Raw genomic sequence first — 55,203 nt, 5'->3', positions numbered from 1 at the left:
CAGAAGAGGGTACCAGATCTCATTACAGATGGTTGTGAGCCACCATGTGGTTGCTGGGAATCGAACTCAGGACCTTTGGAAGAGCAGGCAATGCTCTTAACCACTGAGCCATCTCTCCAGCCCTTTTTTTGGTTTTTTCGAGACAGGGTTTCTCTATGGCTTTGGAGCCTGTCCTAGAACTAGCTCTGTAGACCAGGCTGGTCTCGAACTCACTGAGATCCGCCTGCCTCTGCCTCCCGAGTGCTGGGATTAAAGACGTGCACCACCACTGCCCGACTGAGAAGAAATCTTTATATATATATATATATATATATATATATATATATATATATATATATATATATATTTGTTTGCTTGTTTGAGACAGGGTCTCATTTAGCCCTAATTAGCCGGGAACTTGCTATGTAGAGCAGGTTAGCCTCAAATTCAGATGTCTACCTGCCTCTGCCTCCCAAGTGGTGAAATTAAAGTGTGTGCCTCTACACCCAGCGCTGGTTGGTTGATGTATTTTATTTTGGCTACTTTCTTTCATGTATATGGCTGTATTGCCTGCAAGTATGTTTGTGTACCATGTGTGTATTGGATCCTCTGGAACTGGAGTTACAGTTGACAGCCCCCATGTGAATATTAGAAACAGAACCCTGGCCCTCAGGAAAACCAAGCAGTGTTCTTAACTGATGAGCCCCTCTCCAACTTTCTGATTTTTTTTTTGAGATAGGGTCTCACTCTGTAGCCCAGGCTAGCCTCTAACTCACTGCAATTCTCCTACCTCAGCCTCCCAAGTGTTGGGATTACAGACCCATGCCACCCTGCCACATTCAACCCTGGTTGAACTGTACCTGACTTCTGTGTGCCTTTCTTAGCCCCTTGGATCTCAGCTTCAGAATGAAAGGCTAAACGGAAATTTTCAGACTATGAAATGAGATTGTTTTTGTAAAACAAAGGGTTACAGTACATGCCTTTAATCCCAGCAGTCAGGAGACAGAGGCAGGCAGATCTCTGTGAATTCAAAGCCAACCGAAGCTACACAGAGAAACCCTGTCTCAAAAAAACAATTTAAAAAATTAAAAACAAAACAAAACAAAGGGCTAAAGTCCATGACAGGACATCCCAAATGCCAGGCTCTAATGCAGAGAGCAAACCTTTTCCTCCCTCATCCTCACTGTATATTGCTTGATAAACAGGAATTTACTAATTTTCTTTCTTCACATAGGATTCATGCAGCCCATGCTGAGCATCCAAGTTCACTACGTAGCCCAGGATGGCCTTGAACTCCTGATCTTTTCGCCTACCCTCAGCACTAGAGGTTGTGGAATGCGGAATGCACCAGCACACCCAGGTCGTGCAGTCCTGGAACAGAACCCAAAGGATTCCTGCATGCTGAGCCAGCACTCCGTCGGCTGCACTACATCTGAAGCCCCATAATTCATCCAATTTTAATTACTCCCAAGATAAGCTCAAAGTGTATAGAATATGTTACATATTTGGACCGTGTGTCTATCATTATGTAATTAATATTCTGGGATGTGAGGCTGTTTCATCAAGGAAGACCCACCAGTATAAGGGGATAACAGGACAGTTGTGTGCACGTCTTTAATCCCAGCTCTCAGGAGGCAGAGGTATCTCTGTGAGTTCAACACCAGCCTGATCTACAGAACAAGTTCCAGTATAGCCAGGGCTACACTGAGAAACCCTCTCTCAAGAAAACCAAATAAATAAATAAATAAAATAAGAGGAAGAAAGATAAGGGGATAAACTGGGGACAGGCAAGATGGCTTAGGGGATAAAGGTGCTTGCCACCAAGCCCAAACCACAGGATCCACATGGCAGAGGGAGAGAACTGACTCCTGCGAGTTGTCCTCTGGCCTCCAAACCGGCTCCGAACCGTGGACATGTCCCCAAACATTTACACAACATCAATATAAAGTAAATAAAAAGGTGGGGTAGCCAGGAAAGAGCTCGACACAGCTCTGCACTGCACTGGGATATAAAGTACCTAGAAGGTCAGTACTTAGCTGGGTCTGCTTTTTATGAACATGCTGCCTATGCAATGCAAGGAGAAGCCATCTGCTGCTTAGAAAACAGGTAAAGTCTGTCCCCAAAGTGGATGCTTCACAACAGACACGGCCACAAGATTCGGCAGCCTCCGTTCATAGCCTCTAGGTCAAACTTCCGGTCAGGTCTCAGTAGAGCAGAGCCTGGCAGAGAAAGACACTCAATACTCATAAGGTGGGGCCTCACTCCCTGGTATAAGCTGAAAGCAAGGCTAATCCAATCCTGCAGGAGCCAAGCAAAATGGGAGGATACATATACCCCTTAAAATGTGGACCATGGCCGGGCGGTGGTGGTGCACACCTTTAATTCCAGCACTCGGGAGGCAGAGGCAGGTGGATCTCTGGGAGTTCGAGGCCAGCCTGGTCTACAAGAGCTAGTTCCGGGACGGGCACCAAAGCTACAGAGAAACCCTGTCTCAGAAAAAAAAAAAGATGTGGACCATGAGCTGGGCGGTAGTGGCACATGCCTTTCATCCCAGCACTCAGGAAGCAGAGGGAGGTGGGTCTCTGTGAGTTCGAGGCTAGCCTGGACTACAAAGTTCCAGGACAGCTAAAGAAATACAGAGAAACCTTGTCTGGAAAAAACAACAACAAAATCTAATTGAGCTCGGGGCTCTCCGGATATTCCAATACGTTGGATTTGTGGAGAGATCGAGTTTGCAAACTTGATTAAAATAAAGGCTCTTTGCTTTTACATATGGGGGGGGGAACCACCAACAACAATGATAAAAGATACGGCTTATGGAGGACAGAGTAAAGGGGGTGAAGACAGTTCACAGATGCCAAGGTGTCTTTCCTGACTAGATAGCCTGTCAAGGTGCTCATTCATGTGTGATTAGGAAGATGTCATGAGGCGATGATGTAAAAATCGGGACCAGAGAATGAGTGGAGCGTCGATGTGATGGCACACCCCTGTCATGCCAGCATTGTGGATGCTGGGACTGGAGAACCAAGGGTCCCAGGCCAGCCTGAGCAACAGCATGGAACAGTATCAAAGCAATGATTCAAACTCACTTAGAGATGACTGAGTGGTTGAGCCCTTGCTTAGAATCCCCCAGTGAAGAACTGGGCATGGCTGAGCTGTAGAGCATTCTGCCCACTATCCGTAAGCCTGAGCACTGCAGAGAAAACTTAAAAATCAACAGCTCGGGACTGGAGAGAGGGCTCAGAGGTTAAGAGAACTGGCTGCTCTTCCAGAGCACCTGAATTCAATTCCCGACACCCACATGGTGGCTCACAACCATCTATAATGAGATCTGGTGCCCTCTTCAGGCCTGCAGGGACACATGCAGGCAGAACATGGTATACATAATAAATAAATCTAAAAGTAAATAATTAAATAAATAGCTCTTAGCCATGTATGGTGGTGCACACCTGCCATGACTCTAGGGAGGATCAGGATTTATTTTTTTTAAGATTTATTATTTATTTATTAAGGATACTGTGGTCTGCCTGCATATGTCCCTGCAGGCCAGAAGAGGGGAAGAGGGCACCATATTTCATTATAGATGGTTGTGAGCCACCATGTGGTTGCTGGGAATTGAACTCAGAACCTCTGGAAGAAGCAGTCAATGCTCTTAACCTCTGAGCCATCTCTCCAGCCTGAGGATCAGGATTTCAAAGACTATCTGACAAAAGGAAAACTCAACCCCGCAGTGGTGGTGCACACTTTTAATCCCAGCACTCAGGAGGCAAAGGCAGGCAGATCTATGAGCTTGAGGCTAGCCTGGTCTATATAGCAAGTTCCAGGCCAGTCAAATTGGCGTAGTGAGACCCTAATCTCAGCCCTCAGGAGGCAGAGGCAAGCGGATCTCTGTGAGTTCAAGGCCAACCTAATCTACAAGAGCTAGTTCCAGTGAAAGACCTCCGGATCAGGGAGACTCTCACTCAAGTCTCGGGATAACAAGACACCCCAGGAACTCACGAAAGACTGTCCTTGCTGCAATCACACAAGGTTTATTGACAGGACAGGATCCAGTGCACTGGGGCCGAAACTCTAAGCAGGGGTACAGAGTTCGACCCTGAGTAGTTGGAGAAGGGGTATTTAAGGGAAGAAACCATCCAAAGGGGGTAGGGAGGGCGTCACTGGAAAATTCCGAAAATACCAGTGATAATCACAAGCGGGTAACTCCCTGTTTCTCAAGATTATAATCTAATTTATCTTCAGTTAGTTCCTGAAACAGAGTCACTGAACCAGTTAATCTAGATTTTTGATTCTTCTCTCCCTGCTTAGATTTTTGGCTCTATTTTTTCTGCTAGAGGGGTCTGGAGTTATCCAGGTCTTTCACCGGGACAGGATCCAAAGCTACAGAGAATACAGAGAAACACTGTCTCGAAAAAAAAAGAAAGAAAAAGAATAAAAGAAAGGAAAATCAGGAAAAAAGAGGCCAAAGGAAAGAAGTCTTTGGTGTAAAATGTAAAATTAGGAACAAGGAGCTAAACACCTTTGATCCCAGCATTCAGGAGGCACATATAGATTTGCCTAGTCTACACAGTGGGTTCCAGACTTGCCAAGGCTACCTGGTGAGACTTTATTTCAACTGGGGGGCGCGGGGGGGGGGGGGGGAGGTGGGCTAGAGAGATGTCTCGGCTGTTAAGAATGCTTGCTGCTCTTACAGAGGACCCAAGTTTGGTTCCCAGGATTCACATCAGGAGGCTCACAACCACCAGTAACTCTGGCTCCAGGGGATCTGACACCCTCTTCTGATCTCCATGGAACCTTGAACACACGTGCCACTCACTCATAAAAATAATTCTTTAAAAATTAGCCAAGTGATGGTGGCACATGCCTTTGATCCTAGCACTCAGGAGGCAGAGGCAGGTGGATCTCTGTGAGTTAGAGACCAGCCTGGTCTACAGAGTGAGTTCTAGGACAGCCAGGGCTGCACAGAGAAACCCTGTCTTGAAAAAACAAAACAAAAAAATTGAAAACAAGAGGACGGGTACATTGTGAATTGTGGCCACTAGGTGGCAGTGCTTGCCCATCGATTTTGTTCCCGTTCGCCAGACAGATCACAACAGGCAGGTTCAGAGTGAGATCTATAATTACAGAAGTATAGTTCAGTGGTAGAGTGCTTGCCTAGCCAGTGCAAGGCCTGGAGTTCTTTTCATAGCCTCACAAAAGTAAACATTTGTGTTATTTTTTGAAACAGGGTCTCAGCCGGGTGGTGGCGGCGCACACCTTTAATCCCAGCACTCGGGAGGCAGAGGCAGGCGGATCTCTGTGAGTTCTAGGCCAGCCTGGTCTACAAGAGCTAGTGCCAGGATAGGCTCCAAAGCTACAGAGAAACCCTGTCTTGAAAAACTAAAAAAAAAAATGAAAAACTAAAAAAAAAAAAATGAAAGAAAGAAAGAGGGTCTCATGTCTCACGTAGCCCAGGCTGGCCTTGAATTTGCTATGTTGATGGAGGTGGGTCTTGTATCTTATCTGTTGCTTTCATTGGTTAACTAACAAAGAAAACTGCTTGGCCTGATAGGACAGAAAATTAGGTAGGCAGAGTAAACAGAACAGAATGCTGGGAGAAAGAAGCCAAGTCAGGCAGTCGCCATGATTCTCCCACTCCAGACAGATGCAGGTTAAGATCTTTCCTGGTAAGCCAGCTCGTGGGCTACAGCAGATTATTAAAAATGGGTTAGATCAATATGTAAGAGCTAGCCAATAAGAGGCTAGAACTAATGGGCCAAGCAGTGTTTAAAAGAATACAGTTTCCGTGTAATTATTTCGGGGCATAAGCTAGCTGTGCGGAGCTGAGCGGGAACGCAGCCCGCCGCTCCAGGAGTCCTCCCAGGTGGTAGGACACATCCCACCGCCCTCCTCTCAACACTATGTTGCTTGAATTCCTGATCCTACTGCCTCTACCTCCTGGGAGCCAGGAGTACAAGCAAGGACTTCCAAGCCCAGTCTCAATTTAAAAATAATGAAATACATTTCATTTATGCACTTGTATATGGGGGGTGCATGCACTCCGCAGCACAGGTGTGGAAGTCATTGATCATCTTTTGAGAGTGATTCTCTCCCTCCACCGCGTAGTTTCCAAGGATGAACTCAAGGATTTCATACTCAAAAGACAAGCACCTTTACCCTCCGAGCCATCTCACCGTCCTGCAACTAACAACTGTTGATACACTTCCCTTTCTTTCTGGAACAAGACCTGACTGTATAGCCCTGACTTGCCTGAAACTCACAGCGATTGTGTCTCTGCCTCCAGGGTACTGGGATTAAAGGTGTGTGCCACTGCATGAGGCCAAATGAATACTTCATCACCCCAAAATAATCTATTATCTACCACAAACATAACCTCAGTGTTTGAAATGCCACAACGAAGCTGAGCATGGGAATGCAAGGCTGAAATCCAAGCACTTGGGAGGTAGAGGCAGGATGATCAGGACTTCCTGGTCATCCTTGGCTACAGAATGAATGTGAGGCCAGCCTGAGCTACATCAGTCCTGCTCTCAAAAAACAGAGGTGGAGGGGAAAGCTCAGCAATTCTTCGACAAGGTTTCCGCTGCTGTGTCGTGTGTTCTGGTTGTCATTCAGCTCCCCCTGCTTTGATCTGTTCTGTTCCCACAGACTTGACTTTGCTATTCATAACATTTACTTCCATATAAGCTAAGAAGTCACCTTGTCAAGCAGCATTTTTAAAAAGTCCCACTGGGTTTTCTCACTGGGGTTCCATTAAATCGATGAGCTGAGAGACATTATAAATGGCATTGACAACCTTGAGTCCTGCTCACTAGTGCAGCGTTCACCAGTGTGTCACGGAGGGTGTCGGCCTGAGCGGGCCCCGCACTCTGTTGTTGCTAAACATTATTTGTTTTTCTTATTTGTCCTTTCTTGTTGATACTGATCTTTTATGATTGCAATGTGTAGCTTATTACTGTTGAGGCAGGATCTCCATATGTAGCTCTGGCTGACCTGGAACTGGCTGTGTACACCAGAATGGCTCTGAACTCAGATACTGGCCTGCCTCTGCCTCCTGAGATTTAGGGGGGTGTGTGCAGCGCATGCGTGTGCACATAGGTTCCAGACAGAGCCGGTTACTTGTGCGTCCGTTTCCTTGCTTTGGTTTTTTGGTATGTTTTTGTAAATTAGGATATATTTACCCAGGTGTAGTAGCCTAAACCTTTAATCCCAACACTCAGGAGGCAGAGACAGATAGATATCTGTGAGTTCAAGGCCAGCCTGCTCTACAGAGTTAAGAGCAGCCAGAGCTAAGTAGAGACCTTGTCTCAAAAACAGGAAAAAAAAAAAAGGGAGGGGGGCTGGAGAGATGGCTCAGTGGTTAAGAGCACTGGCTGCTCTTCCAAAGATCCTGGAATTCCCAGCAACCACGTGGTGGCTCACAACCATCTATAATGAGATCTGGCGCCCTCTTCAGGCCTGCAGGCATTCGTGCAAGCAGAATACTATATACATCGTAGATAAATAAATCTTTAAAAAAAAAAAACAGGAAAAAATTAAGCAGCTATTGTGGTCTGGGGTAAAGTATCCTCCCCGAAAGTTCATGTACTGAAAACCTGATCCCCAGCTGATGACTATTTTTATTTTTATCTTATGAACATTAGTGTTTTGCCTACATGTATGCCTGTGAGGGTGTCAGGTCCCTGGAACTGGAGCTACAGACAGTTGTGAGCTGCCATGTGAGCGCTGGGAATTGAACCCGGATCCCTCGGAAGACCAGTTGGTACTTTTAACCTTGGAGCCATCTCTCCAGCCCCAAAGTCAGCCTGTATTTTCTGTCTCCTCCTCCCTCTTTCCCCTCTGTTCTCTTCTCTCCTTTCTCATTTCCTCTCTCTCTACTTCCTCCTTCTCTCCCTCCCTCCCTTTCCTTTCTCTCATTCCCTTCTTCTGCTTCCTGACTATCAGGAAATGAAACAGGTCCCCCGGCACTTGCTCCTACGCCCAGAAAGCCAATGGGGTCAAGCACCATGGGTTGAAACCCGTGACAGAAATAGGGAGGACTGCTGGAGATGGGGAGAGGGTGGGCCATGTCATCCCACAGGCTGATCATCTTCCAAGCAGAGATTTCAAAACAGACAGTTGTTTACATAGATCTCCAGTTCAGAGGTATGGTCTAGACTGGGCGGTGGTGGCACAGGTCTTTAATCCCAGCACTTAAGGGCAGAGGCAGGCAGATCTCTTTGAGTTCCAGGCCGGCCTGCTCTACAGAGCAAGTTCTAGGACAGCCAAGGCTACACAGAGAAACCGTGCCTTGAAAAGCAACAACAAATCAACACAAACTATGTAACCGGTGTTTAGCAATCCTTAAACTAGGTAAGATGAGTCAGGGACTGGGGGTAAACCGCAGACTCGAGACAGAAAGTAGGAATGTTGAAGTACCGAGAGAGGGGGGAAAGAGGGCTGTGGGAGCAAAAACCACCACTGATCGCTGTCCTGGAAGGCCACATATTGCAAGGGTGAGTGACTTGATTTTGACAAGTCCGGAGAGCAAGGGATTTGCAGCCAAAGCGATGACCACAGGATCTAGCGACAGGAGACCCACACATCAACATATTCCAGGCACTAGCCACAAATTTTTAAAGGCAGCTTCTGGCCGCCACAAGCACGCGAGAGCACTCAAAGCCAAATTTAAAGATATACGTGGATCAAGGAAGGCCATGCACATTAGGAGGCGGCGCGGGGACACATCCGCGCCACGCACTCCAGCTGGTGGCCTCGCGGAAGCCGCGCCGCAGCGCACCGGAAGTGGCCGTCCCCCCTGGGGGTGCTTCGGACACTCGCGGAAAGCCGACCTTCTGGAAAGCAAACATAAGGGTAAAAAAAGAAAGGAAAAAAGGACAAAAAAAAACCTAATAAAAAAGGAAAAAAGAAGAGTAAAGAGGCCGCTGGGGAGAAGGCACCGCCGGCTCAACCTCCCTCTCCGTGCGCGCTCCCGCCGCCTGACCGGGGCCGCTGCGCACGCGCAGCCCAGGCTTCAGAGCCCCGGCGCGGCCCGCACGGCAGGGCCCTCAGGTGCGTATTCCGCTGCCGCTTCCCTCACGACTTCCGCTTCTGGAAGTTCCCCCGGGGAAGAGACGTGTCTCGGGGCGCGTGGCGGAACACTCAGGGGCCCAGAGGCCAGCTCCGAACCCCGTTTACCTAACCGCGAGCAGGCCCTGCGGAGTGGGGGTGGGGCGGGGGAGATGCGCCGCTGGGCGATCGGGCCGGCGCACGCCAGGCGCACACCAGAATCTCTGTTTTGATTGGCTGCGACGGGAGCGTGGAGGCGGGAAAGGAGGTCACGTGGTACCCGACGTGCCTGCGCTGGCTGTGGAAGCACTTGATTGGTTAAAAGGAGAGGCGGGGCCATCGCGGTTGCCTAGTAACGGTGCTCTGGCTCCGCCCTTGATGTCGCGCCTTTCCAGTTGGCCCCAGGATTTGGGGGGCGGGTCTGGGCTCTTAGCAGCCAGGGACGTCTGTGCTCCAGAAAAGCAGAGGAAAGGACACAGGCTCCAGAATGTGGCTTGTGTCCGATCTGGTTGAGAGTACAAGGTGGCCTATGACGATAACACTTAGTACAACAACCAAAAAAATTTTTAAGTGAAATTTACATTCAGAAATGTATTTAAACTATTGTTTCCAAAACATTATTCTAGCGTGTACTCAGCCTAAAGAACCAGAACTGAACTAGCAGTGTGGTACCTGTCTTCAGGTGGTCTGAGTTCAAGGACAGCCTGGTCTATATAGCAAGTTCCAAGCCTGCTGAGGTTACACAGTGAGACCTTGTCTCTAAATAAATTATAACAGCTTTATTGAGATACGGGAAAATTCACCCCTTAAAATATTAATAACGCAAGTCAGAAAAAGAACTCCCGCCCAAAGTAAAATAAAAACATAGAATAAAATGAAAAACATAACTTAAGGCTAATAGGGTAACTGATACGTGTCAGTCAGCCCAGCACTGGAGATGCTGAGGCAGGAGGATTTCAGAGAGTTACAGGATAAAAGTACATAACCAGGTACTCCTTTAAAAGTAAATAAATAGGGTGCTGGACAGATGGCTCGGCAGCTAAGAGCACTGCCTGCTCTTCCAAAGGTCCTGAGTTCAATCAATTCCCAGCAACCACATGGTGGCTCACAACCATCTGTAATGGGGTCTGGTAATGAGGTCTTCTGGCCTGCAGGCATACAGACAGACTATTGTATACATAATAAATAAATAAATGGAAGAGAGGAGGCTGAAGAGATGGCTCAGGAGTTAAGAGCTTGTACTGCTATTGCAAAAGACTAGGGTTCAGGCCAGGTGGTGGTGGTACACGCCTTTAATCCCAGCACTCGGGAGGCAGAGGCAGGCGGATCTCTAGGAGTTCGAGGCCAGCCTGGTCAACAAGAGCTAGTTCCGGGACAGGCACCAAAGCTACAGAGAAACCCTGTCTCAAAAAACAAAACAAAACAAAGACTAGGGTTCAATTCCCAGCCCCCATCTGGCAACTCAAAACCGCCACTACCTGTAACTCCAGTTCCAGGGCATCCAATATCCTCTCTGACCTCCTCCATCACCAGGCATGCACATGGTATACATAAATGTGGGGAAAACACTTTTACACACACACTTTTAATGAAAGAGCTCTTCCAAGCATGCCCCTCCACAGATGTCCCGGCTCCTCTGGGCAGTTGGGCTCTTCAGCAGGTGCTGCCAGTAAGGGCCATTTGTTCTGAAATTATCATAAGGCGAGAAATTTTGAAAGACGGTTTTCTGAGAGATGTTTTACTACAAGTGAAATTTGGAGAAAGTGTTGAGGACTCATAGACCTTGCTGGCTCTTTATTAAATAGTACAGCCCAAAAGAACATCTTTTGTTTTGTTTTGTTTTGTTGAGAAAGGGTTTCTCTGTGTAGCTTTGGAGCCTGACCTGGAACTCACTCTGTAGACCAGGCTGGCCTCAAACTCACAGAGATTCACTTGCCTCTGCCTCTTGAGGATCCTTTGGAGTTGGCTTCATTTTGAGAGAAAAGCATAAGAGAGGCAGTGTTGCTGTCTGAATGTTTTAGGAAAGATGCCCATGACTATCTGTCCCAAGACTCTGAAGTCCTCAGTTATGTCCCCAAGATGCACAGTGTGCATTGGTTGCCAGCCTTTTGTCCGTGCACTATCAATATCACCTGCCATGTAGGTAAGACAGAGACTCCCTGGTTGTAGTCAACAATCCAGATGTGCTGTGATCAAGACTTCTAATTTAGGGGGCTGGAGAAGTAGCTCAGAGGTTAAGAGCATTGCCTGCTCTTCCAAAGGTCCTGAGTTCAATTCCCAGCAACCTCATGGTGGCTCACAACCATCTGTAATGGGGTCTGGTGCCCTCTTCTGGCCTGCAGGCATATAGACAGAATATACATAATAAATAAATAAATAAATATTTTTTTAAAAAAGACTTTTAATTTAGAAATGTTGGTCTCAGTCCAGAATAGCAGCTCATTGTCCTTTGAAGAGTGAGGATATCTGCCAGTGGGCAACATGGAGCATAAATCAGTAATTAAGAATTTGACCCCACAAGTTCCAGGCTCTGACTCTGCAGCCCTCTTTATGTTCTAGGACTCTGCTTCTTACAGTCCTGTCTTCTCCTTTGATCCATGGAGCTGTTTTTCAAATATAGTCATTTCTCGCTGTAAGTTTTATACAGTTAACATTTTCTGAGAACCTAGTAAATAAGACCTATTTGTTTATAACAATAAGTGGAGGTGCTGGAGAGATGGCTCAGCAGTTAGGAGTGCTTGCTGTCTTTGCAGAGGACCAAAGTAGAATTCTGAGAACCCATAGCAGGGAGTTCACAACCCTCTGTAACTCAGATCCAAGGGATTTAAAGTTCTTTTCTGGCCTCCACAGGCACCTCAGTGCATGCACGTGAGTGTGCACACACACACATATGCACATATAACTAAATTATCTTTTAAAGGTAGGAGAATAAATAAGCACGTTTTGTCTGTGGTGGATGACACCACTGTGTTTATTTTTGTGTGCTGGGTATGGGTATTTATTTTTGGATTCTTGTGGGAGTTTACTAAAGAATAGAATTGCTGGATCAAACTTTGTGGTGATATCTTGTTTGTACAAATAAAGCTTGCTTGAAGATCAGAGGGCAGAGCTAACCACTAGCTAATCATAGAGGTCTGTACAGACAGACAGGAAGTGATATGGCTGGGCAGAGAGAGGAGGTGATGAGGCCAGAGGAAACAGGAACTCAGTCTCTTTTTGGCTGGGAAGTTGAGTAGGTAAGGTGACTATGGTTTTGCCTCTTCATCTCTCCGATCTCTCAGCATTTCTCCCTATATCTGACTCTGAGCTTTTACTATTAAGACCTATTAGAGATTATATTCTTTGGGGCTTGTTGATGGCTTGAAGTGTTTAGTTCCACTGCGTTTGGTGGTCCATGTCTGCAACCCTCAGCCTCAGCAAGCTGAAGCAGGAGGATCATGAGTTTGGGTTAGCTTGGGCTCCTGCATAATGTACCCTTTTCTCAGAAGGGCTAATAATGGTGGTTATGGGGCCAGGGAGGTGCTCAGTGATTACAGCACTTGCTGCTCTTGCAGGGGATCTGAGTTTGTTCCCAGCACCCATGTCTGGTGGCTCACAGCCACCTCTAATGCCAGCTCCGGGGATCTGAGACCTCTTCTGGCCCCTGGAGGCACCCCATGCTCACATTTGCCTATGTATAAGCAGAAACATTTTTTAAAGAAAACTGGGAGCCCAATGTGGTGACAACTGCCTGTCATCTGAACACTTGGGAGGTGGAGACAGAAGGCTCAGGAATTCAAGGCCAATTCAGCCAAGTGGTAGTAAGTTCAAGGCCAGTCTGAGCTGTGTGAAACCTTGTCTGGAGGGAGAGAGAGAAATAAAACCAAAACCTCAGAAAAAGTTGTCCACTGACTTCCATGTGTGTGCTTTGGTGTACATGCCTACACACACAATAAGTAAAGATAATAAAAGCAGTTTTAAGAAAGATTCCCTGCCTCTTGTGTTGTTTATACAGGATACAAATAAAGCATAATTAGTAGGACACTGTTGATTGTTCATCACTGTTAGTGCAGAATTGGTGACAGCTGCTAATCCCTTAGGATCAGCCCCCACCTCTCTTCCTGTCATTTCCTTCTTTGTTATAGGCCAGTGTTTTAAGCCAAGCATAATGGGATGTGTCTGTATTCTTAGCACTTGGAAAATAGAGGCCGGAGGGTCAGTCAGGAAGTCATCGTAGGCCACATAGTTCAGTGTCAGCAGGGTGGCCTGCATAAGACCCTTCTTCAAAATAAAATAAATAGAAACAGGCGTGGTGGCACATTCCTTTAATCCCAACACTAAAGGCAGCAACAGGAAGATCTTTATGACTTTGAGGCCTGCTTCCGTGGTCTATAGATGAGTTCCAAGCCAGCTAGGGGATATTTTATGAGACCCTTTAAAAAAATAACTGGAGCACTCTTCTCTCAAGAACTTCCTCGTAGGGGCTGGAGAGATGGCTTAGTGGTTAAGAGCAATGCCTGCTCTTCCAAAGGTCCTGAGTTCAATTCCCAGCAACTACATGGTGGCTCACAACCATCTGTAATGAGGTATGGTGCCCTCTTCTGGCCTGCAGACATATACACAGACAGAATATTGTATACAAAATAAATAAATATTTAAAAAAAAAAGAACTTCCTCGTAGGTCATGATGGGACCCATCTCAACCACACATTCCTCCATGCTGTGGGAGCTTCAGGTTAGGTAGAGTCTGGGTGTCCTACAAGGGTACCCTCATGTCCTCAGGATGCCTCACCTCCCAGAGTTACTGGCATCTCCATCCTGCACCAGCTTGGGGATCAAAACTTTAAGCCATAATGGCCCTTCAATTCATGAACTCACAGAGCTGTAGTCATGTGATCACAAGGACACTGACACCACTTGCATCCTTGTTTCTCTTTTGCAGGAGCAATGGCCCAGGTGGCAGTGCCCACCGTGCCCACTGGAGATGAGTCTTCAGACAGCAGGATGGTGGTGACATTTCTCATGTCTGCTCTGGAGTCCATGGTGAGATGCTCTGGTTCTGCCAATTTCTCAGACCATTGCTGAAGGCTGGTGACACACTTTGGGGTCACTCCTTATGTACCCTGTCTTGTCTGTATGAGGGTATCCTTCATTCCAGGAGTGGCGGTACACATCCGTAAATCCTAGCACTTTGGGAGGTAGAGAAAGAAGGGTCAGGAGTTCAAGGGCAGCAAGGGCATGGGTCAGGGTTGTTTTGATCTTTTTACTAGTGTATGTGATTTGTGTGCGCATGTTCAGGCCATAGAATGCACCCCAAGGATGGCTTTTGGGAAGCTGGTACTCTCCTTCCATCTTGTGGGCCCTGGGGATCGAACCCAGGTTGTAAAGCTATCCACCGGGCCATCTTGCTAGCCTAACAGTGAGTTCAAGGCCAGTCTGGGACACATGAGACCATCCTCTTTACCCCCTAAGAAAAGAAAACTGGAAATATCTGCCCCAGCCGGGCGATGGTGGCGCACGCCTTTAATCCCAGCACTCGGGAGGCAGAGGTAGGCGGATCTCTGTGAGTTTGAGACCAGCCTGGTCTACAAGAGCTAGTTCCAGGACAGGCTCCAAAGCCACAGAGAAACCCTGTCTCGAAAAAGAAAAAAGAAAAAAAAAAGAAATATCTGCCCCAAAAATAATGGAATGGAAACGGATCCATTCCTGCATTTGAAAAACAAGCACTCATGATGGGCCCTCACAATCCAGGCTTCTTCTAGACACGGGGTGCAAGGCATGAGGGCAGAGCAGGCCCCCTCACAGGTCTTCCATCCTGTGTGTATGTGTTTCTGTAGGTAAATATAATAACCGTAAAGTAGGGCCAGTGGGATAGCTCAACAGGCAAAGGAGCCCGACACAACGCTGACTGTCTGAACTCAGTTCTCAGGACCCGCAGAGCAGAAGGAGAGAACTGACCCGAGCAGGCTGTTCTCTGACCTTCACACGAGTACTGTGATGTGGGCACGCTGATGCACGCACACACACACACACACACACACACACACACACAAACTACTACCACTACTCATAATAAAGTGAAAAGTAGAATATGGAAAGAGAAAGAGTGAGCAGTTTGGGCGTCTGGGAGAAAGTCTCTTCATACTTGCCCCTTCTTTGCTTTGTTTTTTGAGACAGATTCTCATCCAGCCCAGGCTGACCTTGAACTTGCTATGCCAGGGAGACTTTGATCTTTCTGTCTCCTCTGTGCTGGGATCATGGGTGTGTGCCATCTCTCTTGTACTTGATTTTTCCTTCTTCCCTTTAGTAGCCCACCTAACCAACTCCAGTCCTGCATTTGTAGAAGCCACCATTGTTCTGCGTTTCTGTTGCAGTGTAAAGAGCTGGCCAAGTCCAAGGCTGAGGTGGCCTGCATCGCCGTGTATGAGGCAGAGGTGTACGTGGTGGGGACAGATCGAGGCTGTGCCTTTGTCAACGCCAGACAGGATTTCCAGAAAGACTTCGCACAGCATTGTAGGTGGCCAGCACCGTATCATGTCTCCCCTGGTGCTGTTTGTTCGTTTGTTTGCTTGGTTTTTACCTTGGAGACTGAATTTAGGTCTTCACACATGCTAGGCAAATACTTCACCATTGAACTGTATACTGTAGCCTCATATTTCATTTTTGTTTTTTTTGGATTCTCAAAATTTTATGACATGAAACTATACTGCTTTTATTGTTAGACAAACAATAAAAACAAAGAAAAAGCAATAGATTAAAAAAAGAAGTATAACTTTGATACAGTTTTTGATTAGGCGAATCAAGTATCACATACTCATATTTCATTTTATTAAAAAAAAGTTGAGGCAGGGTCTCATTATGTAGCCCTAGCTGACTTAAGACTTGCCATCTAGACCAGGCTGGTCTTGAACTCACAGAGATCCTCCTGCCTCTGCCTCCCAAGATTAAAACATATACCACACTGATGATAGCATTTTTGCTCAGCATTCTGTTAACATGATGTATTGCATTTATTGGGTTTTTTGTTTCTTTGTTTGGTGTTGTAGAATATAAGTTAAAGATGTGCATTCATTTCTGCTGTGGAACATTTGTTTAATGATGCAAAGGTGTGTTGCATTCTTTTATGATGTATTTGTTTAAGTCTGTGAGCTGTGTTACTTTCCTGCCTAAAACACCTGATTGGTCTAATAACGAGCTGAATAGCCAATAGCCAGGCAGGAGAAAGGATGGGTGGTGCTGGAAGGCAGAGAGAATAAATGGAAGAAATCTGGGATGAAGAGATCAAGGAACGAGAAAAGGAGAAAGGACTTCAGGGGCCAGCTACACAGCCAGCCATGGAATAAAAAGTAAAGAAAGGCTAAAAAAAAAAAATTACTCTATTTGAACTGGAGACATGGCTCAGCAGTTAAGAGCACTGGCTGCTTTTCCAGAGGTCCTGAGTTCAACTCCCAGGACCCATATGGTGGGTCACAGCCATCAATAATGATATCTGGTACCCTCTTCTGGCCTGCAGACATATATGTAGACAGAAAACTGTATACATAATAAATAAATAAATAAATAAATCTTTTTGGAAAAATTGCTCTAGGGACTAGGAGAAAGAGCTCAGTGAGTAGAGTGGTTGTCTAGAATGTGTGAAGCTCTGGCTTCGATCCTTTGAAAAACAAAAACCAAAACCAACAAAAAAAAGATCCCTCTTTATTTCTTTACGTAAGAGGGTCATTTTATGATTTTTTTTCCTCTTTTCCCTCCTTTTCCCTCAGTACCAAAAATACAGATAAAAGAGCCAGACAGCCGGGCAGTGGTGGCGCACGCCTTTAATCCCAGCACTCGGGAGGCAGAGACAGGTGGATCTCTGTGAGTTCGAGGCCAGCCTGGTCTACAAGAGCTAGTTCCAGGACAGGAACCAAAAAGCTACGGAGAAACCCTGTCTCGAAAAATCAAAAAAAAAAAAAAAGGGCCAGACAGAGTGCTTACTCTGACCTGTGCTCATCCTGTGTTTGCAGGCCAAGGGGAAGGGCTGACTGAAGAGAAACCACTGTGTCCCGAAAATGGAGAAGCCCAGCTGCTCCGGAAAGCAGTGGAGGACCATTTCAGCCTTTGTTACCGTAAGTCCTGATGGAGCATGGGAACCGCCTCCGTACATCCCCAGCACACACTTGTGTGTGTGAGAGAGAGAGTGAGTGAAATGCACATGTGCCATACAGTACCCCTGGAGGCCATAGAGCAACTTGCAGGAAGCTGGTATTCATCTATTGTGGGTTCAGGAGATTGATTGAACTCAGGTCACCATGTTTGCACAGGAAGCTCTTTTACCCCTGAACCCTCTCTCGGTCTCATGAGTGCTCTAAATAGTCATGGAGGAGTTGTGTAATTGAATCGACTTGATGACTAAGGAGTCTATGAACTCATTTACTCATTAATTTATATATTTACTTTGCAATGTTGTGGGGGAAATCTAGAGTCGCATGCCTGCCAGGCAGGTGCTGTACCACTGAGCCACACCTCCAGCCCCTCACTGGGGCTCTAGTCCGTCATCAGCATCACAAAGAATAAAAACAGAACATACCTGTAAATCACCCAGTGTGCGGCAGAAAGGGCAGGGTAATGTACAGATGTGGAGAAAGTAAATGATGGACATTCAAATAGGAAACGTCACAGGAGAGCTAGATGTGATTCCAGCACTCAGGACCTCGAGGCAGGAGGATCACTGCAAGGTGAATATCAACCTGGGTTCAGGCTACCATGGGCTACCTTTCTCAAAAACTCAAGTAAAAGAACTAACCAGGAGCATGTCTTTAATCCCAGCACACTCAGGAGGCAGAGGCAGGAGGATTTCTGAGTTCAAGGCCAGCCTGGTCCATAGAGTGAGTTGAGGACAGCCAAGGCTGTGACACAGAGAAACCCTGTCTCAAAAAACTAAGGGGGGAACAAAAAGCAAGTTGGAGAGGAAACAGTCTATTTGACATACATTTGCATGTATGTGTGTGTGTGCTGGATATGTACGTATAGATCTCTATGTGTGTGGTTATATATATAATGTATGTGTGTATATATATATAATGAATGGATATATAACACATCTATGTGGATATGTGTGTATATATTTATACATATATATGTACATATATATGTGTGTGTGTGTGTATATATATATATATATATATACGAATTATTCACATGACTTACAGGCTGTGGTCCAGTTAATCCAACAATGACTGTCTCCTGACAGAAAGATCAAGAACCTGGCAGTTGTCCAGTCCACAGGGCTGGATGTCTTAGCTAGTCTTCAGGCTGTGTTGGAATCCCGAAGGATCAGGTTCTAATATCAGCAAAGGAGTGCCACAGCAGAAGGATAGATTACTTTGCCAGCGAGACTGAGGGCAAGCAGGCAAAATGCAAAAGCTCCCTCCTTCCATGTCCTTTTAATGCAGACTGCCACCTGAAGGTGTGGCTCAGTTTTAGGGTAAGTCACCTCGCCTCAAATGATCCAATCAAGAAAATCCTTCATGGCTGTGCCCAGCTTCTTGGGTTTTAGTTGATTCCTAATGCATTCAAGTCGACAAGCAAGTCAGCCATCACAAGAGGGGTAGAAGCCGGGCACGCCTTTAATCCCAGCACTCGGGAGGCAGAGGCAGGCGGATCTCTGTGAGTTCGAGACCAGCCTGGTCTACAAGAGCTAGTTCCAGGACAGGAACCAAAAAACTACAGAGAAACCCTGTCTCAAAAACAAAACAAAACAAAAAACAAAAAAAAAAAACCAAGAGGGGTAGAGTCCATCATGGCAGGGAAGCCATGGCAACAGCCAGGGAAGGGACAACAGAAGCAGGGAGCTTACTGATCACACTGCAGCCACACTCAGGAAGTGGAAGGAGAGCACACTTTGTGCTTTTAATGCATGTTCAAGCTACGTATTCCAGCGTCTAATTGCCTGGGTGAACGTCTGCAGCTATCATCCGCCATCTCTCGCTCCTGCTCTAGGTAAAGCTCTGGGGACGACAGCTACCGTCCCTGTTCCCTATGAGCAGATGCTTCAGGACAAGACAGCTGTGCTGGTGCAGGGCCTTCCGGAAGGCCTGGCCTTTCAGCACCCCGACAGTTACAGTCCTGAAACCCTGAGGTGGATTCTGGAGAACAAAGCAGGGATTTCATTCGTCATAAACAGGTAATCTGCTCCATGTCCTCTAACGGTTTGCTCAAAGGCAAGCTGGCTCGAATCAAGTATGGAGGCACAGGCCTGCAATTGCAGTACCGGAAGACTGAGGCAGGAGAGTCACTGAGGCAAGCCTGGGTTACAGTGAGTTCAAGGACAGCCTGGGATGTATACTGAAACCCGTCTCAAAAATCAATAAATAAACAAGATTATCGTGGTCTGAAGCCATAGCTGAGTCCTAGAGTTCTCATCTGGCATGTACCAGGTCCTGGTTTCTAGGCCCAGAATTGCCACAAAGTGGGTTGTTCACTGTGTGTGACTGGTCTGCTTGTGTTCATGTTGGGTAATGGTGTTGGTTTTCTTGCAGACCTTTCCGAGGTGCAGGGAGCCAGCTGGGTGAGTAGCGGGTTCTGATCCTCGGTGACTGCCCAGAACCACTGAACCCATCCGCTACTATGATGAGGATAATGCATGTTTTGATATTCTCCTTCATTTTACCACATCGAGGAGGCAACCTGTGCTTGGGGGTAGTGGCAGCTTGATAGTAGATCTATTTATTACCTATGGGATTGCCCAGTGAGGGTCTGAGTGTGTGGTTCAATAGTAAAGCACCTGCCTAGAATCCCCCAATGCGCTGGTAGCTTGGCTAAGTGGTAGAGCACCTGCCTAGATCCATTAGTGAGGTTCTAGAGGCATAGCTCAGTGGGAAAAATCTGATCCAGTATCCTCTAGTGAGGGGCTCAGGGTATGGGCTCATTGGTAGAGCCCCTGCCTAGAATCCTCCAGAGAGGACTGGGAGTACGGCTCAGTTTTTAAAGCCCCTGCCTAGAATCCCCAGTGAGGGGTTTGGGGTATGGCTCAGTAGGGGTGCCTGTGTAACATGCATCAGACCCTGGGTTCTCTCATCAACACTATAAAGTAGAAAGAGAGAACCTCTAACTCTCAAGAGCCAGACCAGCACAGGAAGAAACAACAGCCGGGGTTCATCACAGCCTAGACTAGGGAAATTCTGTAGTGACACCCACCTGGTCTTCCAGAGGAGTGTGGGAACGTAGGGAGTCAGCTGCTGGTCTGAGTACCAGCTCTGCATGGGCCAGGGGTTGATGGGTTTGAGGATCAAGGATTCATTCCTTTGTCTCTGAAACTCAGGTCTAGGAGAAGTAATGATCTGTTTAGCAAAGAGCCAGGCAAACAGTGGTGCTCTTAGAATGTTAGCATCATCCGTGGGGTTGGGATGGGGCTGGAACAGCTTGATTGGAAACCTTCACAGTGATACAGCTCTTACGATAAGCAGGGGCTCGTCGGGGTGGTGGACCACTGTTGTAGTCTCATCACTGGGGAGGCTGAGGCAAGAGGTTCAGGAGGTAAGGCCAGCCTGAACTATGTAGCAAGTTCAAGTTCAACTTAGACTGCATAGCAATACCCTGCCTCAGTCGAGCGGTGGTAATACACCCCTTTGGTTCCATCACTCAGGAGGCAGAAGCAGGCATATATCTCTGGGTTTGAGGCCAAAAAGAGCCTGCCTCTTTTTGACAAAAAAAAGAGACAAAAGTTTAAGAAATCAACAAGCAATGACTCATCAGGTTGGTTCCTATGAGATAACAAAGCTGTGTGGCGGAGTACCCTCAGACATGTGGGAACCCAGATGTCCCCGTCCCCTTGATTCACAGCAATGAATGTACCCACACACAAACACACACATGCCAAATACCTCTGCCAAGGCATTTAAAAATCCACCCATCTATGGCTGGGAATAATATCAAGTGTCTTTATCCCAGCACTTGGAAGTCAGAGGCAGGGCTATCTCTGAGTTCAAAGCCATGCTGGTCCACCTAGTGAATCCTTAACCAGCTAAAGCTACATAGTAAGACCCTGTCTAAAAAAAGAAAGAAATGAAGAAATCCATCCACGTTATTTTCTTAAATTATGATTTTTGAAATGTAACTGGAGCTCTGTGCCCCTAGTGGTTTACAAACTATGATGTCTAAAGGGGATGTCATGATGGAGGATGCACAGGTGGAGGAAGGAGTTACAGGGTTGGGAACTGTGGTCCTCCCGTTGCTATGTACCTAACTGTGGTCCCCTTCTAGTCCACCTCTCTGTGGGGTCTCTGTGAGGGCCTTGTGGTCCTCTGGCTCCCGTTAGAGCAGGGAGTTGGTGTCCAGTATGGTAGTACACACTGTCATCCCAGCATTTGAGAGACTGAGTCAGGAGAGTTGTGAGTTCAAGACCAGCCTTGGCTACATAGCAAAACCTTGTCTCAAAGAAAGGACTAGAGAGATGCTCCAGTGGTTAATAACTCTTGCAGAAGGCCAGAGCACAGTTCTCAGCACCACACAGTGGCTTACAGTGCCTATTACGCTAGCTCTATAGAATCCATGCCCGCTTCTAGCTTCCAAGGGCATCAGGCATGCCTGTGATATACATGCATGCAGGCACTGGCAAATACACATAAAAAAGCAGAAATGAATAAATAAAACTGAAAATCCAAAGAAGAACCTTAGTGTTGTGGTTGCATGACAGGAGACCATATGACTATCACCCCAGAATCATTCATATTTTCTTTCTTTTTTTTTTTTGGTTTTTCGAGACAGGGTTTCTCTGTGGCTTTGGAGCCTGTCCTGGAACTAGCTCTGTAGACCAGGCTGGTTTCGAACTCACAGAGATCCGCCTGCCTCTGCCTCCCGAGTGCTGGGATTAAAGGCGTGCGCCACCATCGCCCGGCTCATTCATATTTTCTTAGCGAACAACAGTCGCACATAGCAACTGACATGTAGTGTTTCCACGGTGACACTGGCTGTGGTTCCTCAGCCCATGTGGATGTCAGCACTGGAACTCCATGTGAGGACTCCGAAGTCCCTGGATGCCAGCTCCCTTCTGTACAATGCATTACTCCAGTCCAGCCCACTTAGAACACCCAATACCATGGACGAGTGGCAAGGGTTAGACTGACCAGCATGATGACCAAGGACTGCCATCTTAGTGCTGGAGAAGAACAGGTCTGAGGCCTGCCTGGGCCTTGGAATGAGTTCCAGGCCAGCTCAAGCTACATGATGAGCCTTTGTTACAAACCAAAAGAGAGCCGAGGTGACGGAACTCAGAGGTACGGCACTTGCCTAGCACGTACTCGGCCCTGCTGTGGGTCAATCCTCAGCACCAAAAATAAAACTTAAAATCAATAAATTAGGAAAATAAAAAGTTCCAATACAAATGAGGAAAGACATTTTAAAAGCAAGAAGGAGAGAAGAAAGCCTAGTTAGTGCTTTGGGGGTGGAAGAAGGAGGATCCGGAGTTCAGGGTTATCCTTAGTACCCAGGGTATTTCAAGCCAGCCTGAGCTACCTATCTTGAAAAATAAATTCAATGATGAAACCCAAAAGTTATCAGTGTATTGCTAAGGGGATAGTGGTGACATCGAAAGCCTCTTCATGTCCAGGACATTGGTTTTTCCCAGAGTCCCCTCAGTCTGGGCTGGGAACCTGGGGATTGGGAACCACTGGCTGTGGAGGGCCCGACTTCTCGCTAAGCCTCACTGTGCCCATGAAGAAGTAGACAGCCCGTGTACTGACTCACTCAGGAGACCTAGCTGGCAAGTGGCCAGGCTGAGGGTGTCACCCACACTCCTGGCACTGCCTGCTCACTCCAGCGAACCCCACCAGCTGCTCTAACAATCAGGGCTGTTTTGACCAGCTTCCTCCCCACTGGTGTTCTGTGATGGCCTTGAGCTGAGAGGTCTGTTCTCTTGGCTTTCAAACGATTTGTCCTTGAATGTGGGTCCTGTCCCACAGTGCTGAGAGACTAATGTGTACCTTGTTCCTGCACAGGTAGTCTTGGGATGCCGACAGATGCCGAGAGGCTGGCACTACCCCCAAATGACAGGTAAAAGCCAACAACAATAATAAATAAATAAAACAGTAATTAGTAAAGGCATAGAATGGGTTCAATTCTCAGTACCCACATGGGAGCGCAGAGCTGTCTGTAACTTCATTCTAGGGGCTCTGACTCCCTCATATGGACATACCTGTAAGCAAAACATAAAATAATAAATAAATTTTAAAAAGTAAAATAGAGACATAGGATGAACCAGGCGGTGGTGGCTCATGTCTTTAAACTCAGCACTTGGGAGGCAGAGGCAGATGGATCTGGAAGTTCAAGGCCAGCCTGGTCTATAGATTGAGTTCCAGGACAGCCAAGACTACACTGAGAAACCCTGCCTTGAAAAAACAAAATAAATAAATAATAAAGGCATAGAATGAATAATGAACCAGAAATAGTGACAAAGCCTTGTGATTTCAGCATAGAGAAGGGAAGCAAGGCGATCAAGGGGTCAAGACTCTTGGCTTCATAGTGAGTTTGAGGACAGCCTGTGTGAGGCCGTGTCTCAACCCCCCCCCCGAAAAAAGTAAGAATGTTTGTTTTTTTATGTGTTCATGTAGGTATGTATACCACGTGTGTGTGTGTGTGTGACACAAGAAACAGGGTTTCACTATGTAACTCTGGCTCTCCTGGAACTCATTCTCTAGACCAGGCTGATCTGGAACTCACAGAGATCCCCCTGCCTCTGCCTCCCGAGTGCTAGAATTAAAGGTGTATGTCACCAGCTCCACTGATTTTCTTGACCTGGATTCCCTTCTCCTTACAGCTGTGGCCCCATCAGTGTGAAAACTGAACCCATGGAAGATTCTGGTAGGTACACTGATGCTCTGACCACCTAATGTTAGCAGGTTACCACTTGACTGGCTACTTTTTATTTACTTTTATAAAAATGACTTACGTCTTTTATAAGAATAGCTAAGGGGGCTGGAGAAATGGCTCGGCAGTTAAGATCACTAACTGCTCTTCCAGAGGGCAGGTGTTCAATTCCTGGCACCCACATGGTGGCTTACAACCATCTAGAATGAGATCTGCATCTTCTGGCCTGCAGGGATATGTGCAGGCAGAACACTGTATACGTAATATATATATAAACCTTAAAAAAAATAACTAAGTAAGCCCAGTAGTGATAGCACATGCCTTTAATCCCAGCCCTTGGAAGCAGAGGCAGTCAGATCTCTGTGAGTTCAAGGCCAGCCTGGTCTACAAGAGTGAGTTCCAGAGCAGTCAGGGCAATTCACAGAGAAACCCTATCTTGAAAAAATAAAAAAAAGAATAAGTAATTAATCATAACTTGGACCATATTTATAGAGGCCTAGGGACGTGCTACTTATCTGAAATGTTTAATCCCGACCATTAAGATGGCTCAGCAGCACTTGCCTGTTGACCTGAGTTCAAGCCCCGGATGTACATCCTGTAAGAGAGCCAGCACCCACAGGCTGTCCTCTGCCACACGCCACACTCCACGGCACACGCACACACATGCACACACCACACTCCACGGCACACGCACACACATGCACACACCACACTCCACGGCACATGCATACACATGCACACACCACACTGCACGGCACACGCATACACATGCACACACCACACTCCACGGCACACGCACACACATGCACACACCACACTGCATGGCACACGCACACACATGCACACACCACACTGCATGGCACACGCATACACATGCACACACTACACTCATTGAAAAGTACATGAGTGAAGGTCAGGAGAGCTGGCTCAGCCGTTAGAAACACTTCCTGTTCTTCAGGGAACCTGGATTTGGTTCCCAATACCCAAATAGTGGCTCACACCCATATATAACTCCAGTTCCAGAGGAACTGAAAATAAAATAAATCCAGTAGAAAAGAATTAAATAAAATAAATAAAGTTTGGCTCCAAAAGCATCTTCAGTTTTGGATTTCGTCAGATTTGGAATTTTTTCTGAGACAAAGTCTTGCTATATAGTACAAGCTTAAAATATGGGGTTATGGGACTAGAGGGATGGCTCAGTTATGAGCGCCAGCTGCTCTTCCAGAGGTCCTGAGTTCAGTTCCCAGCACCCACATGATGAGTCACAATGTTCTATAACATTGGGTCCCTGGGATCCGGTGCCCTCTTCTGGTGTGACACTGGCTCATTTCTTCCTCTTGGCTTTGTTTCTCCTTTTTCCGGATCTGTTTCTAGAGTTTGGTCCTGCATGTTCTCACAAGGTTCCCCACGGATGCACAAGGAGATGGTGGGGCCTTTGCAGGTGGAGTCTACTGGGAAGTCTTCAGGTCAGGGAGGCATGCCCCTTCAGACTGACCTTCAATTTACTCTTAGCCAAAGAGGATTCTATTTTTAAGACTAAGTCCTTAGGACCAGACCCTTGCTGGCCTGGAACTTGTCATTGAGATGAGCCTGGCCTTGGACTCATAGAGATCGGCCTGCCTCAGCCTCTGGAATGCTGGAATTAGAGGTGTGTGCCATAGTACCCTGCTTCCAAAGAGGATCTTAAACTTCTGATTCTCCTGCCTCTGCCTCTACCTCCAGAGAGCTGGGATGGCAGGCTTGTGCCAGCATTCCCACCAAACCAGGTGTTTCATTAGTTGGTGTGGTTACCTGAGCCCTCACTGTGGCCTCTTGTTCTCCCAGGAACTTCACCGAAGGCAGCAGCCGTTTTAGTGAAGACAGAGTCAGAGGATCCTAACTACTACCAGTGTGACGTGCAAGGTAATGCTGTCCCGGGCTCTTCACGACCGAAATGGTGGACCCCACTCACCCGAGAGGTCATAAAGAGGAACAAAGGGGACAGGAAGATGGCTTAGTGGGCAAGACCACTTGCTATGCAACACGAGGACCTGAGCTCAGATCCCCGGCACCCATGCAAATAGCGTGGTGTGGCCACAGGTGCTTATGACATCAGCACTGGGGGGAGCAGAGACAGGAAGATCCCTAGGCTTACTGACCTAGCCCCTTCTCAAGGGGATAAGGTAGAGATTGATAGAGCAGGACACCGGATATCCTCCTCCATCCTCTGTGCGTGCACATGCTCACCTGTGTTCACACGCATGTGACTATACCACACACACACACACACACACCTACACATGTGTGAATATACCACACACATCCATGTACAGATGTGAATAGACCACACCCACCCACACATGTGTATAAATATACCACACCCCTCACACGTGTGAATATACCACACACATCCATGTACAGATGTGAATAGACCACACCCACCCAAATACACATGTAAATAGACCACACCCACCCACATATGAATATACCACACACATGTGTAAATATACCACCCACACCCACACACATGTGTGAATATACCACATACGCCCACATACATGGGAATATACCACACCACAAAAAGAGGAACACAGATATATGTGTGTTGACCTATACTAACAAAAATTGTCTTTTTAATTATTGGATGGATTGAATTTATCTTCGATCCAGTGGAGCATTTGTGGGGCACACCTATAATCCCAGCTCTCAGAAGGCGAAGGCAGGACAATCACAAGTTCAAGGTTATTTTTTTTTAAGTTATTTATATTTTATGTACGAGTACACTGCATGTATACCTGCAGGCCAGAAGAGGGCGCCAGATCTCATTACAGATGGTTGTGAGCCATGATGTGGGTGCTGGGAATTGAACTCAGATCCTCTGGAAGAGCAGCCAGTAAGCCATCTCTCCAGCCCCCCTTAAGGTTATCCCTGACTAGATAGCAAGTTTGAGTCCATACTACATGAGACCCTATCTCAAAAATGAAGAAAATCAGGCTTGAGAGGTGACTCAGTGCCTAAGAATTCTTTTTTTTTTTTTTTTTTGGTTTTTCGAAACAGGGTTTCTCTGTGGTTTTGGAGCCTGTCCTGGAATTAGCTCTTATAGACCAAGGTGGTCTCGAACTCACAGAGATCAGCCTGCCTCTGCCTCCCAAGTGCTGGGATTAAAGGCGTGCGCCACCACCGCCCAGCCAGTGCCTAAGAATTCTCATTGGCTGCTCTTCCAGAGGAACTGAGTTTAATTCCCAGGCCCCACGTGACAGCTCACAACTGTCTGTAACTCCACTTCAGGAGAGCTGACACCCTCACATAGACATACATGCAGGCAAAACCCCAATACATAAATAATTTTTAAAAAAATAAGAAAAGGGACAGTGGTGGCTCACACCTGTAATCCTAGTGCTTGGAAGGGAGAGGCAGGTGGATCTGAGTTCCAGGCCAGCCTGGTCCCAGGACAGCCAGGGCTACACAGAGAAATCCTGTCTTGAAAAACAAAGCAGCAACAACAAAAATTTAAGAAAAGCTTCTCAAAATCCTGTGTGCAATCGTGGAGTGATCAGATAATGCAATTCATTGAGCGAGGTAGCAGTTTGTAAAGGTTAAAGGATACACCAAACCTCACAGAAAAGAATTCCAGGGGCTGGAGATGCTCAGCAGTTAAAGGCACTGAGCACTGTGTTCACGGTCGTCTGTAACCGTGGTCCTATGGGATCTGATGCCCTTTTCTGCTCTACAGATGAGCTTGCAGACAAAGCCCCATAGACTTTAAGTGGGGTTTAACGTGGTGTATAATAAATAATTCCAGAAGATTGCTGTGGGCACAGCAATAGGATTTTCTGTAATGAGATTCACTGGCTTCCTTGTGACACTGGTCCACACGCCTATAACTAACCCTGTTGTGGGTGGCTGAGTGCATCCTCATATGGAAACTAGTGAACAGGTGAGGCATGAGAAGCCCGTGACGTGCAGATTTGCCTGTAGGCCTTGCGTCCTCTCCTGCCTTCCTCCTAAGATGTTTTCTATTTCCAAATTAAGATAGTTTCAAAAATAAACAGTTTTCCATAACAGCAACAACAAAAATAGAGCATCCGTGGGTAAAGTGCCTACTGCCCAGCCTGCGTGTGCCCATGTGTTCCAAGCAGAGAACCAAACCTCCAAGTTGACCTCTGACCTTCATGCATGCACTATGGCTTGCACTCCTACACGTTCGCATACACATAATAGATAAATTAATGTAAAATACTTTAGATGATGATGATGATGATGATGATTGGTTTTCTGAGACAGGATTTCTCTGTGTATAACCCTGGCCAACCTGGAACTCTCTCTGTAGACCAGTCTGGCTCGAATTCACAGAGATCCACCTGCTTCTGCTTCCTGAGTGCTGGGATTAAAGGAGTGCACCACCACCACCAACCCTCATAAAAATACATTTTTTAAAGATGTGTTCATTCGTTTGTGTGTACGGTGTTCTGCCTGCAAACCAGAAGAGGGCACCAGACTTCATTATAGATGGTTGTAGGCCACTACGTGGGTGCTGGGAATTGAACGCAGATCCTCTGGAAGAGCAGCCAGTGCTCTTAACCTCTGAGCCATCTCTCCAGCCCCCAAAATAATTTTTAAGATAGAAAAAAAATAGGATTTTGGTAGTGATGTAATTGTTTTGGGGTCACCCAGGCTTCTATAACTCCTCCTTTTTATTGTATTTTGTTTTGTTTGTTTGAGATAGGGTCTCACGTAGCCCAGGTTGGCCCCAAACTTACTGTATCCTAGAGGATGATATTGAACTCCTGATCCTCCTGTCTCTACCTCCTGAGTCCTGGGATTATAGGTGGGCACCACTCCAAGTTTCCTGTGGTGCTGGGGTGGACACAGGACTTCTGCACACTAGGAAACCCTCTGCCTGCCGAGCGCACCCCAGTCTTTGAAATGTTTCCCTTGCATTCAGCGACTTCTGTGTTTTGTTCTAAATGTTTTTTTTTAATTTTTTTTTAATATTTATTTATTATGTGTACAATGTTCTGTCTGTGTCTATGCCTGCAGGCCAAAAGAGGGCACCAGACCTCATTACAGATGGTTGTGAGCCACCATGTGGTTGCTGGGAATTGAACTCAGGACCTTTGGAAGAGCAGGCAATGCTCTTAACCACTGAGCCATCTCTCCAGCCCCCTGTTCTAAATGTTATATCACATTTTTATCTATTTATTGGCGGGGAAAAGAGGGAAGTGCCATCATGCTTGAGCGGAGATCAGAGGTCAGTTTTCAGGAGTCAGCTCCCTCTTTCATAACACAGGTCCCGGGAATCAAACTCAGGTTGTCAGGTTTGGCTGCAAGCGCCTTTACCTGCTGAGCTGTCTTTGCGGTCTCCACGGCCCAGCGATGTCTGAAGGAGCTGCATTTCTCACTGAACTGTAGGTTTCTTCTTCTCCCTTCAGGAAACGAGCGTTCTTCCACCAGCAGTGAAGTCAGAGGGATGGAGTTGCCATCTGCAGGTTAGCAAACAAAGCATCTCCTCCCTAACCATGTGGGAAATAAAGAAAGTGGCTTCCTGGCACGCCTGTCCTAGGAAGCAGCAGTAAGGGCTGAGTGCTCTTCCAGTGCCCGGTCTGTAAGTGGGAACCAGTGCCACCTGTGACCTTACTACAGCACCAGGCCTTTGTGTGTTGACTGAGGCTCTAGATAGCCCAGGTTAGAGCTCACCATGTAACCACTGGCCTCAACCCTGCATCAGTCCTGTCCACCTCTGAGTCTGGGAGGAGGGTTCGAAAGCCACATGTGGTCTTTCTTTTCCTGTTTTTGTTCCCCGAGACAGGGTTCCTCTGTGTATCTCTGGCTGTCATCTCAGTAGGGGGCAAGAGGGTGCTACACAACCTTTAGGGAGGGGGATCCCTGTGAGTTCTAGGCCAGTGTGGTCTACAAAGTGAGTTCCAGAATAACCAGGGCTCTACAGAGAAACCCTGCCCCCAACAAATAAATAAATATAGATAGACAAATAGATAACACAAAAACAAACAAAAATAAAATAAAAAACAACAACAGCGTCATCTCTCAGTCAGCCCCTCCCCACCCCAAAGTAATCCATCACAAAATTAAGAAGCACTGTGACGGTGTGAAATCCTGTCGTACTAAGTTGAGGACAATGTCTGTGGATGTGAGCAGCTCTGTATTGTTTGATAATACTCTGTGTCCGTGGATGTGAAGAGTTTGATATTGTTTAGTAATCTGTGGGAGTTTCTGTCTCCCCTCATCCTTAATAGGGGAATCCCATATGAATTCATGATGTTTACTTTTGTGGAGACCAGGTCTGATATAGCCTAGACTAGCCACAGACTTCCTTGTGTCACTAAGGAGACCTTCAACTTCTGATCCTTGTGCACTTCGAGCGATGGAACACAGGGCTTGGTGCATAGCAGGCAAGCTCTCTACTAACCGAGCCAAGTCCCCTGTCCAGAGATTGACCATCAGTGCCTGATGATTACCTCTGACAAAATTAAAATTCACTGTGTGTTTAGTATGTACAAAACATAATTTAAAAAAATGTCAAGGCTAGAGGCTGGAGAGATGCTGATCTCCCAGAGGACCTGGTTCAGTTCCCAGCACGCTCACCACTGCTTACAGCTGTGATTCCAGTTCTAGGAGACCTGACATCTTCTGACCTCTGCCTGAATTGCACACATATGTACATAGAAGCATGCAAGTGAACACTCATACACATAAAGCAAATATTTTTATGAATTCTAGAATGAAGCCAGCTGGGCTGCAAAGTGAGTCCTTGCTTTAAAACAAAACAGAACCCCAGGGTTGAGGAGAGATTTGGGGGAGGGGTGGGATGGGAACAGTAAACTGTTGGAACCTGAGATTACTTAATAATGAATGTCATTTTAGACCTTTTCTTTTCAAGAGTCCACTCCACTGGTCTCTTCAGAAACAAATGAGGATCCTAAGGCCGATGTGAAAATGGAAGGTGAGTCCCCAAAAGCACTTGGGATTGTCACATGGTCAGAGTGGCTTTCGCTGTTTCTGAAATGATTTGTGTAGGATGGTGACTGAAGCCAGAGTGTGTGCTCACATTCCTGTGTGTGTTGGGTGCTGTGGTGGTTTAAATGAGGCTCATGTGTTTGAATACTTGGTCCCCAGTTGGTGGAACTGTTTAGGAAGGTTTAGGAGGTGTGGCCTTGGTGGTGGAGGTGTGGCCCTGGGGGTGAGCTCTGAGGTTTCAAAAGTCCACACCATTCCAATTCTGTCTGCCTCGTGCTTGTGGATCAAGATGTGAGCTCCAGCTCCAGCACCATGCCTGTCTGCTGCCACGCTCCCTGTCATGGTCATGGACTCTAACCCTCTGAAACCATAAGCTCAATAAACTCTTTCTTCTGTAAGTTACCTTGGCAACAGCATCTCATCACAACAGAAAATTAGCCGAGACAGATCCCATGCCGCAGTACATATGGCGGTCAGGGGACAACTGTGGAGCTACTTCTCTTCTTCCACTTTTATGTGGGTTCTGGGGACCGGACTCGGGTCACCAGCCTTGCAGAAAAAGTACTTTTACCCACTGCGCCATCTCTGACCCCCAGATATGAATGATTAATAGTTAGAATTAACGCTTGTGGGCTTGGCTTGTGGGGGTCACTGTGTGGTGTCCTCATCCTCCATTTGGGAAAAACTAGCAAGAGCAGCTGGAGCCCTTGGCCCTGGTAGTTTGACTTTTGCAACAAGAATAAAAAATGCAGTGATGGCAGCTGTCTCCTTAAGGGGTGAGCCTCAAGAATCAGTCATTTCTGAACATGTCACCATGTGCGGCATCAAGCAGAAGGGGGCTAGCCTGGCACTAGCTCAGAACGTCCTGGACAGGGCTGTGGTGCTGGAGAAACTTGCTCATGTGGCTTTTCTGGGGCTCTTTCCACACCAGCTCTGATTGCGGAGCTGGAACACAGGAAAGGAACAGCGTTCTCTCAGTCAAAGGAAGCCTTAAGCAGTGGGGCCTCAGTTTTCGCAGGGTACCTCTAAAAATGAAGAAAATATATTCTCCCAGCCTAAGAACAGCACATGCAGAGAAAGCAAGCTGACTCCCTCCAAGTCAGCTATGCGGAGACAGGAAGAAAGGTTAATTCCCCTCCCGAAATGTCGGTTTGCCAAGGAAGGCGATTCAGGAGTCAAGTTAAATAATGTCGTGTCTTTTTCTGCGGTCATGTATATTTCCACAGATGTAGTGTTTTCAGATCTTTAAAGCTGTTCATTTTGATGCACAAAATAAGTAAATGCAGGTGGAGTGGCGGGAGCGTCAGGTGAGAGGAAGATAAAGCCCCTCTCTCCTGGTCATCCTGTTAAGCTGCACAGTGCAGTGCCAGTCCCTGCCACTCACCTGGCATGCTAGCACTGTCGCAATGCTGCAACAGAATGCCTGCCTAAAGGGACTGCAGAGATGGCTCAGTTAGGAGTGTGCTGACTCCTGAGGACCTGAGTTTGGTTCCCAGCACCCATGTCCAGTGGCTCACAACTGCCTCTAAGTCCAGCTTCAGGGCTCTGATGCCCTCTTTGACCTCCACTGTATTCACCTGCACAAATTCCAGCATAGACGCACGCTCATGCACATAAACAGATCCCAGCATAGACGCACGCTCATACACATAAATAAACAGATCCCAGCATAGATGCACGCTCATACACATAAACAGATCCCAGCATAGATCATAGACGCACGCTCATGCACATAAATAAACAGATCCCAGCATAGACACACACTCATGCACATAAACAGATCCCAGCATAGACACATGCTCACGCACATAAACAGATCCCAGCATAGATCATAGACGCACACTCATGCACATAAACAGATCCCAGCATAGACACATGCTCACGCACATAAACAGATCCCAGCATAGATCATAGACACACGCTCACGCACATAAACAGATCCCAGCATAGACACATGCTCACGCACATAAACAGATCCCAGCATAGATGCACGCTCACGCACATAAACAGATCCCAGCATAGACACATGCTCACGCACATAAACAGATCCCAGCATAGATGCACGCTCACGCACATAAACAGATCCCAGCATAGACACATGCTCACGCACATAAACAGATCCCAGCATAGATGCACGCTCATACACATAAACAGATCCCAGCATAGATCATAGACTCACGCTCATGCACATAAATAAACAGATCCCAGCATAGACACATGCTCATGCACATAAACAGATCCCAGCATAGACGCACACTCATGCACATAAACAGATCCCAGCATAGATCATAGACGCACGCTCATGCACATAAACAGATCCCAGCATAGACGCACACTCATGCACATAAACAGATCCCAGCATAGATCATAGACGCACGCTCATGCACATAAACAGATCCCAGCATAGACGCACACTCATGCACATAAACAGATCCCAGCATAGATCATAGACGCACGCTCATGCACATAAACAGATCCCAGGATAGATCATAGACACACACGCTCATACACATAAATAGATCCCAGGATAGATCATAGACACACACGCTCATACACATAAACAGATCTCAGCATAGACACACGCTCATGCACATAAACAGATCCCAGCATAGATGCACACTCATACACTTAAATAAACAGATGCTAGCATAGACACACACTCATACACATAAATAAACAAATCCCAGCATAGACGCATGCTCATACACATAAATAAACAGATTCTTTCTAAGAAAATCAACAATTTAAAGGCGGAAGCGTGTCTTGTAACTCACAGTTCGAGGGGATACAGTCTTTGATGCTACAGAAGGCACAACAGCCAGAGCCTCAGGCACCTGGTCACATGGCATCCACAGTCAGGAAGCAGAGAGAGACGGATGCTGGTGCTCAGCTCGCTTTCTCCTTTTGATTCAGTCTGAGCCCCTAGCCCATGGAGCCCCAACATCAGGGTGGAACTTCCCTCAGCTAAACCCCTGGAAGCACCCTCTGAGACCTTCGGGGGTCAGCCATCCCTCTACTGCCCCACCCTGCTGCTCACTGTTCTGGAGTATAAAACATCCAGTCTGTACTTCTCGTCCAAGAACGGGTAGTTTTTAGAGACTTGCTGGTCCTCTGTTCATCCTAACTCTTCTCTCTTAAGGGAACGCAAATCTGCCCAACACTGTAAACTCTGCAGCGGGCGTTGAAGATCTTAGGATTGTACAGGTGACAGTTCCAGGTAGGACAGTCATTTACTCTCATCATTTGTGTCGTATTTCTTTTCTTTTCTGGTTTTGAGACCAGGATTCTCTGTGTAACAGCTCTGGCTGTTCTGGAACTCGCTTTGTAAACCAGGCTGGCCTCAAACTCAGAGATTCACCTCCCAAGTTCTAGGATTAAATATTTTTCTTTTTGTAAGATTGTTTTCGTTTAATTATGTGTGTGTGTGTGTGTGAGAGAGAGAGAGAGAGAGAGAGAGAGAGAGAGAGCGCCATGTGAGTGCAGTGCCTGTGGAGGCCAGTAGAGGGCCTTGGATCTCATAAAGCTGGAATTGCAGGCAGTTGTGAGCTGTCTTGTATGGGTGCTGGGAACTGAACCCAGCAAATGCTATTTAACCACCGAGCCCTGTGTTACAGTCTTCATTTTTGTCTTTGCAATTTTCTAACGTGTGTTAGTCTCAACGGTGCTGTTTCCTACTGGTTTACCTAACTAAAGAGTGAGAATTTGTGAGCCTCTAGTACTCTGCAGGTGCCACACGCCAAATCTCAGACTCACATCAGCCAAGCCCAGGTTCAAAATCCGTTCCTACAGTCAGCTTCATGCTCCCAGGCAGTCAGAACTGGCTTCTGGTCATTTAAATCATCTTTTCTCCACATGTATATAAGCTCTGTCTGGGACCTCGGTAAACAGTCTAGTTACATGGTTACTCCAAAGTAGGAAACTGAGCTGGGGGTGGGGGCAGTATCTAGTTACATTTAATTTATTCTGTGTGTGTATGTGTGTGTGTGTGTGTGTGTGTGTGTATGTGTGTGTGTATCACATGTATGTAAGAGCCCATGGAGGTTGGATGAGGATGTCGGATCCCCAGGAATTGGAGTCACAGGAGGCTACCAACCACCATGTGGGTGCTGGAAACTAAACCTGGAACCTCTGCAAGAGCAGTGAGCACCCTTAACCCCTGAGCCATCTCCAGCCCCATTCCCAGAATTGTTTTAATACACAGTTTTATACTTCTTGACTTTTGAGGCACACAACTGTTTTAGTTACTCAGAAGTAAAATTAGGGCTGATGAGATTGCTCAGCAGGTAGAAGTACTTAGATGGACTAATAACCATCTAAGTTCCTCCCAGGACCCACATGGTAAAAGGAGGGATCACCTGCTCTCCACATGATACCCCCGAAATAGTTCAAATGAGAAGTTTTGAGTATTTTGTTTATTTATGTATTTATTTATTTTTGGAGACAGGCTGTGTTGTGTGTCCCTGGCTATTCTGGAGCTCACTGTGTAGACTAGGTGGCCTTGAACTCTTTTTTTTTTCTTTTTGAGACAGGGTCTCAAGACTCAGGCTGTTTTGAACTCACAGTGCTCCACCTGCCTCTGCCTCCTGACTTTTGGGAATAAAGGCACGTGCCACCACACCTGACATAAAGATTCTATTTATTTTTGATGTGTCTTTATTTGTTTTCCATGTATGAGTTTCACCTGTGTGTATGCATGTGTACCACGTGCATGCCTGCTGCCCATGGAGTTCAGATGAGGGTAGGAATGGTTGTGACCACCATGTGGGTGCTGGGAAAGAAGCCAGGTCCTCTGCAAGAGCAACAGTGTTATAGCTGCTAAGTCTTCTCCCTTGCCTCTCCCACCCACCGCCTTTTAAAATTTATTTTTTATTTTTATTTATGTTCTAGTTTTTCTCTTTTTCTTCTTTTCTTTCTTTTCTTTTTTTTTTTTTTTTTTTTTTTTTTTTTTGGATTTTCGAGACAGGGTTTCTCCATAGCTTTTGGTTCCTGTCCTGGAACTAGCTCTTGTAGACCAGGCTGGCCTCGAACTCACAGAGATCCACCTGCCTCTGCCTCCCGAGTGTTGGGATTAAAGGCGTGCGCCACCACTGCCCGGCTCTTTCTTTCCTTTTTTGTGTAGTTTTGGAGCCTCCCCTGGCACTGGCTCTACATATCTGTAGACCAGACTGGGCTTGAACTCACAGAGATCCGCCTGCCTCTGCCTCCCAGGTGCTGGGATTAAAGGCACGCACCACCACCGCATGGCTGTCTTTTCTTTTTCACCCTGGAACTAGCTCTTGTAGATCAGGCTCACCTTGAACTCATAGAGATCCGCCTGCCTCTGCCTTGCAAGTGCTGGGATTAAAGGTGTGCACCACCACTGCCCAGCTATGTTCTGGTTTTTCGAGACAGGGTTTCTCTATGTAGCCCTGACTGTTCTGGAACTCTGTAGACCAGGCTGGCCTCAAGATCACAAAGATCTGCCTGTTTCTGCCTTCCAAGTGCTAAGATTAAAGGTATGTCTACCACACCAATTTAAATTTTTTTTTGTTTAAAATAAGAGCCAGGCATGGTGGGGGCATACCTTTAATCCTAGCACTCAGAAAGCAGAGGCATGCAGATCTCGAATACAAGACCAACCTGGTCTATAGGGTGAGTTCCAGGATAGCGAAGGCTACAAAGAAAAACTCTGTCTGAAAAAGAAAAACCCACAAAACTTTAATTAAAAAAGTAGATTTTGAAGTATTGAAAATATCCCCTTCTAGTCCCAGCATCGTTTATTCTTTTGTTGTCGTGTTGCATGGTCTGAGATCTGTGTCACAGGATTGAGGGCAGTGGTCTCATGCAGCATGAGATGGCCCAAGGCTGAGAGGGACGGATTACTGCTCTTGCAGAGGACCTGGGTTTGTTTCCCATCCCACATCTGCTCCAGGGGATCCCCTATCCTCATCAAAGGGCTCTTGCATGCATGTGGCATACACATAAATACAAATAAATTTTTTAAAGTGATATGGGGTATATTTCTATAGGGTTGTCATTCGGAAAATGATCATCTGTAATGGCTTCCATTTTGTGGATTTCCCAAACGCTTAGTTATTGTGCTCAGGTGATTTGGGTGTCTTCGTTGGGGTTTCTGTTGCTGTGAAGAGACACCATGACCACGGCAACTCTTATAGAGGAAGACTTTTAATTGGGGCTGGCTTACAGTTTTAGAGGTTTAATCCATTATCGTCATGGCGGGGTGCAGGCCGATGTGGTGCTGGAGAAGTCGCTGAGAGTTCTACATCTTGATCCACAGGCAGCAGAAGGAGACTGTGTACCACACTAGGCATAATTTGAGCACATGAGACCTCAAAGCCCGCCCCCACAGTGACACACTTCCTCCAACAAGGCCACACCTCCTAATAGTACCACTCCCTATGGGCCAAGCATTCAAACACATGAGCCTCTGGGGTCCATACCTATTCAAACCACCACAGCAGGTAAAGTGCCAACAGGCATTTCTGCTAATACATGTCTTAGAGGGAAAAAAAACATATGAATGAGCCTGGTTTGCTTCTCCAAATTTTTTTTAGATAATGAGAAAGAGAGACTGTCCGGCATTGAGAAAATTAAGCAGCTTCGAGAACAGGTGAACTACCTCTTCAGCAGAAAATTTGGTAAGCTTCTGTCTTGTCCTACATCCAAAATGTATGTATTTGTTAAATTATGTCTGTGGGGTGGATATGTACATGGGAGTGCAGTGTCTCTAGAGGCCAGAAGAGGGCGCCAAATCCCTCAGAACTGGAGTTACAGGCAGTTGCTACCCACCCAGTATTGGTACTGGGAATCAAACTCAGCCCTTTGGAAGAGCAGTAAGTGCTCTTAACTGCTGAGTCATCTTTGCTGTTCTACAGCCCCCAAATTTGTAAACTTTACCCCCTCTACCCATTTCTGAAGCCTTGAACATTGAAAGTACTCTAGTCTAGGCCTGTTCTAGTCTCTAACCAAAATGCTTTTTTTTTTTTATTTTTTTTTTATTTTTGAGACAGGATGTGGCTAGATAGCCTAGCCTGGCCTTGAACTCAGTCAGGACATGCTTGCACTGCCCTTGAAAAGTGCCAGAAGTACAGGCCAGTGCCATTTGCAGGTATTCCCAAGTCTCCGTAGAGTAAGCAGTCTGCGCTTTCGGCCTCCTGCTTTAGCCTCGGCCTGTGTCACGAGGCTCAGCTCAGTCATTGTTGAGTTTGGAGACAGCTTGTCACTTACGTCACCCTAGCTGACTCCTGACACTTAGACTCCAGTGATCTTACTCCTCAGCCACTCAATCAGCAGGGATTTTGTGTGTGTGCCTCTAGGTCCAGCTCAGATGTTGACATTAACAACCAAGCATGGACAGCCTAGCATGTAATCCAAGCACTTAGGAGGCCGATTGCTATGAATTCAAGTCCAGTCTGGGTCACCATAGACCCTGACTCAAAAAAAAAAAAAAAGACCAAGAACAAAAAGCAGAGTTTTGGAAAAGTAAACCCCAAAGTCACCCAGTTTACACCCGCCTCTCATCACAGGGGAGGCCATAGGAGTGGACTTCCCTGTGAAGGTTCCCTACCGGAAAATCACCTTTAACCCCGGCTGTGTGGTGATCGACGGCATGCCCCCAGGAGTGGTGTTCAAAGCCCCCGGGTACCTGGAGATCAGCTCCATGAGGAGGATCCTGGACGCGGCAGACTTCATCAAGTTCACTGTCGTCAGGTGAGTGCGTCCCAGCTGCACATGAGAACGCAGCTGGACACGGGCAGCTGCCAAGTGCACGAACTCTGCCAAGAGACAAGCCGCGGGGAGCCAAATGTCCCAAGGCTTTCCCTCTCTTCTTTGACAGAGCTGTGTCTCTACTCCGGTTCCTTGTATTATTTTTTTTATTGCAGTTATTTACGAGGGGCTTGTCATGGCACGTGTGTGTGGCAGCTTGCAGAAATCAGTTCTTTCCTTCCCCCATGTGGGCCATGATTGAACTCAGTCAGGTCTCAGGCTTGGCAGCAAGCATCTTGCTGAGCATCGTGGGCAGCGCCCCTTGGCCTGACTTCCGACTTTGCCTAGCATTGTGCTGATCCCACCAAAAGTGTGGAGACGCAGCTAGCTGGGCAGAATGAAAACGAGCTCCCCCTCTCTTTCCTGTGTCTCCCCGCAGACCCCTTCCTGGACTGGAACTTAGTAATGGTGAGTACTCTACGAAGTAAGAACATTGCAGGACGTGGTGCTTTTGGGAGTGTCTTGGCGGGCACTTGGGACAGAGTCCCATGTCTGCAGCCTGGAGCCTGGAGTGTGCTTGTTATGTTTGTTTTGTTGTGGGGCTGGAGATGACACCCGGGGTCTCCCACATGCCAGGCAAGCACCCTGCCTTTGATCTCCATCCACAACCCTGGTTTACATATATTTCTCTTTGGTTACCTTCTGTTTGGTTGGTGTTTGTTATTGTTTGAGACAGTCTCAGTGTGTAGCTCTGCTGGCCTGGAAACTCCCGGAAGATCCACCAGCCTCTGCTTCCTGCTTCTGGGTGCAGGGATTATAGGTGTGCATCACCACACCCAGCTCTTAGGTGTTGGGAGACATCTCATTCCTGCAGTCCCGGACTAGCCTAGAACTCACTGTGTAGTTCAGGCTGGCTTCAGACTCACAGCAATCCTCCTGCTTCCACCTCCCAAGTTCTAGATTCACACTCATGACACCATGCCTGGTTTTATTTGGTGTTGGATATCAGAGCCAAGGCTTCAAGCATAGTCGGCAAGTGCTCTATCACACCCTGGCCCCAACTACGATTTCTTTTTCTTTCTTTCTTTCTTTCTTTCTTTCTTTCTTTCTCTCTTTCTTTCTTTCTTTTTGGTTTTTCAAGACAGGGTTCCTTTGTCCTGGTACTCACTCTGAGAGATCTTAGACCAGGCTGACCTCGAACTCACTGAGATCCACCTTGCTCTGCCTCCCGAGTAGTAAGATTAAAGGCGTGCGCCACTATGACCACTACACCTGGTTACCCCACTACATTTTCTTAAGATAAAATTCATATTTGTGTTATCAGTAACTGCTCCACTTACCTTTGTTTATTTTTGTTTTAGTTTTGGTTTTGGTTTTTTTGAGACAAGGTTTCTCTGCGTAGCTTTGGAGCCTGTCCTGGAGCTCTCTATGTAGACCAGGCTGGCCTCGAACTCACAGAAATCGCTTGCCTCTGCCTCCCAAGTGCTAGGATTAGAGACATGCACCACCACTGCCTGGCCTTACCCTGGGTCTTTTGAGATGGACAGCAGGTTAAGTCATATATCGCCTCTGCTTGGTCCCTACTTTAATATTTCAAATCTCTCTTGGGAAGTTAGGTAAGGTGGCACACAGCTGTGATCTCAGTACCCGGGAAACTGAGGCAAGAGTCCTGCTAGGAGTTCAAGGCCAGCCTGAGCTACAGATTAAGGCAGTCTCAAAAAAAACCAGAGAAAGCTGGGCGATGGTGGCGCACGCCTTAATCCCAGCACTCGGGAGGCAGAGGCAGGCGGATCTCTCCGAGTTTGAGACCAGCCTGGTCTACAGAGTGACTTCCAGGACAGCCAGGGCTATATGGAGAGATTCAGAAAGAGGCTGGGCATGGTGGCACTTGCCAATAATCTCACGTTCAGGAAGTGGAAGCTAGAGGATCAAAATTCAAGGTCTCCTACCTAGTTCTTGGCTGCCTAGTGAGTTTGAGGCCAGCTGAGGAGGTATCAAGATACCCTCTCTCAAAAATACAAGAAAACGGGGTAAGGAATAGGGAGTTGCGAAATCACCTTTCCTTGTCTCTGTAAAGTGGGAAAACGGAAGATAGACCAGGAAGGCCGAGTGTTTCAAGAAAAGTGGGAGCGAGCATATTTCTTCGTGGAGGTGCAGAACATCCCCACGTGTCTGCTCTGCAAGCAGAGCGTGTCAGTGTCCAAGGAATACAACCTGCGCCGCCACTACCAGACCAACCACAGCCGGCACTATGACCAGTACTCGGGGCAGGCGCGGGACGAGAAGCTGCAAGAACTGAAAGCGGGGCTGCAGAAGTACCTCGTGGGGGCCTCGGACATCGTGTGCCCCGAGCAAGCGTTCTCCAGCACAAGTCCACCTGCGAACCCCGTGGCACCGCCCGTGGAAGACCTGGCCGGGAACATATGGAAGACAGTCCGACAGAAGATCCGGTCGTTTGTGGCGTACTCCATTGCCATCGATGAGATTACAGATATCAACGACACCACCCAGCTGGCCATCTTCATCCGCGGCGTAGATGACAACTTTGACGTGGCCGAGGAGCTTTTGGACACTGTGCCCATGACAGGTGCCAAATCCGGAAATGAGATCCTTCTCTGTGTAGAGAATAGTCTCAAGAAGTTCAGTATTGACTGGTCCAAGCTGGTGAGCGTGGCCTCCACTGGCTCCCCGGCCATGGTGGACGCCAACAGTGGGCTGGTGACGAAGCTCAGAGCCAGGGCGGCCTCATGTTGCAAGGGGGCTGACCTCAAGTCCGTGTGCTGTATCATCCACCCCGAGTGGCTGTGCTCCCAGAAGTTACGAATGGGCCACGTCATGGACGTGGTGGTGGACTCAGTGAACTGTATCTGCTCCCGTGGCATGAACCACGGTGACTTCACAACGCTGCTCTACGAGCTGGACAGCCAATACGGTAGCCTGCTGTACCACACATCTCTCAAGTGGCTGGGCCGGGGGCTGGTCCTCAGGAGGTTTTTCGAATCCCTGGAGGAAATAGACTTGTTCATGTCTTCCAGGGGCAAACCCATGCCCCAGCTCAGCTCCCAGGACTGGATCCTGGACTTGGCCTTCCTAGTGGACATGACGACACACCTCAACACGCTGGACGCCTCCCTCCAAGGCCATTCACAGATGGTGACACAGATGTATGACTTCATCCGGGCCTTCCTAACAAAACTGTGCCTCTGGGAGACACACCTGGCCAGCAACAACTTAGCCCACTTCCCCACGCTGAAGTCAGTTTCCCAGAGTGAGAGTGATGGACTTAACTACCTACCCAAGATCGCGGAACTCAAAACCGAGTTCCAGAGGCGGCTGGCGGATTTCAAGGCCTGGGAGAAGGAGCTCACGCTGCTGAGCTCCCCCTTCTCCGTCCAGATTGACAGCGTGCCTGAGGAGCTCCAGATGGAGGTAATCGACCTGCAGTGCAACACGGCGCTCAGGACCAAGTACGACAAGGTGGGCGTCCCGGACTTCTACAAGCACCTCTGGAGCAGCTACCCCAGATACAGGCTCCACTGTGCCAAGATGCTGTCCATGTTCAGCAGCACCCACATCTGCGAGCAGCTCTTCTCCATCATGAAGCTGAGCAAGAAGGAGGCGCAGTGGGGCTCGGCACAGGTAGCAACCTGAGGGAGGAGAGGGCCGGGGCCTGACATCCCAGTACTGGGAAGGTCGAGGCAGGAGGATCTGAGTTTGACTTTGCCATCAGCCTGGGCTACGTGTATCAGTATCGAGACCCCAGAGAAAGTGCTGGAAGAGATACAGAAGGAGTGGAAATATGGCCGCTGCTCCCCTGTCCCCCCATTGTGTGGAGACCTAGACTGTCCCAGGCCTAAGAGGTTGTGAGATGAGAGCAACCGACTGTTAAAACCTCCCGGTTCAATGGGATGAAAGTCCCTCTTTGAATTGTAACCCTAGTTTGCATATCACACCTGTTCAGATGGCATTTGAAGGGGTTCAACATAACTGAGGTGTTTCCGGTGTTTGGTGCCTTTGTTCCTGACCGCCCCTGTGTGGTTCTTTCACGTAATACAGTTTGTAATAAACCCACTGAAAGATGTGTGTGTGTGGAGGGGTGTTTCGCACATACGGGTGTCTCGCCATTTTAGCAGCTTGTGACCTGTGGTCTAGTAAGCTCCTGAGTTTAAGGACAATTGTCTGGAGACACTGTCCCATATTCTAGATTTCCTGTGCCTGGAGAAGATCAGAGTAACTAACAAGGATTTAACAGACAGGTAAGTTGAGGCTTCAAGGCCGTCATTGCCTTCTTCCTTTCTCTTAGTCCATCTTCTCTCCTCCATCCTTCCTTTCTCTGTCCTTCTCCCTCCTCCTCTTTTAAGACAGAACTTCATGATGCAGACCAGGCTGAACTAGAGACCAGACCCTCTTGCCTCAGCCTCCAAAGAGCTGGGATTACAGGAACACTCCATGGTGTCTGCTCCAGAATCCTTCTCTACCGTGGACTGTGATGTGGGACCCTGTGGGGGCTGACAGGCACTTCCACTGTGGGTGAGGATGGACTATGGGCAGGAACATAGTTCTTCAGTAACTATGGCAATGGCCTGACTACGGAGTTGTGTGGCAGGATAAATGGGGAAGGAACTGGCTTGGGCACTCTTTTGTTTTGTTTTTTAACATGTATTTGTTTTGTATGTGCTTATGTGGGTAGGCTGTGCGTTTGTGTCACAGCGCACACGTGGGGGGTCAGAGGACAACTTGTGAAAGTCAGTTCTCCTACTACATGAGTCCCAGGGGTTGAACTCAGACCATTGGGCTTGGCAGCAAGCGCCTTTACTCACTGAGCCATCCCTCCATTCCCACGGGGAGCTGGTTCTTGATTTGCTGCTGTTTCTTCAGATCAGGTATTGATGTCCATCAGTCAAAGGATAAGGAGAAGTGGCCCAGATAAATCCATCCCAGAAGGACACACCCACCTAACTAGAGTGAATCCAGTTCATACAGTACACATACAATGTGGTCCAGCTAGCTAGGCATCGTAGCACACACCTGTAATCTCACACTTGGGAGGTAAGGGCAGGTGGGTTTCTGAGTTCTGGTCTACTGAGTGAGTTCCAGGGCTACACAGAGAAACCCTGTCTCGACAAAAGAGAAGCTGTTCAAAAAACTATGTGTTCATAGGCCTGCGCTAGTGAGGCCCCAAATAGCCTCTGCCTCCTTCCTATGGATTTACCCTAAGGAAACTGCCAACATCCCCTGGGCTGTGGACTTGTGTCTCTGGATTTCAAGCCCAAGGACACTGGAGTAAGCCCCGTACTGTATGCACACTCAGGAAGACAGACGGCCAGCAGGCGGTGATGTCTGACTGGCTGGCAGCTCTCTCTAGGGCTTCCCTGCACACACAGGCCTTTGGCCGGAGACACTAAGGCTGGTACAAGGCAGCATCAGCAAGATCAGAAATGCAGAAAACCAAATGGAGGGGGATGCGCACCGCTGGAATTCCAGCACTCAGAGGTGGGGACAGGGTGATCAGGGTCTCAAGGTCATCTTCTACCACCTAGGGGATTTGAGGTTACCTGACCTGCATGAGATCCTGAATCAGCACACATGAATTCATGTGTGCACGTGTGTGTGCTGTGCATGTATGCACGCGCGCGCGCGCGCACACACACACACACACACACACACACACACACACACACACGAGTGCATACCTGTCCAAAGAGGAGTCATTTAATCAGGACTTTAGCTTAGGGGGAAAAAACAACAAAATTGGAATCCCGGCAGTCAGAAGCCTGAGGCAGAAGGATCAAGGACAGATTGTGATACAGTAAGACCTGTTTTTCAAGAAGAAAAGTGAAGAAAGTATTTCATATTGTATTTTTTTTTGCTTTGTGTTTTTAAGCAGTATTATGTGTGCCTGAGTGTGTGTATGTTCAGCACATGGGTGCAATAGCCCTTGGAAGTCAGAAGGGGACATCAGATATCTCTGTCTCTCTTTCTCCCTCCCTCCCCACTGAGGCAAGCTCCCTTGGCCTCTTTATCCCCTCCCTTCTTCCTAAGAGGCTGCTCTCTGCCTATCCACCCCTTCTTCCCCCCCCCCCCCCCCCGTATATCTCCCTTCCTTCCCTTTACCCTCCCAATATCCTCTTCCTAAATGAAACTTCATACTCTCCAAGCTCCTTCTGCATGATGCATGATTCTGTTTCCCGCCCACGGACCCCCACCAGCTCTGGGACCTGCCAGGGTCTCAACTCAGGCCAAAATCTTACAGTTAGTGTTTCTATCACTATGACAAAACGCCATGACCAAAAGCAAGTTGGGAAGGAAAGGGTTTGGCTCCAAATCATTATTCAATACCAACAGAAATCCAGGCAGCAACCTGAAGGCAGGAACTGATGCAGAGGTCATGGAGAGATGCTGCTTACTGGCTTGTTCCTCTTGGCTTCCTTAGCCAGCTTTTTATAGAACCAGGACCATCACCAGCCCAGGGATGGCACCACCATGGATTTGGCCCTCCCACATCAATCACCAATTAAGAAAATGCCTTACAGCTTTTTGTTGTTGTTGTTTTCTTGTGTTTTCCTTTTTTGGAGGGGGAGAGGTCTTTTTGGTTTTTCGAGACAGGGTTTCTCTGTGGTTTTGGAGCCTGTCCTGGAACTAGCTCTTGTAGACCAGGCTGGTCTCTAACTCACAGAGATCCGCCTGCCTCTGCCTCCCGAGTGCTGGGATTAAAGGTGCCACCACCGCCCGGCCTGGAGAGGTTTTTTTTTTTAATATTTATTTATTTATTATGTATACAATATTCTGTCTGTGTGTATGCCTGCAGGCCAGAAGAGGGCACCAGACCCCATTACAGATGGTTGTGAGCCACCATGTGGTTGCTGGGGATTGAACTCAAGACCTTTGGAAGAGCAGGCAATGCTCTTAACCTCTGAGCCATCTCTCCAGCCCGAGAGGTCTTTTTCTAGGCAGGGTTTCTCTGTAGTTTTGGAGCCTGTCCTGGAACTAGCTCTTGTAGACCAAGCTAGCCTTGAATGTACAGAAATTCACCTGCCTCTGCCTCACAAGTGCTGGGATTAAAGGTGTGTGCCACCACCACCTGGTGGTTTTTGTTTTTTCAAGACAGGGTTTCTCTCTGTAGCCTGTCCTGGAACTCGATCTGTAGACCAGGCTGGCCTTGAACTCACAGAAATCCACCTGCCTCTGCCTCCTGGGATTAAAAGTGTGTACTACTATACCCAGCTTTACAGCTTGGTTTTATGGAGGCATTTTCTCTTTTATAAATTATTTTTCAATAATTGGTGTTTTGAGCCAGGCGGTGGTGGCGCACGCCTTTAATCCCAGCACTTGGGAGGCAGAGGCAGGCGGATCTCTGTGAGTTCGAGACCAGCCTGGTCTATAAGAGCTAGTTCCAGGACAGGCTCCAAAACCACAGAGAAACCCTGTCTCGAAAAACCAAAAAAAAAAAAAATAATAATAATAATTGGTGTTTTGCCTGCATATATGTTTGTGTGAGGGTTATTGGATCCCCTGGAACTGAGTTACAGACAGGTGTGAGCTGTCATGTGGATGCTGGGAATTGAACCCGGGTCCTGTGGAAAAGCAGTCAGTGCTCTTAACTGCTGAGCCTTCTCTCCAGCCCCATGGAGGCATTTTCTCCATAGAGATCCCTTCTTTCAGCTTGGTTTGGTTAAGTTGATGGAAGACTAACCAGCACAGTTTCTTTGCATTTGGGAAAGGAACCACCTGTCGCGAAGTCTTAGGGACATGAAAGCAATGACCGTGGTGGGTACTGTCCACAAATGAACCTCTGCTTTCTGTCATAGCCCCCAGGACCCTCTATGCTAAGATTACACCTTAGGGTGAAGTGGTTTGAGACAGGGTCTCGCATGATCTCAAATTCACTACGCGGTCCAGACCGACTTTGAACCTGGCAGCATTTTCCTTGCCTCTTGGTTCTGAAATTACAGACATGAGCCTCTGCCTTGACCTCCCAGATGCCGGACCACAGACACATCCGATTATAGGATGCAGGGGATGGGTTAGCTGAAAGCCGTCCACAGACCCTAGGGCAGTGCTTCTCAACCTTCCTAATGCTGCGACCCTTAATCGCTCCTCATATCGTGGGCACCCCAACCATAAAATTTTCATTGCTGCTTCATAACTGTAACTTTGCTACTGTTGTGAATCGTAATGCACATATCTGTGTTTCCCCGTTGCCCTAGGCGACTCCTGTGGGTTGAGAACTGCTGTCTCAGGGCCTCACTAAAGCACTTGGCCTGCTGCAAACTTCTTCTTGGCCAAGACTAAAGCAGCATGCAACCAGACCTTTCTCTGATCCTGCAACTACTCCAGCGGCGCTCACTGCCCCCTAGCAATAGCCCTGGAGCGAAGCAATACCCCAGTCCCGTCCTTGAATACAGAGTCTCAGTTCACTGCAAACAACATTTATTAAGGCAAGGGAGGAACCTCTGGTCACAGCTATATACAAGTATATACAGGGATAGGAATGGGACGCCTTCTAGAGGCTGCAGCGCCCTCACAGGGCAGACGCCAGCTTCCGCTTCGTGCTCTCTGTGCAGCGGTGCAGGATGAGGTCCGCGCTGGGTCTCGGGGGCACTGCGGGCTGCGCCTTGCTGTGCTGAGTCGACGGATTGTCTACCGGAATGTCAGGACCATTAGAAGCTCTGCTTCCCAGCCCTAAGCAGACAGTAACGCGCCATCCACCCCACCCAACCCCGTTAAGTCTAGTCGACCTAGGGTTACTAGTTGGTCCCGTCCTCCAGCCCTGGCCCCGTCCTCTTCCGGCACTCACTCTTTGTGCCTTGCGCACTCTGCGGCCCAGGTCGTGCTGGGCGACGGTGCTGCTGCAGGAATCGGACACTGTTCCGGCGGTAGGCGTCCTGGGTGAGGCGCTTCTGAGAACGCTGGTGGATGCTCTGTGCATTTCGGATGGTCGACCTGGCAAGCAGGATGGAGGAGTCAATGGCCCGGAATCCCTGTCCCCGGCACGCGGGGTCCCTGGGATCCCAAGCCTGGCCTGAGAAAGGGTGAGGAGAGGCGATGGCACCCTGAAATCCTAAGTCTAACCTCAGCAAGTGGGTGCAGAGGGACTGTGGCACCCCTTCAGGTCCTAAGCCTATATTTAGCAAATGGAGTGCAGGCATGAAAATCTGCAAGAGCTGTGGGTATCCCAGATCTTTTCCTGTCCCAGAGCCCAGGCCTGTTGCCCACACCTGCTCTGGCCATCAACATGTCCTTACTTTGGGACTTCCCAGGCCTCACTGACCATCCCAAAGGCCTCTAAGCATCAGCGAGCTCCTCACTACCTTGCTCCTACCTTCCTCTCCATCCGTGCCTGCCACATCCAGCACCGGTGAAGGCATAGCACTAAACCTGATAGGTACCTACCTGCCAGGACCCTGTGGCCCTCCCTCAGGCCTGCCCAGTCGTGGCAGTGGGGGAGGGGCGGCTCTCTCACCTGCGCGGAGGTGCCCCACGGCCTCTGATCTGCCTCTGGGCCTGGGTAATCTCCTCCCCAGCCTTCTGCAGATACATGGATGGGAAGTAGCCAGTGACGTCTCCTTTCCTGCAAGATGGGCCACACTGGAGACTCAGGCAGTCAAGGGGGTGTGCTCACAGAGCTGGAGGGCTTCAGAGTGCCTCAGCCATGGGGACCAATGCAGGCTAAGATACTTCAAACATTCACACCCAAAAGGGCCAGCCTGTTTCCTTATCTGTAGCGACAGAAGTGTCCCGTCCCCCCCCCCCCCAACCCGCCCTTCTGAGTCTGGGCAGGAAGTCAGGTGTGGATCCTGACATTGTGTGTTGTGACACCTTTAAGAGACTCTGTCATTTTTCCTTCTTGATTTGGCTTTTGTTTGATTTCCTTTGTCAAGTTAGTTCAGAGCCCAAGTGAGGTCCCCCGGACCCAGTCAGGTAGATGTGTGCAGGGGGAGAGGGATCTCCTACCTGATCACCCACCAGCCATCCAGAAGCTTATGAATGACCTCAATGGCTTCACCCTCCAACAGGGACACCTCATCCTCTTCCACAGCGGTGTAGGCTTTGATAGTTACATATGGTTCACCTGGTCCACGGAGGGTGCACCCAGTGAGGTGAGAGTTTACTCAGCTCCCAGCGCTCTGCTCCCTCCTCCCCAGGTGCTAGGCTTCTTCCAACTGTTCAGCCACCACCACAGCACACAAAGTCCCTCCTTTGTCCCCTCAGATCTTTTCCTAGGTCTCCCTCTCTAGGTTTTTGTTTGTTTGTTTGTCTGTTTCGAGACAAGGTTTCTCTGTGTAACAGTCCCAGCTATCCTGGAATTAGTTTGTGGACCAGGCTGGCCTCAAACTCAGAGATCCACCTGCCTCTGCCTCCTGAGTGCTGGGATTAAAGGGTTCACCACTTCCACCTGGCTCCTCTCTAGGTTTTTAAAGATTAAACAGTGTAAGGAAGGGACCAAAGGTTTGCAACATGCAGCGAAAGAACTCCACTGGTGAACCACACCCCAGCCCTCACTGTGGGATTCCAGGCAGGGGCTCTACCACTGAGCCACACCCCAGCCCCTCACTGGGGATTCTACAATATTTTTGTAGCAGGGCGTCCCCATGTTGCTGACTGGGCCATGCTCTGCAGCCTGCCTGTGCAGCCTTAGACTTGAGCATCTCCTGCATGAACCTCCTGAGTAGCTGAGGTAACAGGTGTGCCTCACCACACCCAAGTGGAATTTCACAATCTTTAAGCATGACTAAACAATTCTGCTTTCAAACGCAGTAGAGGCCATTTAAGCCCTGGAATTGCCAGCTTCTCCCTTGGGCGATGATGACATTCCCCCCAGGACTCAGACTTCCCAGCCTGAGTTCAGCTTTCTGTTCCCCATCTCTTGTACCTTGTACCAGCCTCCACCTTGCTCGCACGGTCCCAGATGTCTGCTCCTCCCTGGCCCTCTCTGCCTCCTATTTTTCTGACCAACATTACCAAGCTAAAAACAGAGAAATGCTGGCTTCTTCATGTCCCCGTACCCCTTCCTCTCCTTCATCCCACACCTCATATTGCCTCAGAGGGCAGGGAGCACCTGCGTAGTTGGGATCCGGGTCCTCTGCCTCATCGGGACTGTCAAGGGGCTCCAAATAGGATGCGGGGACCCAGCCTCTCTTTGTCTTCATCTGGCAAAACCACCAGCCTATGTCATGAGCACAGAGAGACGAGTGAGGGATGGTGCCCGGCAGCCTTCAGCCATGAGGGTGGTGGGAACACAGAAGGGAATACCGGATGCACATATTCAGCTACATCCCTAAACCCGGGGACTCGAGCTCAGAGCCCTTCGCCATGTGCAGGTGGGACAGCACCCCTAACTACAACCCAGGCATGGGATTGGCCTGAGCTGGAGGCCAAAGGCTGCTAGGGCCTCTGCATGGAACTCAAGCGTGCATCACCCCAGATGGCGGGTGGGGGTGCTGACCGCTCTCGCCTTTCTCCACGACATCCACCACATCTCCGGTAGCCACAGTCATCTCCGTGCGGGAACTCTTCTCATAATCAGCAATGGCTCGGTAGGTTTGAAGGATGATGGGGCCTGTGATGTCTGCACAGGGGAGAGGACCGAGTGAGCAGACACAGCAGGAGGGAGTCCCTTGTTTTAACTAGGCAAAGATGTGCTACATTTGTTTCTGCTGCAGAATAGTACTTAACTGTGTAAAGGTGTGTTACATTGTTTATGCTGCATTTGTTTGGCCTCGAACTCAGAGAGATCCGCCTGCCTCTGCCTCCCAAGTGCTGGGACTAAAGGTGTATGCCACTGTGCTCAGCCCTTTTTGTTTTACGAGCTACAGTCTCAAGTCCCCAGGGTGGCTTCTAGTTCACCCTGTAGACAAGGGTGACCTTGAACTCCTGTGTTGGGCTGTGGTGGGGAAGACTCACCCCAACCTTCAAGGTGACCACCAAAGCTCCTCCTATTCAGTGTTGTTCTGTCCCCACTCACCCCACACTCGAGGTCCTTGATGACATCCATAGCTCCTAGGTGCCCCCACCCCCTGGGCACACGCAGCCCCTCTCACCAGCTACATTATTCTTGGCGTCTTTGGCAATCAGGTATGTCTCTGGCTTCTTCACCCTGGAGAGAGAACAGGCAATATACAGCTGACACTCAGCTTCCCAGCAGAAGGGGAGGCTTTAGGTTAGACTTCCCCAAAGCAAAAGGAACCAGGAGAAAGATGGTTAACACAGAGAGAAGCTATCGACTGGCCTAGGCCTGGGAGGTGGGGGTGGAGCACAGACTGTTTTAGGAATGAGGGGTTGTCTACACAGCCGGACTTAGAAACAGGGCAGAGGAAGCATACTGCAGACCCTAGGGAGATGGCAAAGGCCTTCTCCACTAGCTAGATGGAGCTGTTTTGGCCTGACAGCGTTGGCCATGTCCCAGGCTTTGAGCATTGTGTGCCTGTGGGTCAGTCCCTTATCCTCTCTGAACTTAGGTCTCTGTCCTCGCTAGGGAGGTGGCAACTCACTGGCTGTCCGAGGGCAGCTTCAGGTCATCAGGTCGAACTTTGAAGAAGTCCAACAGGTGTGGGCAGCGGGAGATCTTGACGGGCAGTCCCATGAGGGCATTGAAGTACTCGGTGAGGGTGCCCTGGCGGCTCTCAGCGGCACGCTGCCCATCAAACCATCTGGGTGCTAGGTGAGGCCACCAGAGACCCATGAGTGTGCACACAAGGTCAAGTCCGCATGGACGTGGGGAGGGGCCCTGGGGCAGGGGACCGTGCTGAGGCTCAGTCCTGCTCACCCGGGAGGTGTGGGATGACTCTGTTCTCCGAGTGGATCTCGCCCGCCTCAATGGGGAACATCTCCTTTAGCGTTTTCTAGATAGAGGAAGAAGGGCTGGGGCACCGCGGCAGAGTGTTTACCTAGCTTGCGTGAAGTCTTGGGTCCCACCCTGAGCATTGCATAAGCTCGGTATGGGGGTGCAGTCCTGTTACCCCAGCACTCAGGAAGTGAGGCAGGAGGATAAGAAGTTCAAAGTCATCCTGGGTTGTGTAGTGAGTTTAAGGTTAGGCTAAGATATGTGAGAAAAAGCGGGGAGGGGAGGTGTTCCAAAAGATCCAAGTTGGAGCCATTCATAACACCCCTGGGAGGGCAAGCCATTGGCTCCACACAGGCTGGCCTCTGCCTAATACACACCTTCCCCCAACTCTGTTTACATTGTCCACAGTGCTGCCTATGGACACCCCAGGCCAATCTTGTCCCAGTGCCTTTGCATATAAAATATTGTCTGTCTGTCCCCCCTCTGTCTCTGCATGTCTGTCTGTCTGTCCCTGTCTCATCTATCTGTCTGTCTGTCTATCTATCTATCTATCTATCTATCTATCTATCTATCTATCTATCTATCTTTATTTTTTCCAAGACAAGTAACCCTGGCTGTCCTGAAACTCACATTATAGACCAGGCTGGTCTCGAACTCACAGAGATTCTCCTGCCTCTGCCTCCTGAGTGCCAGGATTAGAAGCATGTGCCACCACTTTCCAGCCATTTATTTAATTTGAGACAAGGTCTCGCTAAGTAGCCCTAGCTGGCTCTGGAAGTCACTCTGTAGACCAGGCTGGCCTCTTTAGACACAATGAGCTGAAGGCCCACAAAGGCAGAGCAGTAGCCGAGGCTAGCGCATCCGCAGCACTCACATGGAACTCGTAGATCTCCGTGAACTTCCTGTAGACCACCTTCTCTGACAGATCCTGCCACTTCACCAGGAACATGTACACCTGGGGGGCATCAGAGCACAGAGGGGCATTCAGCACCCGCAGGTACCATCTGTGCCCCGGGGCTGCCTTTTAGCCTTGGATGGGAGCCTAAGGAGTTGTGAGGCAATGTTTGAGGGGTAGCCTGGGTTCTAGAATGGGCATGAACTTGGGGGACCCTTGGGGTAGCTAAGTGCAGCTTTGAGAAGCAGACCAACGTGGTCAGCCTCTGGTGTGTTTGAAAATTCATGTTATTTATTCAGTGTGTGTGTGCACGTGTGAGTAACGTGTGCCATAAACTGCAAAGAACGACTCGTGGGACTCAGTTTTCTTCTTCCACCCCCAGGTTCTGAGGCGTGAGCTCAGATCGTTGGACATGGTGGCTAGTCCCATTCCTTGCTGAGTCATCCCATCGACGTTTTGTTTCTCTTTTTAAAAATGTATATGGTGATTGACTTGCATGTATGTCCATGGACCTATGCATGAAGCCAGACAAGGACATTGAATCCCCTGGAACGGGAGTTACATCTGGCTGTGAGTCATCACGTAGGTGCAGAGAATTGAGCCCTGATCCTCCGGAAGAACAGCCAGTGTTTGCTCACCTTCTCTCTCTTTTCTCCTGTCAGTTCAGGGGACTGAGCCAAGGGCCTTATGTACACTATTCAAGTGCCCTAGCCATAGTCCCCAGCTGGGCTTCCTATGTGGCTCCTCTCAAAGGACAGGTGCGAGAAAACTTGTCCCCACTGTACTAACAGAGGAGGGATCTTTAAGAACAAAGCGGGGCCAAAGGATAGAGAGATGGCTCATCACAAAGATGGACCATGGGAGACAGCATTGGCAACAACCCCAGGGTACCCAGCACCCACACTGGGACTCACAACCACCTATAACTCCTGGTCCAGTGGGTCTGGCGCCCCCTTCTGTCCTCTGCGGGCACTGCACATACCTGATTCCACATACATGCAGGCAAAATAGACAAAATAAAAATAAACGTTTACTTATTTATTTATGGGGCTTAGTGGGAAGCATTCAAGTATTTGGGGGCTATATAAGGACAGAGACAGGCTGGGCTACGTAATATGCCGTCTCAAGCAAATAATTGATAATACTAGCTTTGAAAAGAAATGATTTCTGTAACAGAGAAGGGGGGTCTTAAAAACAGTATGATACTTGAAAGAAACCAAAGATAAGACACATGGGGTAATGTGACAGCTATCACGAAAGAGACAGAGACAGATGTCTACAATCCCAGCATTTGGAAGGTGAAGTGGGAAGCTGGCCCTGAGTTCTGGCTATCCTAAGCTACGTTGTGAGACTCTAAAAATGTCTCTGGGGGTTGGGGAGGAATGGAAGACATGAAGGAAACACCTAGAATGACCCCAATGCTCTCTTTTGGTGTGGCTTTGGTTTACAAAGTCTCTCACTTACTCTGGAATGACTCAGAATATTTATATTTAGAGAGGGCAGGCAGAAGGTAGAGAACTTAGCACCGTGTGTCCTGAGTGTCCCACACGAGCTCCACACAAGTACCAGGTGCCCCTCCTCTCTCACCCAGTGATGGAGTCTAGATCCACAGGGAGACATTTCTCCAACTCAGCTCCCCCAGGGCAAAGGGGACACTTTCCCCCCTTGTGGTGATGTCGCCTCCTGAGGAGCTAAACTCTAGTGTGACCCACATAGAAGGAGAGAGACAAACCGCTACAGCCTGCAGGCCTCTCCTCACAGGGCCTCTCCCTGTGCTGACCAGGCAGGAGGTTTCCTGGGAGGAGCGAACCTTGGTGCTAAGCACCGGAAACACACACACACACACACACGGTGGTGGCACGTGAGCAGGGATGGGGCTCAGGATGGGAATGAGAGGGAAGCAGTTGAGAAGGGTGCACAGGGGTGTCTACCAGGGATGGCGGAGCCCTCTGTGAGCACCCAAGAGAAGCCTGAGGTCCAGAGACAAGAATCCCATGTCCATTTTTTAAAAATCTAATAATAATAATAATAATAATTCCATGCCCAAGAGGTCTCCTTCCCCTCATATCCTTCCCTGGTCTTCCTCTGTCTCCCCCATATCCTTCCCTGGTTCCCCCACCCCATATCCTTCCCCGGTCCAGGTGGCCTTTGGGTAGCACCAGGAAGACAGCCTTGTCTCCACTGTGTGCTTCTGCAAGGCACTCGGGCTACTCACATAGTGTTGGCTGGGAGCGAAGCGCTTCTCAAAGCCCAGGAGGGCGATGTGACGAATGAAAGTGTCCCCCATGGCTGGGCAGTGAGTGGCAGGGCCACTTCTCCCTCTAGCCTGGGCTGAGCCTTAAATACTGTAAAAAGAGGAAGTGGTGTCCGGTGCTTGTGGGGTGGGGGCGGGGAGTGCCCAGGACACTCTTGCTCAGTTCTTTCACTTTCTGGGGATTGTTTTGAGCTCCAACAGAGTAGCTAGGGCAGCCGTGGGCGCTGAAGGGCAGAAAACCTGTTGTCAGGCCTGTCCTGCAGCTCCAGGCCTGTGGGTGCCTCTGCAGTTGTGAGCCACCCTAGCTGCCCCCACCCTGGGTCCTTCTCACCTGCTCTGCTCCCTTTTCCTGTCTTCTGAGCGTGTATCTCTCCACCTCAAACCTACTGAGTCTCTCCTGGGATGTTTCCCCTTCCGAGAGGACTTTGAATGACCTCACACAAAGCAGCAAGCCAGCCAGGCACCTTAAGACATTGTGACCACAGAACATGGGAAATGGAGGCAGGAGAATAGGCAGTTATAGGCCGGTTTCAGCTGGGCTACATAAGATTATCTTTAAAAGTACAGCAGCCGGCTGGAGAGATGACTCAGAGGTTAAGAGTTCGATTCCCAGCACCCACATGGTGGCTCGCAGCCATCTGTAATGAGATCTGGTGCCCTCTTCTGGCCATCAAGCATACAGACAGACAGAACACTGTATACATAATAAATAAATAAATCTTTAAAAAAAATAAAAGTACAGCAGCACTTGGGGGCATGGTT

The 55,203-nt window shown here is 48.4% G+C and overlaps 2 protein-coding genes across 5 annotated transcripts; one reads left to right on the top strand and one right to left on the bottom strand.

The window, feature by feature from the left end:
- The first annotated feature begins 8,619 nt into the window (after positions 1-8,619).
- LOC142852594 (general transcription factor II-I repeat domain-containing protein 2-like) lies at positions 8,620-42,589 on the top strand. Of its 4 annotated transcripts, none has more exons than XM_075977588.1 (16): positions 8,621-9,027; positions 13,946-14,046; positions 15,378-15,516; positions 17,010-17,111; positions 18,985-19,168; positions 19,524-19,552; positions 22,980-23,034; positions 23,798-23,841; positions 25,672-25,749; positions 29,239-29,315; positions 30,709-30,787; positions 33,941-34,018; positions 37,356-37,439; positions 38,328-38,511; positions 38,948-38,976; positions 40,586-42,589. In XM_075977588.1, exons 1-16 carry the CDS (start codon positions 8,673-8,675, stop codon positions 42,157-42,159), a joined length of 3,192 nt encoding a protein of 1,063 aa, XP_075833703.1. In that variant the 5' UTR covers positions 8,621-8,672; the 3' UTR covers positions 42,160-42,589. The 4 variants fall into 4 exon arrangements, with proteins under 4 accessions (XP_075833720.1, XP_075833703.1, XP_075833730.1 ...); XM_075977598.1 differs by having other exon boundaries at positions 8,622-9,027; positions 29,259-29,315; positions 30,725-30,787; XM_075977605.1 differs by lacking the exon at positions 33,941-34,018 and having other exon boundaries at positions 8,620-9,027; positions 40,586-42,297.
- Positions 42,590-46,930: 4,341 nt separating this feature from the next.
- On the bottom strand, positions 46,931-54,519 carry Ncf1 (neutrophil cytosolic factor 1). Its single transcript, XM_075977576.1, has 11 exons — positions 54,403-54,519; positions 52,167-52,247; positions 51,275-51,350; positions 51,000-51,165; positions 50,550-50,605; positions 49,955-50,077; positions 49,568-49,675; positions 48,463-48,580; positions 47,972-48,079; positions 47,306-47,451; positions 46,931-47,148 (listed from the first exon to the last, which is right to left on the bottom strand). The coding sequence occupies exons 1-11, from the start codon at positions 54,472-54,474 to the stop codon at positions 47,030-47,032; spliced, it is 1,173 nt and encodes a 390-aa protein (XP_075833691.1). The 5' UTR covers positions 54,475-54,519; the 3' UTR covers positions 46,931-47,029.
- Between the last annotated feature and the right edge of the window lie 684 nt (positions 54,520-55,203).

Source organism: Microtus pennsylvanicus, chromosome 1 (assembly GCF_037038515.1).
Source record: "Microtus pennsylvanicus isolate mMicPen1 chromosome 1, mMicPen1.hap1, whole genome shotgun sequence".
Lineage (NCBI taxonomy): Eukaryota > Metazoa > Chordata > Mammalia > Rodentia > Cricetidae > Microtus > Microtus pennsylvanicus.
Note: the sequence above shows the minus strand (reverse complement) of the source record. Positions and strands in the feature narration are given on the sequence as shown.

What these genes read in the sequence shown, in the direction of transcription:
- Ncf1 (XM_075977576.1), bottom strand. Translation starts at nt 54,474, where the DNA reads ATGGGGGACACTTTCATTCGTCACATCGCCCTCCTGGGCTTTGAGAAG. An exon ending in CCCGGATCCCAACTACGCAG is followed by an intron (nt 48,581 to 49,567) that starts GTGCTCCCTGCC and finishes TCCGTGGACCAG; the next exon opens with GTGAACCATATGTAACTATC. An exon ending in GAGTGCGCAAGGCACAAAGA is followed by an intron (nt 47,149 to 47,305) that starts GTGAGTGCCGGA and finishes ACATTCCGGTAG; the next exon opens with ACAATCCGTCGACTCAGCAC.
- LOC142852594 (XM_075977588.1), top strand. Translation starts at nt 8,673, where the DNA reads ATGCACATTAGGAGGCGGCGCGGGGACACATCCGCGCCACGCACTCCA. An exon ending in CCGCACGGCAGGGCCCTCAG is followed by an intron (nt 9,028 to 13,945) that starts GTGCGTATTCCG and finishes TCTCTTTTGCAG; the next exon opens with GAGCAATGGCCCAGGTGGCA. An exon ending in CCTCTTCAGCAGAAAATTTG is followed by an intron (nt 37,440 to 38,327) that starts GTAAGCTTCTGT and finishes CTCTCATCACAG; the next exon opens with GGGAGGCCATAGGAGTGGAC.